We start from the raw sequence: 64292 nt of genomic DNA on the forward strand, positions 1-64292 counted from the left end.
TATTGTTGTTTTTTTAAGAATAAAAAATTAGTTTCTAAGCGTTCAAACCGATTCATAATGTTTTAAAAAAAATTATTATTTTTCTAAATTTATTTCATAAATAATTATGAAAATAGACGTGACTTCTAATATTATTTTATATAAATTGATAGAACAATCAAAAACTTGGTTTATGCTTTTATTTTTTAATTAAAGTAGTTAATGGAGAAAATAGATAAGCATAAATAAAAAATAATTAGAACTTAATTATAATACTTTAATATAAGTAGAATCATCTTTAAATGCTCTTATCATTTAATAATTTTTTTAAAAAAATTAAAAAATTTTATTAACATTAAAATTTTTTTGAATTCTTATTTTTGATTAATGTGTAAAATAAAAAATTTAAATGCAAAAAAAATTGGAGGAACATTTTGAAAATCTCATAATAATGTGTAAAATTTAAGTTTGCTTGGTATTTTGATATAAACAAATAATCAGGGGTTAAGTAAAATTGTGCTCAAACTTTGGGTTTGGATGCATATTACCCACGAAGGGCGATACAGTAATTTCGTCTCCGGCGAAAACCCTACTTCCTTCGCGGCTGCTGCTCCTCGCGGGTCTCCCATTTCCTCTCGCTCTCTCGGTCTCTTCTATTGCAGCCGCTGCTCCTTTCACTCCGTCGCCGGCGTCAAAAGGGACGACCTGTCTCGTCGCCTTAGCGATATCGATGGGGACACTAGGTAGGGCGATCTACACCGTCGGATTCTGGATCCGGGAGACCGGCCAGGCCATTGATCGTCTCGGCTCTCGACTCCAGGGAAATTATCTCTTCCAAGAGCAGAGTAAGTGAACTTCTTTCTTAGCGTCCTTATTTGATCCGGTGATCTTGCTGCATGCAGTTATCTGGGTTGTTGTTCTTGCGCTCTCTCTTTTGCTTAAGTTTCTCACTTTTTTGTTTGCTTGTATCATGGCTTTACTGACATGAGTTAGGTTTGAATCGACATGGTCGTTAGATTATATTAACTTCAGGTAATTTGTGTTTGGCTTCGCCCTCCTCGTGTAAAATGTTACCTTTGTGCCCTAGATTCAAAATTTGTTTTCAATGTTCTAGGTAAAAAAAAAAAATCAGCTGCTCAAACGTTCTCCATATCTACGACGTTTTCCTAAAAAACTAAATGACAAGTTAGGAACTTCAGATGTAGTAATTATCATCAAAAGGTACTCCTTAAGATCAAAACAATTTGCGATTTAATATTTATATTCACACTGAAATATAAATGTGGTGTTCGTTGCAATTTATGAATTTTCTTGCCTTATGTCCACAAGAGTTCTATATGCCCAAATGTCTTAAACAAGAAACTTGATTTTAGCTTCTTCACACACACACACACAGAGTTAGTTAGTTAGTTAGTTATTTGTCCTCTCGAGTTGGTGCAGTTGGTATTTGTATGGGTGTTTGCTCTAAAGGCCTTAGGGTCAACTCCCAGCAGGTGCAAAATGTTTTGTTGGGTTCTTGACCTTCCCTATGCAAAGGGCCACTCTGCTAGGGCAAAATACTCCCCCCGATGATTTACTTGCTTGTATCTTGCCATGGGACCTGCGATACTAGGCCGTTTGGGGTGAGCGATTTCACCTTTTTCTCCAATGTATATAGTTAGTTAGTTTGTGTGTGTGCACGTGCTCATGTGCATTAGAATGCATGGTAAGAGATTTTGAGGTACTTTATAGTCTAATGTTATCAAGCACTAATGTTTTATGGATTCTGTGAAATGTCTTGCTGGCTAGAACAATCTGCAGTTTTCATTCTATGATATAGTTTGTCCTTTGGCTCTGATCCTTGCTACAGTTAATCTAAGTAATTGTGAGAACAACAATCTTTTTAAGTTTTTGGTATCCTTACTTGCTATAATTGCTCTCTTATTGCCATTTTTATTTTTCAGTATCAAGGCATCGCACACTTATGAACATATTTGACAAAGTGCCTAATGTTCACAAAGATGCTTTTGTTGCTCCTAGTGCATCTGTTATTGGTGATGTCCAAGTGGGCCATGGATCATCAATCTGGTATGGATGTGTTTTGCGAGGTATGTTATGGATTCAGTTAAATTTCCATAGTATGCATATAACTAGAATATAATGATGCTTTTGTGTGTTTCTTATTTCTTTAGAAAATTCATTTTATCAACATGTCACCATAAATTGAGAAAGCTATATGCAAACATAACAATAATAAATGGCATTTGTGAATAAATAGACTATCACAATCTACAAGTATGAGAGCATTGCCCCATTAATTTGTGAAAGGAAAGAAAAGCAATAAGATTAGGCTTGTCTTGTTTATGTGGAAGGATGGAAGTGGTTTGTCATTATATTATTGTTTAATCTGAAGGAAAGTGGTTAATATGAGCTGACTAATTTCTTTTTTCTTAAACTAGGGCATTCACTTTGTTTCTTAAACTAATCTTTCATTTTGGTTGCAGTATATTCCTTACGATATATGTTTGATTGAATCTAGTTAATTGGTATGGCATGGGGGGTTAATTGAGGATTTAAATTATGTGATATCACATATGCACTATTTAGTCTAAATAGGATGACATATGTTCTTTGCACAGTGTGAAGTGTGCATGAGTATGGTCACATACACCCAATATGCTAAACGATTGCATAAGATATAACATGTGCAATATTTGCTATATTGAATACAACAATATAAGCTTCATCTTAATGCTTGCTCACTCAAAGACATGTTGAAAATGTCAAAGCTTATGAGGTGAGGGTAGTCTCTCTACTGAAAGAAAAAAAATATTGAGTTTTAATAATTCCAAAAACAAGGTACTTTTTGGCTGATTCATTTGCAGCAATCAACATATTAATGAACATGTAAATGGAAGGATTTCTCTATTGGGGCCATTTGTTTAAAGATTTTCTTTGGCCGGTGAAGCTTAAGATTTATTGGCGTTTCTATTTTTCTTATCCAGAGAACTATTGTTCTATACAATAATTCTAAGAATTAATCTTTTCTACAATTTTACCCCTGGACATTTCTCAGGTAATTTGTTTATTTCCAATTAAGATAGTTGGTAGGGGGCAAAATATTTTTCCCCCATGTTCTTGAACTGGAAAGACTATTTTTATAGGAGGAAGTGAGTGAAGATGAGTAAAATTCTACTTCATCTAATGTTAAGTCCAACTTCAATTCCTCTAGAATTCCTGGCTATACACTTACATTGCGGCTTTGACTCATCATACTAGTGAAATTCTGTGCTAATGTGCTCCAAAAACTGGCAGATATCAGAAATAATGCTATGTTTAAAGTTTAATTTCAGATTTCAACCTAGAGGAGGTTGCAACTGAAATTGACTCCAATCCTCCTAGTTTATGTCATCCTACTTGTTGACTCTTTTAAGTTTATCTTTTGTTTGGTTTCCCTCTGAATTATACTGACCTAAATGTGTATTTGATATTAACAAAAATTGTAATAGCCCACCTATTTAGAATCAGGTAGATGAATCTTCTCCGCCTTGGGCTTGTGCAAGACATTATGAAATGAGTTTTTATTGTTTTCCATAAGGTTCTTTTTTTTAAAAAAAAAGAAACTGTTCTATACCATTAAGTAACTCCTTGTAATTGAAGCACTAGTTTCATTATCCATGAATGGTAGCATTACTTATTCTTATAATAACCAATGATGATGCAGAAAAGTAATATATTTATTTTTATTTCTTTGTTTTTTTTCTGGCTAAGGTAAATGAGTTAATTTGTTCGAGGATTGTATTAAGCATGGATTGATCATTATAAAATTTCAAAAATTTGTTGGGGATCTACTACATGTGAATAGTTGCTGAGTAAGAAGACACTATCATCTTTCCTCTAGACATTTCTTACTGTTAATCCTCAGCTTTTGATTCCTTTCCTCTGATCCTTTGCAGGCGATGTGAACAGCATCTATGTGGGATCTGGCACCAATATACAAGATAATTCTCTCGTTCACGTGGCAAAATCTAATCTTAGTGGGAAGGTCCTGCCAACTATAATTGGAGATAATGTGACAGTAGGCAAGTGATCTTAGTCATCCTTTGCTAGTATTTATTAATTGCTCTGCATGTCTTGCACAATATATTCTATCATAAGCCATTGTTCTATTGTCAAGATATTCCTTTATTTAGCATGAATCAGTTTCTAATCCAGAAGTTGGCCATAAAGATTTAGTTTGAAACCTTGTGTGCTTTGAATTCTTTTTAAGCCAATTCACGATGCTAAGATTCGAGCTCCAGGATGAATTACTTCAAGTAGTGCTCATCATTGAAGTAACTTTTTTTAAACTTCATAGGTCATAGTGCCGTTTTGCACGGATGCACCGTTGAGAATGAATCCTTTGTTGGAATGGGAGCAGTCCTGCTCGATGGAGTAGTTGTGGAAGAGCATGGGATGGTTGCTGCTGGATCCCTTGTAAGGCAGAATACAAAGATCCCTTCTGGAGAGGTATCAACTATTTATGCTTTATCTCAAGTTTTTTTTAAATTTTCAGTTAGTCCAACAAAAACATATTTATCATGAATATTGATTTTGTTACCTACTCTCTCACACATTTCAAACCTCTTGGTTGCACTGAGATTGTGTTTTTATCAATCATGATTTCTAGTTGATGTAATTGGAAATGCATTTAGAGGATATTGATGATACCAGAGACACTTTTTCACCGAGTTCAACGTAGGAATGAAAGCCATGTAGGCCCATTTTCAAATAGTCGAGATTAATAGGAGTCGAATGACTCGAATCTGGTATTTGTTATTGATAGATTACACTCATTTGTAAACAATTGTTACATGTCAGGTATGGGGAGGCAATCCTGCAAAGTTCTTGAGAAAGCTCACCGACGAAGAGAGAGCTTTCATAGCGCAGTCTGCAACGAGCTACACTAATTTAGCCCAAGTGCATGCGGCTGAGAATTCAAAGTCGTTTGACGAGATTGAGTTCGAGAAGCTTCTGCGCAAGAGGTTCGCCCGCCGGGACGAGGAGTATGACTCCATGCTCGGAATAGTTCGCGAAACCCCCGCAGAGCTCATTCTTCCGGACAATATCCTGCCCGACAAGGCCCGCGCCACCACCCCTTCTTCTCAATAACAGTCATCTGAGAGCTTCCTTTACGAGGATGTTAAATTGCTTTCAGCTGCTCGCTCATGAAATGCATGAGCTTGAGAAAACCCTCGGCATGGATGTACCTCTGAGGTTAATAATTCGAAACTCTTCATCCATCATTTCTTCCAAGAGCCATGCAAAATGGCAGACGGATAGACTCCAATTATTTTGATTTATATTTTTATTTAAATTTAGTTTAGTTTAATGATCACGGCAGTGGTGATAATACTTGTGCAATTATTTTGTAGAGATAAACATTATTATGTGTCACTTATCAGGCATGGGCGTTGGTCTTCTTCGAGATGCTAATGGAAAGGGAAGGCAAGTGTCCTTTTGCGAGGGCTGACAGTTCAGCTCAGAGGTCAGCGTGGCCGTCACGTGACATGAAGACCAGAGCCTTGAGAAAAGAGACAAGGTGATATTACACGAACATCCTTGGTTTTTTTTAAAAAAAAAAATCATGGCAATTTTAGGATATGATTATAAAAAGAAGCGGAATTTAAGATTAGATATGGGCAAAATTTAAATTAAGTTTTTTTAAAAAAAAAATTAATAGCATTAATGTATTCTATGTATAAAAAAAAATATATCAAAAAGTATCTCACCTTATTTTTCTATTCATTGTTTTACCTAAAATATTGAATTGACAAGGTTAAGGTAAAAACAATAACTAAAAAAGAATGAAGTTCCCTTCATATGTATTTAATATATAAAATTCCTGAAAAAATATTTTTTATATTTAGATGTATATATTTCTCTTGAAGCCATTTGATTGAGGAATATGAACAAACCCACGTTGTCAGTCAACCGAGGCCTCACACACCCATATGAACAAACATGCTATCGATAGTACCTCCAGTGTCATACTACAGAAGTAAAATATTTAAAGGAGCAAAATAGGACGAATACTAATTTAAATAAACTGCACAACTGCATTCCTTCAAGTTCTAAATTCCAATACCCCAAAATCACTGTCCACACCCATTATCAACTTTTTATCTGTTCTTCAAATAAGATGGCCCTGCAATTACGCTCCGTAACTTTTGACTTGAACAAACCCTAAAGCGAGGAACGCTCCTCTGATTCGCAAAGGCATTCAATTAAGCTCCGCATTGCATGGCTCTTCCTTCGATGCCATTCCACAACTGACACACTGCCCTCATTTCTTTTTTTCTTTTCCCTGTCTAATGCCAAGAAACAAGACTTCACAGCGCCTACTCCCTTCCCTCCACAGCTACGAGCCACATGGCAGTAGGCATTAGCACGAGATTAGGTTCTGTTAAACAGGGAAATCTCTGAGATGCTCGAGGATTTTCGTTTCCTTTTTAAGAAAAGAAATGGCGTCGGGCAGGAGGTTTTTGCTCTTAAATATGTAAGGAAAAGAGAAAAAGGAAAAGGAAGGGGGGGGGGGGGGCTGTCAGAAGGCTAATGTGGACACGCCAGAGCAAGAGAATTAAGGGCATGTTCCTTCATGTGATCCCTCGGAACACCGCCAAGTAGCAGAACGTGATTCCGCTGCCACCAATAATGGCGCCGGAAGAGAGAGCGAGCAGAGCAGTTGCCCTTTGCTTTTTGCCTTTTATAAATACCGCAACCTCCCTCGCCCCTTCAGTCACCACCAGCAGCGCCTGCTTCGGAATGGCGCGCTCCTCTTCCTCGCTGCTTCTGGTCTTCTTTGTTCTTTGCTGCTGCTCCTGCGTCCGTGGGTTTCGCTCCCGCCATGCGCCGGCGAGGCACGACTACCGCGACGCGCTCTCCAAGTCCATCTTGTTCTTCGAGGGGCAGCGGTCGGGGAGGCTGCCGGCGGGCCAGAGGATGAGCTGGCGGCGCAACTCCGGCCTCTCCGATGGCTCCGCCATGCATGTAAGTGCTCCGGGGGACGATTATATGTCTCTGCGGGTTTTCTGACTCTGTTCTTGCCGATGCAGGTCGACTTGGTCGGAGGGTACTACGACGCCGGCGACAACGTTAAGTTTGGCTTCCCCATGGCGTTCACCGCCACCATGCTCGCGTGGAGCGTGATCGAGTTCGGCGGCGTGATGAAGGGGGAGGTAGCCAACGCCCGAGCCGCCGTTCGCTGGGCCACTGACTACCTCCTCAAAGCCACCGCCGTTCCCAACACCGTTTTTGTTCAGGTTCGCTTCCGTTCTTCCTTCATTTCCCGGTTCCTTCCCCTGCTTTTAAAGCCTATTTATTTACAGGTTGGAGATGCGAGCTCGGACCACGCTTGCTGGGAGCGGCCGGAGGACATGGACACGCCGAGGACGGTGTACAAGGTGGACGCGAGCAACCCGGGGTCGGACATCGCCGCTGAGACGGCGGCCGCGCTCGCAGCCGCCTCGCTGGTCTTCCGCAAATCCGACCCCGCTTACTCCAAACTCCTCCGAAACAGAGCCATTAACGTATTCCATCCATCACTCTTCTTCTTCTTCCTCTTCTTCTTCTTCTTCTTCTTCTTCTTCGCTTTAAACGGTGGCCGGTTTTGTGCTCTGTTTCAGGTGTTCGAGTTCGCCGACAAGCACAGAGGCGCCTACAGCGACAGGTTGAACCACGTCGTCTGCCCTTTCTACTGCTCTTACTCCGGCTACCAGGTTCGAAACCTTCTCCATTCTTCATCTTCTTTCCCGCCATTACCGGTCTGTTGCTCGCATTGAACGACTGGACTCTTTTCCGCCATGGATGAGCAGGACGAGCTTTTATGGGGAGCGGCATGGCTTCACAAAGCCACGCGGAATCCATCGTACCTGAACTACATCCAAGTCAACGGTCAAACCCTCGGAGCTGATGAATCCGACAACACTTTTGGGTGGGACAACAAGCACGTTGGCGCCAGAATCCTCCTCTCCAAGGTCTCTTCCCGCCATTTTCCCGCCTCGATCACTGACTGTTCTTCTGTTCTTGAATCAAAATCTCTCCCTTTTCGCAGGCGTTTCTGATTCAGAACTTGAAGTCTCTGCATGATTACAAAGGTCACGCCGATAACTTCATCTGCTCGCTCGTGCCTGGAACGCCCACCTCGCAAGCTCAATACACTCCTGGTTTGCTCCTCCCCAAATCCGCTCGATTCATCTGATGAAGTAAACAAGATTGGATTTTGAGCTTGAATTCAAACTAAAAATCGAATCTTGATGCGTGAATCGAAACAGGGGGGTTGCTGTTCAAGATGGGCGACAGTAACTTGCAGTACGTGACGTCGACTTCTTTCCTCCTGCTCGCCTACGCCAAGTACCTCACCTACTCCTCCAAGGTGGTGCTCTGCGGCGGCGCCACCGTCACCCCCAAGAAGCTCCGGTCGATAGCCAAGCGGCAGGTCGACTACATACTCGGCGACAACCCGGCGCGGTTGTCCTACATGGTGGGCTACGGCGCGAGGTACCCGAAGAAGGTGCATCACCGAGGGTCGTCTTTGCCGTCGGTGGTCAGCCACCCGGCGAAGATCTCCTGCTCCGCCGGCTTCACGGGCTTGTACTCCCCTGCTGCGAACCCGAACACGCTCACCGGAGCGGTCGTGGGCGGGCCAGACTCGTCGGACCGGTTTCCTGACGACCGGAACGACTACGAGCAGTCGGAGCCCGCGACTTACATCAACGCTCCGCTCGTCGGAGCGCTCGCGTACCTCGCCCACTCCGCCGGCCAACTCTAGCAGCAGTAAAATCTGAGGGCGAGACATGAAGGACCCCGGTGCAGCAAAGGAGGTCATCGGAGGGTTTGCTGTCTCTCGTCATCTTTGTTTTATCCGTAGCTGTGATCTTTGCTTTTGCCTGTGTTCTTGTTGCTTGCAATGGTGATCTGGAAGATGATGAACCTGCTCTGCTTTGTTAATGGTATCAAAGCTTGGTGGAGTTTGTCTTGTTCTTCTAATTGATGGCTGTGCTTGTTGTATTTTGTTGGGGAAGTTAAGGAATCATAGCAAGGACAAGAATCTAGTTAAAATCTCGTCGACAATAGGAAGATTGCGGTCGGTTGCTTTTGCCTGTGTTCTCAGAATCTCAATGCCAAGGTTGGAACGGGGACTCGAGCTTGAGTTAAGGCTGCTGCGAGTTCCGGCTCTTGAAGCTCTCACAGTTGGGTTGGGTTGGGTTCGAGGCAACGGTCAATTCATTCTCTCAAATAAAAATAAATAAAAGGGGGGAAAATGGATCTTGATTTAAGTATTCAGTGAATAGAAATAGAATGTGAGGGCGAAGTAGGCATGTGAAGTTGTCCACCAAAACATTCCATCTGAAAACTGCATTAATTAATGGGGGAAGGAAGAAGGGTGGTTGTTGAAAGCATTGAGGAGGGAAACATGTGGCTGGTTTTCTTGTGCCAACTTCACTAGCTGGTCTTGGAAAAAAGTTAGTTATTTTTCATTTATTCTATGTTAGGCAGCCTAACACATGATGCTAGTACTCTTGCTGGCTGGGTTGAACCTCATTACCTCGGTGGCTCGAACATTTCTATCCGACATTCCTAGTGTCCGATAGTCCGAGCATCGATAGTCCATGTCCGAACATCGAGTTGCCGAAATTTCTACCACGTCACAAGCCAAGACTGACTTAAGTATCAGAGGAGTCTACACGTAGGATCCAACGATCAATTTCTACCCCGTAACAAAGCAAACTAGCATCATAAATAACTAGGCAATTAATATTTTAAGGAGTTGTAGTTGTAAATGTATGAAAATTCCTGTGATCAAATTTTACGCATGATTTCCTTGCCGAAATTCGATCAGATGCCTCAAGGCACCTGTTTAAGGCAAGAGGTATCGCCGGCGGAGTTTGTTCTGTTGTGATCTATCACGTCACCCCGCGAAATTACGATAGTGTCGCGATCTACTGCAGTAGCCAGGCGCCAAACACAACAGCCACTCCCACGGAGATTTCCTCCAATTCTGGCCAGCAGGCGAAAAGAGGCTTGTAGGGGGTGATAGCGACGCGGGTGCTGGCCGAGAAGATGAAGCATTTTTTTTTATTAATGCACGTTGATTTTTTTTTTATGTTTCACTACTTCAATTAATTGGGCTTGGGCATAGGTCCAATTGGGCTGAAAAGAATTAGGTTTGGGCAAAGGTCCAATTGCGCTGCAAAGAGTAGGTTTGGGCAAATGCCCAATTAGATTAGTTTTTAAAGATGAAGACATTGGACCAAGCTAGTTTCCAAGCTAGTTTTTAAAGATGAAGACATGTGAGTGCGTAAAGGCCATTGGTCTATTCATATTAAGGCCGTGTTTTGTTAAATACTAAAAATGACTATGAGTATGAGTTTGATAGTAAGATGTAATAACAATGAGAATGGAAATAAAGCACACCTAATTATATGAGTTTGATTGATTCCCATAAATCTAGAAATCATTCCCAAATTATCATTCCTAAATTCACAATCCAAACATCATCTTTTACTATCATTCCATTCCCTCATTTTTAAATCCATCAACCAAATACCCCCTAAGTCTTCTGATTATTCAGTATTTTTAGATTTTTTTAAAATATTAATTTTCTTTGTGAAAATTAAAATTTTAAAGGGAAAATTATTATTGAAGCTTGATTTTTTTTTTTTATATATACCTATTATTTGCTTGTGTGTTCTTTAGTGTGTTGATTATATACATGTCTTGAATTGAATTAAATAGATTTGGTTACTGGTTTAATAGTTTTATATTGACTTTGTTTATTATGATTCTGGATAGCATGAATTATACATACTATGACTTGACGTGATGTGTTATAAAGTCAGCTGAGGGAGGCTATCCAGGAGATAGTTATTATCATGCTGATGGAGTAAAAAGACATATTAGAAGATCAGATAGGTTAGTTTGGAGGCTCAAGCAATAAGATTTTTTCATCTTAGACAATTATCAGATCTGGATTTTAATGTGATTATTGCTGATATACCTCAATAAAGTAGCACACTATATATGGGATGTTATGAAAGTCACATCACATATGTGGAGTTAACAAAAGAGCTACTTCATCATGTAGATCATGTATATGGAATATGGTAATGGACTCTCTCCCCGAGTGGATCTCTATACGATTGAGGAGGATCTAATTGGGGATTCTATAAAGAGTCATGATGTCAGTTTGTCTCAAATCACTGGAGCCCCAGTTGAGAATAGAAAGATATAATTTGTGTTGATTACTACTGCGCAGTGTCTGTCCTAATGAAAATAGTAATGACATATCTAGTTTCTTAGAGTTGTTTCTAGTCTTATGTTATGTGTTAATAGATTTTAAAAATATATTGTGCTAACAGCATGTTTATTAAAAATGATCTGTTCATTTGTTATAAATTTGATCAGTTGTATGTAATATGATTAATTAATGTCAGTTAAATTGGATCATACAAATGATGAGTGGAAATATAGTTATCATTTGATTTTGTAAACTAAATTAGATTAACATTGAATTAATTATGGATTGCATACATATGAATTATACTAAATTACTAAATGATGTATTTATTGTTGTTACATTATGACTACTAAGAATAGCTGAACTCAATAAAAGAAAAAGATTAAATGAGATTAACTATAAAATATGACACCTCAAGATACAATATGTTTTTAAGGAACAAGAAGTTCTAGAATTTGTCGATTAGATAATGGATGAACCTATTGATGGTATAACAACGCAGACGTGATCTTGATGCCTATAAGGAATGGAAGAACAAAAACTCTACTACTAAGGGTATATTGATTGGTTCTATAATTGATGACATGGTATATGAGTATAAGCAGTTTCCATCAGCTCAAGATGTCTAGGTTGCCTTAAAGAGAAATATGGTGGAGTGAGTATAAGCAAGCTTAGACAGTTGACTATTAAGTTTGATAGTTGTAAGAAGCGTCCGAATGTTACTATGACCCAACATATGAGGGAAATGATAAATATGAAAACTATTGGTCATGAGTTGATTGATGAACAACAAGTTTAAGTAGTAATTTGCTCCCTTCCTGGTTCTTGGGAGATGATGAAACATAATTTAACTCATAGTGAAAGTATCAAGACTTTCGTTGATGTCTCACACCATATTGAACTGGAGGCGAAGATAATTGAATCCGTATAAATTTATGGACAAACTTTTGTAGCTGAAGGTTCTATGGGCCTAAGAATAAGAAAAAATAGTTCAAGAAAGGAAAGGGAAAGGAAGCTGTATTACTATTGCTGCTGGGCTAAACCCAAACAAGAAGAAATTCCAAGGGAAGAAGTATGAGCTGAAACTTAAAACCAAACTAACTTGCTATAACTGTGGCAAGAAGGGCCACTTTGCTCGGGAATATATCGAACTAAAAAAAATATAATTCCATGTTTATCTTCTATTCATGAGTATTATGTTGCTAGTATGATATTGTTATCTGATTCTTATTCTTTGTGGATTATAGATTTAGCAACAATAAACCATGTAGCTCGTGAACGAATAACATTTGTGCAGTATCGTATGATATTAACTAGCAACAAATGGATATATGTAAAAAATAATACAAGGATTGAACTCGAAAGAGTTGACACATGCAAACTCAACCTACATGACGGACATATCTTATTTTTACATGATATCTTTTATACTGCTAAAATTCAACATAATTCGATTTCTATATCTTGTCTTCTTGAATTGGGGTACTGTTTGAGATTTTACAATAGGTGTGTAGAACTTCTTATTAATTCTGTGTTAATGGGATATAATTTTTTAACGAATGATTTCATGGTTCTTGATATAAAACTTGACATCAATTTTGGTATTGATGGTTGTTTTTCAAATATTCCTCTTACTAGTGTTGTTGATAGTAATGTTCAAGTTTGGCTTACTATATTAGGACATATCAGATAAGAACAAATGAATATATTAGCTAAAAAGAACCTAATAGATACTCATGTTAAGATTAACTTAGTTGTATGTGAGTATTGTCTTACTAGAAAAGCAATTAAAAAATTATTTAGTAAGACTATTAGAGCTGAATCTCCATTACAAATAATTCATTCAGATTTTTGTGGTCCGATGAATGTGAAGGCTTGACATGAAGGTTCCTATTTTATTAAATTTATTGATGACTTCATATATTTTCATCATATGTATTTGATTTCTTATAAATATGAAGTATTGATTGCTTCAAAGTTATTTGAATAAAGTTGAGAATCAATTAGACCATAAGGTAAAAATTTTATGCACTAACCATGAGGGTGAATATTTGTTTGATCAGTTCAAGATAATATATAATGATAGAGGGATTATTAGATAACTAACAATCCTAGGAACTCCATAACAGTATGGGGTTGCTGAAAGAAGAAATCAACTCTTTCAAATATAATTAAGTAGGGGTGTAATCGAGCCGAGCCGAGCCGAGCCGAGCCGAACTCTTGGATGTTTGAATTTGGCTCGTTTATAATCGAATCGAGCTCGAGCTTTATTTAACGAATATATTCATGGTTCACGAGCTTATTCGAGCTTTTATCGAGCCTAAACGAGCTTAATAAATATAAATTATAAATTTAAATATTCATTAAAAACTAAATTATATGTTTTTAAAAATTTATAATATTCTTGTTAAAATTTATAATTTTATTCTAATAAATAAATTAAATATATTTGTCTATGTTTTTCATAAGTAAAGTATAAAATCTATAAATTCAATATCAAAACTATTATTTTTTATTTAAAAGTTGATTTATGAGCTTAACGAACATGTTCACGAGCTAACGAGCCGAATATTGTGAAGCTTGAGCTTGGTTTGTTTATTTTAACGAGCCTCATTAAATGAGCTCAAACGAGCTTTTATCGAATCGAGCTTCGAATAGCTCACGAGAGGCTTGACTCATTTACACCCTTATAATTATGTCTATGATGACTTAAAAATAATTTGTCAATTTACTATTGTAGAGATGGATTATTAGCAACAACCTATATACTTAACTGAGTGCTTTTTAAATTTGTTCTATCTACTCTATATGAACATTGGACAGACATAAAATCATATTTGAATAATTTGAGACCTTGGGTATCAGTTGCCTATGTTCATAATAATACTTATAAATATAAAAAATTAGAACCTAAAGGTAAAAAAAGTGTATCTTTGTAAGATATTTTTGTTAGGATGTATACTAAAAGTCTAGCTTTTGGTATAAACATTTATCTAGAAATAAGAATCACATTGGTCAAATGTCTACATTTATGATAAATGTAGTTGTTCAATTAATTTATATTGTAGATAACATGGTGTGTGGTGTCACACACAGAGGATCATGTTATCAGTACCTTATAAATTATAAACAGTAGCTCACGACCATGATGGAAAGGAACAAACCATTGGAAGATCGTAGTGTAATTAGGTATTAGTTTATCTTAACTATATAATTACACTAGTACACTTAAAGTGTATTGAGTAGGATCATTAGAGGTCGTTTCTTTTATACTGACTTTATAAAGGAACAAAGACCTCAGTTATTATGGAAGTGTGTCCTCTTAATCCTAATATAATAACAAGCACATATATTTGATATTTATTTCTTTAATTTATCAATGGGTGAGATTTAGTTCGATAAATCAATAAGCCCGATAAGTTGAGAAATGATATCACTTATAGTATGTATTGTTGATTATAGAAGGAAACTGTGTCCTAATGATCTAGGTTGAGAATGTCCCCAAGAGGAGCTCATAAGGATTGTCATGTTAAACCCTGCAGGTGGACTTAGTCTGACATGACGATGAAGTTGAGTGGTACTACTTTTGGACTAAGATATTAATTAAATGAGTTGTCAGTAACTCACTTAATTAGTGGACATTCGACATCTTAAACACAGGGAGACTAACACACTCATAATAAGAAGGAGCCCAAAATGTAATTTGGGATTGGTGCGGTAGTTCAATAATAGTTCTCTAGTGGAATGAATTATTATTGATAAAATTAAGTTGTGTGTTCGGGGCGAACATGGGATGCTTAATTTTATCGGGAGACCAAAACCAATTCCTCCTCTCAGGTCCCTATCATAGCCTCTTAATTATAGAGTACTATACCCACCTTCTTACCCATCCCATAGGGGCCGGCCAAGCTAGCTTGGAGACCAAGCTAGGGCCGGCCAAAGTTTGGTTCATGGGTGCTTCAAGGTGGCCGGCCCTAGCTTGGGTTCAAGCTTGGTGTGGGCGGCCCAAATTAAAATAAAAGGATTTTTATTTTTAAAATTTTTCTTATGTGGATAACATGATTTAAAAGAGAATTTAAAATTTTAAACCTTTCCTTTTATAAGATTCTATGAAAGATTAAGAGAAGAGTTAAAATCTCTTTCATTATTTGTAGATTAAAAGGTTGATTTTAATTTTGGTAAAAACTTTCCTTTTAAATATGTTCATGATTTAAAAGAAAGTTTAAAAATTAAAAATTCTCTTTTATTAGTTTCTACAAAAGATTAAGAAAAGATTTAATATCTTTTTTATTTGTAGATTGAAAGAATATTTTAATTTTTAGAGGTAACTTTCCTTTTTGGAAATTATCCACATGTTTAAAAGAAAGATTTTAATTTATAAAATTTCTTTTTATTAACCAATCATGAAGGGATTAAAATTATTGGAGAAATTTTTATAAATTTCTAGAAACAAATTAGGAAGTTTTAATTTTTTTTTTAATTAAAACTCTCCTTGTTTTGGGGAAAGAGGTGGCCAGCCAAATAAATTGGAGAAGAGAAAATTATTTTTAATTAAATAAATTTTCCTTTTCATGGCAAAAGAATTAAGGAAGTTTTTATTTAAATTTCCTTATTTGCCAAGACCAAGAATTATAAAAGAGGAGGTAGAGGAGGCTTCATGGTGAATAACTCTATTCTTTTTCTTCCTCTCTTTTCTTCCTTGGTGTGGCCGGCCCCTAGAGGTTCCCCTTCTCCTTCTCTCTTCTCCTTCTTATGGCCGAGACTTCATCATCTCTTGGAGGCATAGAAGTGGCCGGATCTAGCTTGAAGAAAAGGAGAGAAAGGAGTCTTGTTTCTTGCATCCCTTGGAGCTTGGTTGGTGGAAAAAGATCTTCATCTTTTGGAAGCTTTGTGCTTGGCCGAAACTTGAAGAAAGGAGAAGAAGGTGCTTTGGTGGTTTCTCATCTCGGAAGATTGTTGCCCACACAACGTCCGAGGTTAGAAGAGGAATACGGTAGAAGATCAAGAAGTTTTTCTAAAAGGTATAACTAGTATTTTTCCTTTCCACATCATACTAGTTATTTTTGGAAATAATATCAAATACAAGAGGCATACGATTCTAGTATTTCGAATTTGTTTTCGATGTTGTGTTCTTTTGTTTTTTCTTTTCCTTGTGATTTGATTGTTCTTTTCGGTTGACCTAAAGTTATTTAAGGAAATTAAATATTAACTTTCCTTAAAAGGCTTTGAATAGTCGGTGGTGGTTGTTCTCATATCTAAGAAGGTCATGTGCCTCGCCACGTCAGTACTGGGAGCCAATTTTGGAAACTAATATTTAATGAAATTAATAACCTAGGTGATTTGGATCGAACGTGTTAAGTTCCGCAGGAGATCCGAGTCTAAACCTAAAAGAACAAATAGATTAAATTTTGGATCAAATGTGTTAAGTTCCGCAGGCGATCCAAGTTTAATTTAAAAGAACACATGGTAGCTAGGAAAATATTCAGACCTTTGTACAAAATTTTTGTACAGTGGAACCATTAGGTTTTCCGAGTAGCAACCAACAATTTTGATACCTCCAATGGTTATATTCATTAGTAAGCAACAAGATGGATCCATTTCCAAAATAGAGTCGAGAGATGTAACTTTTTTCGAAACTGAGTTTCCAACAAAATGTGACATTGATAGGGAGACCTTTGAGATTATAAGATAATCTTAATTTTACCTTGAGTGACTATTTAGTTGTTTACTTGAAGTTTTAATCAAAGTCTACTAATTTAGGATGAATCCTGTTGACTATAGACAATTTGGTCTATGGAATATGATTAAAAAACGACTAATTAAAATGAATGCATATAGCTAAAAAGGAATATTAAAATAGATTTATATTTTTAACATTTATTTACTAATCAACAAATTATATTTTTTTATTAAATACATAAAATGTAATTATAAACCATTATATTGATTTGAAATATTGAACATGGTCTCGGTATAATAGTCATTATGAGGAATTATAAATGTTCGTATTGATATATATAATTTAATCTCAGATAAATGAAAGATATGATTGTCTCCGATTTATCTTGAAGAGCGGCTATGTAAGGTGTAACAATTTTCTTAAGATTAATCGCTCAATATGCTTGTTGTCACATGTACTAACCATTTTTCATAAGTATGAATTGAATGTTCTTATATGATCGTTGTGACTTAATTTTTATTTAATTTTTGTAACTTGACTTGGACGAGTGAGAGATATTGATAATAGGAGTAGTGGTCATGCAGTTACCACACAATTCCACAATGTGCTCGTTTACCTTATTAATAACGTCTCAAGTATAGAGATAAGAGGGTTGATAAATTTATGAAATAGGAATATTCAATTGCCGAGGGATATGGTTCGTAAATATTGTGAAAGGTTGTTCTCTGTAATCACTCTTTCGATGACAAACACGGAGAACAAGATCGATAAGGAATCACTATAAATATTTATAGTTTTTTGTTATTCACGCATTTGAATCAACAACATTAAATTCGTATTCATTGCTTAGTGGCCACCAATCAAACTATATGTAGGAAGTCAACCTTCTTATTTTGGACTAACTTTGTCACAATCTTCATAAATACTAAAGGGTAAGGTAATAATAGTTCATCCATTTAAGTTTGTCAAATAGGTCAGACTTTAATATTTGATACGGTAAAAATCTACTATCTTGCTGATTAATGACGAAGCTTCCTTTCATGATGTATCGAACATGGATGGATCAACACATGTCAGAGGATGTCAAGAGTAATCCTAATAAGACTCTTCCAAAAGGGGAGATCCATCAGAATTGCCAGCACACATTCAGTTGGCTTCTTGGTGCTTGTAGATTGTAGAGGTTGTCTGGATTTGCTCCAAAATCTATCTTGGCACAGCTTTTGGATCTGGAAATCTACTTTGCAAAATCAGTCTCTCTAAAATGCACAGCTTTTTTGGATCTGGAATCTACTTTGCAAGGACTCAAGGACAAGGCAATCTCCTCAGCAATGCTACCCAACATATGCCTTTCCATAAACTAAACCAAATCACAACAGAAAGCAGTCAGAAATCAGGAATAGTCAATTGTTCATCACATGACTGCTCTGAGGACAAGAACACTAGATCAATCATAGATATAGGTTGATCATGTGGAGCATATGAGAGAAGGTTAAAGTAGTATATATTGGACTACTCTTTTGACCACACCATTCCAATCTTTGCATCCAACTGCCATGAAGAGCAGAAGCTCCAGAGCTGTGGGAGGTGTCGTCCTCTCTCTTCTCTTTCTCTTCCACTTTCTCGCATCCACTGCCTTCTGCCTGCCTATTGACGAGAAGTTGGGGAGGCTACTGCATTCATTGGCAGCCAATTCTGGTGACTTAAGTAGGGTGCATGTTGTGTCAAGGCAGCCTGAGAAGGCATTCAGTGCAAGTGACAGGAAGCTGCCGCCGAGCCGGTCTAATCCGACGCAGAACTAGCAGATGGTGCAAGGTGGAAAGAGAGGAAAGAGTGATCTCTTTGCATAGTTTTGTAGTGAGTTGGTCCAGTTTTATATTCTTCCTTGTGTTTTTCTAGTCAAGTTGTATGCTAGTTTCTAGCCAATGGGTGATGAAGAATCATTCTGTACAGTTTAATCCTGGGAATAAATTACTGTTCTTGGAGCAGGATGATGATTTTCTGTAATTGCATTGAACATTCAACTTTACAGGATGTTTTGCTTTCAAATGCTAATGCATGAGAAATTATAGACTATGGAGATTTTCAAAATACATAAACCGAATGTCAAAATTTATAGTCTTTCAATGGTGCAACTACATCTCTTCAAAGTATCTTATCCACTTGAACCACTGATCAAATCGGGTCTATATCGACTTGTTTATCCCATTCCCAAAACAACAAGCAATGGGATGCCCCTACACTCCCTGCTGAACGACAGGTAATGGGATGTAATTTTTTTTGAAGTGGAGTTTCATCCCCTGTAATTGGTGGGAATCAAATTTCCATCAATTTTAAGCTTCTTGACATGTGCTATTTTGCTCCAGTCTTCTCGGTCTCTGTTCCGACATCGTGCAGCCAGTGGAGCACAACCAGTAATGGTAAGTTCTTCGAGCAAGGCAGGTACACCATCATTTGGCAGACCAGTGAGAGCGGAGCAGCTAGTGATATCTAGAGAAGACAGAGCTGGGAAGTGCTTCAGGTTGCTGGGTAAATGTTGGAGATTTCTACAATGACCTATTTCGAGACTCTGTAAATAGAGAAGCCGTGGCAATGCTCCTTCCACATTCTGAAAGTTTGTTAACTGTTGCGAGAAGATAGGGCAATACCTCTCAACCTTTAAAACATGGAAGAAGAGGAAGAGAGAAAAGAGATCGCATGGAGCAACAAGACGAAGGGGCACAAAAGGAGGGCAAACACGAAGGAGAAAAAAAAGAGAAAGAATAAGAGTTACCGTAGTTCGGCGACGTGCCTATTCCACAAAAATAACCGAAACTTTATTAGAATTCTCTCTATACAAGAGAATCACATCTAATGATTCTTGTGTTTGTTGTTATATAATAGGCTTACAATAATCCCTATAAATAATGTTAAACCCCAGATCCGGTAAAATCGTAACAGAATTTTGTTATGAAAAATCACAACAAAATTCTGTTATATAAAATCTTAACAGAATTTTATTACGAAAAAACTTAACAGGTTTTTCTTCTATAACATCTCTCATATTAACCTTATCCAAATATGAGTCACCCATCAACAATCTCCACCTTGGCGAATATTCGCCCCTTCGAAAAACATGAGTATCTGAATAAAGCTTCATCTGGATTTCTGGGTATGGACTTCGTTCTTTTAGCATTTATAGATATGAATTAAGTTCAAGCAATGTTTGAACTTCTCTGTAGTCACTGGCTTTGTCAGCATGTCTGTAGCATTGTCTGCAGTGTGAACCTTCTCAAGTTGAATTTTTCCGGAAGCAATCAACTCTCTGATCTTGTGAAATCTCACATCAATATGCTTGGTTCTCGCATGATACACTTAATTCTTTGTCGGGTTTCCTGGAAACCCTGCAAAGAATTATAGACATAATCAGTGGCTCCCGTATCTACACACCAGGTGCTGGTAGATAACACCGCTAAACATGTTTCAACTACTAGAGCATGAGATATACCTTTATTGTTCTGATTCCTACGAGGACAGTCTGCCTTCCAATGCCCTGTCTGCTTGCAGCTGAAGCACTTGCCCTTTGGCTTCTTCATTCCAGCTTTTTGTCCCTGAGGTTTATTCACTCTCTTTACTGAAAAGACATATTTCTTCTTCTTCTTGCCTTTCGGTTTAGAAGTAGAACCATTTTCAGTTAGTGAATCTGAGAACTTTGACGAAATATTCCTTCTGCTGTCTGTAGTTCTGTCAGAAGTTCCGCCAACGTATACTCTCTTTTGTTCATGTTATAGTTCAGGCGGAACTACTCAAAACTTCTGGGTAGCGTTTGGAGAATTATATCAACCTGGGTTTCCCCATCGATTTCTCCTCCAAGGACTTGTATTTCATTCAAATAAGCTATCATTTTGAGGATATGATCCCTTATGGGTGTTCCTTCAAACATGGTGGCTGTCATTAATTTTCTCATTGCCTCTTGCCTAGCAGTCCGACTCTGGTGCCCAAAGAGTTCTTTGAGATTGTTCATTATATCATAAGCTGTTGATAAATCTTGATGTTGATGTTGCAATACATTTGACATTGATGCCAAAATGTAACACCGCGCCATCTCATCAGTTTTTACCCATTTCTTATGATACTCAATCTCCTCTGAGGTAGAGTCACCGTCAGGTGTATCAGGGCAAGCCTCAGTCAGTACAAACTTATAGCTTTCAGCAGTAAGGACAATGTCCAAGTTCCTTTTCCAATCTATGTAGTTTGGTCCAGTAAGTTTGTTCTCTTTCAATATAATGGCCAGTGGGTTGAAAGTCATCCTAAGAATCACAAAAATAACTTTGGTCAGGACTCTAAATTTAGAATAATATTGATTCCTCAAACAATACTATTTTAAATTAACCAACACCTCAAAACACCGTGAATTTTGTATGTCACGATAGTGTGGACGTATACAAATTCAACATTTGTAAAAGGAGGGTGTAATCCATTAATTTTATTATCTTGTCAACCTAACTTTTTGACAAATAAAATTAATAGTTGGTTTCCTTCGGTCACACAAATAATAGCAGTGACTCCGATGGGGAGGATACTATTAGACGTGCCTAAGTGTATACCATTACTTGACACTAAGTCCATTAATAAGATTGTGCTCCTTCCGATGGGGAAGATCACACGCTCTTAATTAATTTCCTATAGTCATCCAAAATGGAAGTTTGATCTAGTGATCCGCAAACAAACTCATCCGATATGGAGGAATGCACTCAGAGCCAACGCGCAAGTTTGTTTGCATCACTTACAAACCAGTAACGGAGACCGTGGAATTTATTAAAATAAATCCCTCTCCCGCTTAATTATTTAAAGTGAGGAATTTTAAACTATCCTAGCATACATCACATGCATGCACACACATCACAGTAAATAAAAGCAATAAATATGAAAATTATTTTCCAACTATTATGGCCTTTTTCTGTTACTGTCCTCCATGTGCACCAACCCTAGCTGCTGCCATCTTTAGCCACCGTCATCGGGTCGAGTCGTCGCATCCATCTTGCTTTTTATTCTGCTGTGCCTCTAGTGCTCCAAAAGTACCATGCCTCGCAAGAATCCGATCCGCGACAAAAATAGAATTTTACATATATCGATCTTATATTCCACGAGGGAATGTACATGTATTCTAGATCGAAAAAAAAATAAAATTCTAAAAATAATACAGCTCCTGCTGTATTTGTTACATACAATTATGCACACAAATAATGCCCTTGACATGTCCAAGGGTCCAATCACACACAACATCAATAAACCATAATAGTTGGAGTCTGCAACCAAAGAATTAGCACATTCTACTATTATCCTACCTAAATTATGTATGACATGTGCATAACCTATTTGAATTCTAAACACACAGAAGCAAACCCTAGCTTTGATACCAATTGTTGGTTAATCCTAGGAAAATGTATCGGTTCCACTGTACAAAATTTTTTTGTACAAGTGTCGAACCTTTCCTTAAATAACCTATTGTGTTCTTTAGAAGTTAAATTAGGAATCGCAAACGAAACTTAACATCATTGATTCCAAATTTAACTTATCTATTCTTAATGGTTTAGATTTGAATCGCAAACGGAACTTAACACTATTGATTCAAATCCACCTATGTTATTAATTCCATTAAATATTAATTTCCAAAATTGGCTTCCAGGACTGCATGGTGAGGCACATGACCTTCTTGGATATGGGAGCAACCACCACCGCCTAGTCAAAGCTTTTTAAGGAAAGCTAATATTTAATTTCCTTAAATAACTCTAGGTTAACCAAAAAGAACAATCGAATCACAAATTCAAAAAACAAGAAACACAAACTCGAAAAACTTATTCGAAAAACTAGATCTAATTGCCTCTTGTATTTAGAATTCTTACAAAGAAAATAACTAGTATGATGCGGAAGAAAATTACTAGTTATACCTTCTCTTTTTAAGCTAATGACCTCGAGATCTTCTACCGTATTCCTCGCCTCACGTTGGACGTCGTGTGGGCGACGATCCTCCAAGATGAACACCACCCAAAAGCTTCCTTCCTCTTCCTCTAAAATCCGGCCACCACCACCACCAAGGAGAAGAGAGCAAAGGGAAAGGGAGAAGAGAGAGGGTCAGCCACCAAGAGATCCTCCAAGCAAAAGAATAAGAGTTGTGTCTCATGAAACCCCCTCACCCCTTCTTTTATATTAATTTCCCAAGGCAAATAAGGAAAAACTTTTTACAAAAAATAAAATCATCCAAGAGTTTTTCCTTTTCCCTTTTTATTTTTCCTTTTTCCTTTTTATTTTTCCTTTTCTTTCCTCTTGATTGAATCAATCACCAATTTTTATTTTGTGATGATTTTATTATTTTTAATATGGCCGGCCACTTGCTTGGGCACCAAGCAAGGTGGTCGACCACCTCATCAAGGGGAAAAAGGAAATATATTTTTTATAAAATTTTACAAGAAAAATTCTTATAAAATTTTACAAACTCTCTTTCCTAAAGTAGAGTTAAAAAAGGAAAGTTCTAAAAATTAAAATCATGTTTTAAAATTTAAAACTTCTCTTACAAAATTTCTTTTTTTAACATGATGATAGAAAATTTTAATTTTAAAACTTATCTCCCTTTTTTTCTTAAACCATGAGGATGGTTAAAAAAGGAAAGTTTTAAAACTTTTAAAACTCTCTATTAAAATATGTGGTCAAATTCAAATAAGGAAAGTTTTAAAAATTAAAAACTCTCTTTTAAAACTTATAGTTTTCTACAAAGAGAAGATTTTAAAAATTCAAAACACCCCTCTTATTTGAATTAATCTTGGTCGGCCCCTACATGCTTGGTCACCAAGCAATAGGGTCGGCCCCTATAAAGAGGATGTGGTCGGCCCTTGCTTGGTCACCAAGCATTGGACCGGCCCACTTCTTGGACACCAAGAAGAGTCTTACATTTGGATGAACTTGAGGCGATAATGAGGCTACGACAGGGACCTAGAGGAGAAATTGGTTTTGGCCTTCCGATAAGCTTGAGTATCCCGTGTTCGCCCCGAACACATAACTCAAATTCATCGATAATAACTCATTCCACTAGAGAGTTATTATCGCACTACCACACCAATCCCAAATTACATTATGAGCTCCTTCTTATCATGAGTGTGTTAGTCTCCCTGTGTTTAAGATTACGAATGTCCACTAATTAAGTAAGTTACTGACAACTCACTTAATTAATATCTAGCTCCAAGAGTAGTACACTCAACTTCATTGTCATGTCGGACTAAGTCCACCTGCAAGGTTTAACATGACAATCCTTATGAGCTCCTCTTGGGGGCATTCTCAACCTAGATAACCAGGACACATATTCCTTCTATAATCAATAACACACACTATAAGTAATATCATTTCCCAACTTATCGGGCATATTGATTTATCGAGCTAAACCTTACCCTTTGATAAATCAAAGAAATAAATATTAAATATATGTACTTGTTATTATATTAGGATTAAGAGTCCACACTTCCATAATAACTAAGGTCTAGTTCTTTTACTAGGTCAGTACAAAAAGAACTTACCTAAATGGTCCTACTCAATACACTTAAAGTGTATCAGTGTAATTTATTAGTCAAGATAAACTAATACTTAATTACACTACGACTATTCTGATGGTTTGTTCCTTTTCATCTTAGTCGTGAGCAACTGTTTATAATTTATAGAGAACCGACAACATGATCTCCTGAGTGTGACACCATACTCCATGTTATCTACTTTATAAATTAATTGAACAATTACATTTAACAAATAAATACAGATATTGACCAATGTGATTCTTTTTTTTCAAAAATAAATATTTACAAAAGCTAGGCTTTTAGTATACACTCCAACAAAATACTCTTGGATGAGCATTGTGGAGTCAAGTAGAGCTCAAGGGGGAGCTTTGGATACAATGAAGGGTATGCGATCTTCATTGTGAGGTTAACTTTTATGGGGAAGAGTTGTTTTCTATTTTTGATGTGTGACAAAGGGGGAGAATTGAATGTTAAGTTAGGCCTTCATTCATACTTTGTCATGGAAAGGTTAAGGCTATGGGATTTAGCATTGTGATAAAGAAGAAGTTAAGGCTATGGGATTTAGCCTAACTTAGAGGTATTAACTAAGAAGGATTGTCAAACATCAAAAAGGGGGAGATTGTTGGGGCAATTTTCCTACGTCAAGTTTGACCAGTTTGAATAAGCTTGAGTTGAGTGAAGCTTGAGTCGAGATTTGAGTTTTGATGTTTCACAATATATGGAGATTGCTAGGGCAATCATCCGGTTGTGGAGATGGTCAAAGAGTTGACCAGGTTGAGAAAAAGACAAGTCAAGTAGGTCAGGGATGACAAGAGACTTGACTAGGTAAGTCCTAACTGGAGGTTAGGTGTCTGGAAGTCCTAACTGGAGGTTAAGCAGTGGTGAAGTCCTAACTGGAGGTTAAGCAGTGGTGAAGTCCTAACTGGAGTTTAGGCAATGGGAAAGTCCTAACTAGAGTTTAGGCATTTGGGAAAGTCCTAACTGGAGGTTAGGCAAGAGAGAAGTCAAGTAGGTCAAGGTTGACAGGAGACTTGATTGGGAAAGTCCTAATTAGAGATTAGGCAAAGGTAAGTCCAACAGGAAGATTGGAAAGAGTAAAAATTCAAGTAGGTTAGTGTTGACTAGACTTGGTGGTGAAAGTCCTGATAAGTGAGATCAGGCAATTGAAAAGTCCAAGTGTGATCTTGGCAAAGGGAGAAAGTCCTGGTGAGAAGTCAGGCAATTGGGAAAGTCCAAGTATGATCTTGGCAAAGGTTGAAAGTCCAAGCATATGGTCTTGGAAAGGTAAGTCCTAGTGTGACTTGGCAAGGAGAACTCGATAACTAGGATGAGGCCGAAGGAAGCTCCTGAAGGCAAGGCGTGAAGGATGGGAGATATCCGAGGGACGCAAGACTGATGGAGGAGGCTAGAAGGCTAGTTCGAGATTGATCGAGTGTGTTGTATAATTCGACAACTAGGATGAGGCCGAAGGAAGCTCCTGAAGGTAAGGTGTGAAAGATGGGAGATATCCGAGAGACGTAAGGCTGATGGAGGAGGCTAGAAGGCTAGTTTGAGGTCGATCGGGTGTTGACCAAATGCTAGACATGGATACCCAACAGGTCATCGTTGACCGGGAGTTGGGTTTGGGGCCTTAAACTTGAGTTTGAGGCAAGTTCAGGGTGTTCAATTGATCGGTCGATCAATTGAACCAGTGTCCAATTGATCTGTCAATCAATTGAACCAGTGTCCAATGGATCGGTCGATCAATTGAACCAGTGTCCAATCGATCGGTCGATCGAGTGAACCAGTGTCCAATCGATCGGTCGATCGATTGGAGTGTGCTGCGAGTGTGGGATGACTCCAATCGATCAGTCGATCGATTGGGAGAATTATTCGCAAGCACAGAAGCTTTCCCAATCGATCGGGTGATCGATTGGGATCTACCAATCAATCGGTCGATCGATTGGGGAGGAGAAGCTCTCGCGCAGACGCGAGAGCACAGAATGGGTTTGAATCGATCGGCCGATCGATTTAGATGGTCCCAATCGATCGACCGATCGATTGGGAAGTGACCATTGAGCAGGAAACGAGCAATGGACGGTTGTAATTGTGCAGATGTGACATAGCAATCGATTGGGACTAATTTGGATCGATTGGGAGCACTGTATAAAGCTTCGGCGAAGTGTTTTCTTCGCTAGAACTTTGCGTTCTTCTTCCTGCCAGAACTTTGCGTTCTTTCCTACGACTCTTCTGCAACATTCACAACGATCTTCTCCAAGCTTGCAATGCCAGTTCTTGAAGGCTCTTGGAGGCACGTCCAAGTCAAGAGGCGAGTTACAACAACAAGAAGAAGCTAGGGTTAGGGTTTGGTGCACAAATCTTGTAAAATTTTCCTTGTATCTGCTTCTCTTTGTATTTGTGTTGTATTATGAGCTTGTAAGGCTTCTCCACCTTCGGTAGTTACCGTAAAGAAGTGATTTCATAGTGGAGGGTGCGTGAGTGTGTGGATCCTTAGACTAGTCACCTCTTTTTGAGGTGGATACCAAGTAAATCCCTAGAGTTAGCGGTGTTTGTGTTTGTATTGTATTTTCCGCTGCATATCAAGACGAAGCAAGCACAAGCGTACGACGAGATGCTATTCACCCCCTCCTCTAGCGGGCATATCGATCCCAACACTTACAGCGGGTTTCGGCCCTTCAGAAATGGATACGGATCGATGGCTTCGTTCGAATTCAGCTTTCGATTCGCTCTCGGTCTCCGTTTCATCGAATTGTTCCCGGGCTGTCAGTGCAAGAAAGCTCGTCTGTTCGAGCTCTTCATCGGAATCTTCTGATGAGGACTCATCCCATGTGGCTTGTAGTACTTTCTTATTCCTCTGCTTCTTTGCTTCTTTTAGGTTTGGACAATTAGCCTTGACGTGTCTCTTTTGATTGCACTCGTAGCAGGTTAGTTCAAACTTTACCTTTGGACTTGTTTGTACCTTTTTGGACTCAACCACCTTCTTGATATCCTTCTTTATGAATCCCTTCTTCTTTATGTAGAGCTTGCGTACTAGGTTGACGAGTTCGGCTTCTATCTCATCGTTGTCATTATCTGAGTCTGGTTCTTCTTCGGACTCGGGTTTGATTTGATGCTTCTTTCTTGCCTCCTTTGTCTTGCTTGTACCTGTAAACAATGCAACACCTTTCTCGACCGGACGTGCATTAGTTTGTTCATGCAATTCAAATTTAGAAAAAAGTTCGTCTAACTTAATTTGAGAGAGATCCTTGAACACTTTGTAAGCATCAACCATGGATGCCCATAAGGTGTTCCTTGGAAAGGCATTAAGTGCATACCTTATGACGTCACGGTTCTCCACTTTCTGTCTAATCGTGTGGAGTCCATTCGGTAGGTCTTGAATTCGCGCGTGAAGCTGGGTTGCTGTCTCTCCTTCTTGCATTTTGATATTATATAATTTATTAAAGAGTAGATCGTGCTTACTTATCTTTGTGTCAGACGTGCCCTCGTGCAGCTCGATCAGTTTTTCCCATAGCTCTTTCGCGCTTGAGAATGGACGGACTCGGTTCAGCTCCTCCTTTGTTAGTCCACATTGGAGGGTGCAGGTTGCTTAGCGTTGGCCTCAACCTTATTGATTATGCTTGCGTCCCAGTTCTCGCATGTTACCGATTTTCCCGAGCCGTCGAGTGGAAGTGTGATCCCAGTCTTGATGATCATCCACATCTCGAACTGAGTTTAGAGGTATGACTCCATTCGGCCCTTCCAGTAGCCAAATTCCTCACAAGTGTGTTGGTTGCTATGCGAAATATCATACCGGTTCCCCTGTATAAAAATTTTGTACAAATCCTGAATCTTTACTAACAACCTATTGTGTTCTTTAGAAATTAAATTAGGAATCGCAAACGGTACTTAATATTATTGATTCCAAATTTAACTTATCTGTTCTTAATGGTTTAGACTTGGATCGCAAACGATGCTTAACATTATTTATCCAAATCCACCCATGTTACAAATTCAATTAAATATTAATTTCTAAAATTGGCTTCCAGGACAGCATGGCGAGGCACTAGGCCTTCTTGGGTATGGGATCATCCACTACCGCCTAGACAAAACCTTTTAAAGAAATTTAATATTTAATTTCCTTATATAATCCTAGGTTTAACCAAAAGGAACAATCGAATCACAAATTCAAAAAACAAAAAAAAACACAAACTTGAATCACAAATTCGAAACCTAGAATCATATGCCTCTTGTGTTTGGTATTTCAAAAATCATACAAAGAAAACTAGTATGATACGGAAACCAATTACTAGCTATACCTTTCTTTGTACGCAACAACCTCTTGATCTTCTATCGTATTCCTCTTCTTATCTCGGACGTTGTGTGGGCAACGATCTATCGAGATGAGAACCACCAAGCTTCCTTCTTCTTCTTGTGAGTTTCAGCCACCATAAGAATTCCAAGAATAGATGAGGTTCGGCCACACCACCAAGCTCCAAGGGATGCTAGAAACAAAACCTCCTTTCTCTCCTTCTCCAAGCAAAATCCGACCACCAACAAGCTCCTTGAGAGTTGATGCAGCCGACCACCAATGAAGAAGAAAAGGAGGAGAGGAAGAAGCTGAGAAGGGTTGGCCACCAACCAAAGAAATAGAAGAGAGAAAAACTAGAACATAAGTTATGAGGTGAGGCACCTCTACCATCTCTTTTATATTCCTTGGTCTTGGCAAATAAGGAAAGTTTTATAAAAAAAACTTCCTTATTCTCTTAGTCAATGAAAGGAAAGTTTAATAAAAAAAATCTCTTTCAAACTCAATGTGGCCGGCCACCTCTCTATCATCTAAGCAAGAAAAGTTTTAAACACAAAATTAAAACTTCCTAATTTGTTTCCGAAAATTTTTAAAATAAAAGTTTCTCTATTAATTTTCCCTTCATGGTTGGTTATAAAAGAAAATTTTATAAATTAAAATCTCTCTATTAAAACATGTGGATGATTTCTAAAAAGGAAAGTTATCTTTAAAATTAAAATCTTCCTCTCAATCTATAAATAAGGAAAGATATCAAATCTTTTCTTAATATTTTGTAGAAACTATAAAAGGAAAGATTTAATTTTAAAACTCTCTTTTAAATCATGAGGATGGTTACAAAAAGGAAAGTTTTATCAAAAATTAAAATCCTCCTTTTAACTACAAATAAGGAAAGATATCAAACCTTTCACTTAATCTTTTGTAGAAAGCTATAAAAGGAAAGATTTAAATTTTAAACTATCTTTTAAAACCATGATATCCACATAAGAAAAAATTTAAAAAATAAAATCTCTTTTATTTTATATGTGGTCGGGGCACCTAAACTTGGACTCAAGCTAGGGCCGGCCACACCTCAATGGCTCAACCCTTTGGCTTGGCCGACCCAAGCTTGCTTGGCCGACCACCTAAGGGTGGGTAAGAAGTGGGTATTTGGTGGATATAATTATCTATATATAAGAGGCTACGATAGGGGCCGAGAGGAGGAATTGGTTTTGGTCTCCTGATGAAATTAAGTTTCTCGTGTTCGCCCTGAACACTCAACTTAATTTCATCAATAATAATTCATACACTAAAGAATTATTATTGAACTACCGCACCAATCTCAAATTACATTTTGGGCTCCTTCTTTATTATAAGTGTATTAGTCTCCCTGTATTTAAGATATAGAATGCCCACTAATTAAATAAGTTACTGACAACTCACTTAATTAATATCCAACTCCAAAAGTAGTACCACTCAACCTTATCGTCATGTCGGACTAAGTCCACCTGCAGGGTTTACATGACAATACTTATGAGCTCCTCTTGGGGACATCATCAACCTAGATTACTAGGATATAGTTTCCTTCTATAATCAACAACACACACTATAAATAATATCATTTCCCAACTTATCGGACCTATTGATTTATTGAACTAAATCGCACCCTTTGATAAGTCAAAGAAATAAATACTAGATATATGTGATTGTTATTATATCAGGATTAAGAGCACACACTTCCATAATAACAAAGGTCTTGTTCTTTTATGTAGTCAGGACAAAAAGAACTTACTTAAATGGTCATGCTCAATACACTCAGAGTGTACTAGTATAATTTTATAGTTAAGATAAATTAATATCAAACTACACTACGACTATTCCAATGGTTTGTTTCTTTCCATTTTAGTCGTGAGCTACTGTTTATAATTTATAAGGAATTGAAAACATGATCTTCTGTGTGTGACACCACACACCATGTTATCTACAATATAAATTAATTGAACAACTACACTTAGCTTATAAATATAGACATTTGACCAATGTGATTCTTATTTCTAAATAAATATTTATACAAAAGTTAGGCTTTTAGTATACACTCTAACAAGGTGAAGAGCGGAGGGCGGACTGTGTTGTAGCCTTCCTGATGGGCCATTATAGCAAAGGAAATCTCGCACACACACAAAAAAAACAAAAAGCTTGTTCCAAGACTTAGTCTTGGATTAGTAGTGCGAGATTAAGAAATTAAAACACGAAATCGAGTGGTGTTGCACCAGCTTCAAGCAAAAATTTTGATTGCGAAAAAAATGGATCAGAAGGCAGCAATTATATCGATTCCGATCGACTCTAAAAAATCATAAAATTACCACGAAAGAAAGAAAAAGATTGCTTGAATGGTGGTTTTACCAATTCGAAGCGACCCCGCTCTGATACGAATTGTTAGATCGAAAGCGCTAGAGGGGGATAAATAGCACTCGTGGCTTTCACTTTCATTTCGGAAAACTTTTGAGTAAACGCAGTGGAAAAGTAAACAATGCAAATACAAGCACTAAGGATTTTTTACTTGGTTCGGAGCCTGGGGTGACTCCTACTCCAAGGCCCACGCTCGTTGAACTTTTACTTTGGGCAATCACTATAAGCATGAAAAATTGTTTACAATTTAAGTACAATAGCAAAGCAGTAGTAAAATCTTATACCGACAACAAAAGACAATAAGTTTGAAGCTCTTGGTCGTCGGGGTCTTGCTATAGCTTTTCTGGATCGTCTTTTGAGCAGCACGGAGAAGATGGATTGCAATTTCGTTGTTGTACTAAGCTGCTGCTCGAGACCTGCTTATAAATCTCGTGGAGGGTGCCCTCAACAACATGGAGGGTGTCCTCATCCACGCCGAATCTGCAATGTGGATGAGCTCCGACCCGGTCATAGCCTATCCGCCTGAGGGTGCCCTCAACCTCCATGAGGGCACCCTCGCACCAGGTCCAGGGCACCCTCAAGCTCCATGAGTGTGCCCTCACGCCAGTGTCCAGGGTGCTCTCAAGGTCCATAAGGGCGCCCTCGCGCCTTGCTATGAGATTGCTTCTCCAGGTTACCCGAGGTAAACACGTCCAATTCACTTCCTACAAAATATGTTAGTCCAATATACCCTGCAAAACAAAATTAGGATAATGTAGACATAAAAGATAAAGAATTTGACAGTCATCGGACTGTCCAGTTCTAACTTCGGATTCCCAACCGAAAACCCTAGGTCGAACCGACGCCTACTGTTCCCTCACTAGGGAACGCATCCTCACCTACTCCACTCAGGAGAGTTTACCTATTGCCAGTTAATCCTCCAGACCAATTGGACTTTTACTCAACGCCCGAGGCTCTAGGACTTTCCGCTGGACGCCCACTCCACGACCCGCCCAGTCTTTCACCTGGTTCTCGACACTAGGACTTTCCACCTAGAGTCCTCGACTCTAAGACTTTTGCTCGAAGCCCTCGACCCGCCAAGACTTCCCGCCTAGGATTACCACCCCCTACGACCTAGGGTTATCTCCCCTTAGGGTTTTCCACCTGTCTAATTGCAGCTAGGACTTTTTCCTAAGTACACTTAGGACTTTCTTGTAAGCTCATTCAAAGGCATTAGATAACAAATAACTTTGAACCATTTTCCATTATCAAAACTTAGGTTCAATCGTCGGATGCTTCCTGCACCAATAGGAGGTACAACTTGTGCTCAACTACCTCGGGCTTGCATCCCGGTAGCTCCTTGGGGGACCAAGCGAAGAAGCCCCTATTGTGCGTCAAACATTCGACCAAATCCGTCTTAATTTTGATCGGCATGTCGCTTGATATGCAGGTGATGCCCTCCAGACGCTCAAGATAAAGCTAGACCTTCTCCAAAGGGATGAGTTCTTTGGCTATAGGAAGAGGCTCCTCTTGGATGACATGGATTCCTCCGTCCTGGGTTCTTTGAGCCTTGTGAGCCTCAACCTTCACCACGTCGATATAACACCCGCGAGAGACCAGTTGCTCGCCTTTGACTTCTCCAACCTGATCTCCCACAGGGAATTTAATCTTCTAATGGAAGGTGGAGACTATCGCTTGGAACTCATGTAGTGCGGGTCTTCCCAGGATGATGTTGCAAGAGGATGGAGAATCCACTACGATGAAAGTGCACCTCCGCGTCCTCACCAATGGTTCGCTATCCAAAGATATGGCTCGCTTAATTTGACCCATTGGTCTTACCTTATTGCCAGTGAACTTGTACAAGGAAGTGGCTATGGGTTGGAGCTCACTAGTGTCGATCTGCATACCCTCGAATACATTCTTGAACAGCATGTTGACAGAGCTTCCAATATCAACGAAAACCCTAGCCATGCGACTATTGACGATAACGACTTTGATTATGAGGGTATCATCATAAAGGAGCTCCACTCTCTCCAGATCTTATGGCCTAAAGCTGATTACGGGCTCTGTAGCTTGTTCCCGGCTGCATCCCATCGCATGTATCTCCAAGCGACTCTCATGGGACTTTCAAGCTCTAGTGGAGTCTCTATCAATGGGCCCCCCGTATATCATGCTAATTTCTCGGATGGCGATATTTCTCCTATTTTATTCTTCTAGGGATTCCACTGGTCGACCTGGCTGCTGGTTCCCTGACTTGCATTGTCGGGCAGGGATTTAACTGATTGCCCTATGGCAGCAGGCGAGTTGGCTAGCAACTTCTGAAGCTTGGGCATGATCTCAGGCGAAGGCAGGCCCAGTTCACCTGCACACCAGGAGTCACGGGCGAACTGGACGCAATCTCCCGTGGAATGAGTGTGGGGCCTATAGTAGGTGCAGTAGCGGGGCCCCCACTGACCAGGTCTGAGGGCTTGGATAGCTTCGACTCATTGTGCCGCCCTGGATTCCTGACCAGGTGGAAATCCTAGTCGGGCATCCTTGGAGCGGGGAAAGGGTCAAGCTGGAAGTTTAGGCAGCCTTCTCTCCAACTTGTTGGCAAGAGTGTTGGCAGAAACAGGCATCTTGTCTGCTTTCCTCCGGGCAGCCTGACTTCTTCTATATTGATGTAGCTAGCTGACTTCTCCAACATCTCATCAAAATTCTTTACTGGCTCCCAAATGAGTGCCCGGAAAAACTCCCCCTCCACCAGACCGTGGGAGAAGACACTCATCAAGATCTCTGAGGTAGCGGACGAGACATCCTGGGCTACCTAGTTGAAGCATTTGATATAGCTTATCAAGGGTTCCACAGACCCTTGTTTGAGGGCGAAGAGACAGTGGTCTATCTTCTGATACTTTCTGCTATTGGCGAAATGATGCAGGAAAACGTTCATGAAGTCTTGAAAGTAGGTGATAGATCCATTCGGCAATCCATCAAACCACTTTTGTGCCAAGCCAGACAGAGTGTTTAAGAACACTCAACACTTGATAGCGTCGCTATATTGGTGCAGCAATGCAGCGTTCTAAAATTTTCGGAGATGGTCTTCTGGGTCCTTGATACCGTCGTATTCTCTGATAGTTGGCGGCTTGTACCCTTTCGGTAGTTTCTCCTCGAGTACCCTTATAGAGAAGGGCATTTGCTCCTTAGGCATCTCCCTTGGCTCCTCCCGGAGGACTATGAGTTTCCCCTTCTTCGAATCTCTAGACAGGAAACTCTCGGTCGTTCAGGCCTGAGTTTGCTCTTTCATATTATAATAGTCTGGGCCCTTGTTATAATAGTCTGGGCAAGGTTTGCGATAGAAGGCTTGAGGAAAATCCTTGGGCTATTTTTTCTTAACCCCCCTGTCAGAGACATGGGTCTGGTCCTTTGAAACTACAGGCATCTTGTGTGGATGTGAGGCAGTGGTGTGTTTTTGGAAGCCGCTCGTCTCTTGGTCTCCTTGGAAAGTTTGTACTCTCCTGCTATCATGGTGACGTTGATGTTTCCGGCATCCTCTATTGTTATACTCCAGAATACGTAAAGGAAGTTACCATAGACGACACTAAATTGATCCTGTCCGAAATCTGAATCAAACAAATGTCGGCTGAAAGGGCGTCAGTGTTGACGGAGAGGCGACTTAGACACACCTAGCATATATGCACCGGAAAGGGAGACCCCCACGTGGAGTTCAAGGGCAGTGGTGACGAGACCGGTGGTACTTAGACTCTGCGCACACTCAGACAAGCACACGAAACGTTAGAGACCAGAAACTAGAGAAAAAGTCCCCGGCGCAAACCCTCCGATGCTCAAGTCAAGTACCTTTTTCCCAGAAGAATAGTGTACGAAGGAAAAAAAAACTGTAGAAGACGAGTACGAATGTGTGCGTACCTACCCAAGGGAGAGAACCTCCCCTTTAATATGGCAATGCATACCTCTGGAACCTGATCGATGTTAGAGAATGTCAGGTGTCAGAGTTTGCCGAGTGATGGAGGATACGTGGTGCCCTCTCATTGGTTGAAAGAAGGTTCTATTCTCAGAGAATGACCGACCAATAGAATATTCCTTGGCTGGTGATAGTTATTCTTTGACAGACGGTTACGATTCTCTGACACTATTGTCATCTAGCGTTGTCTGTACCTACTCAGGTTCAGTTACAGACCGCTCGGGAGACTACTGAGCTACTGGGCTTGGGCATTTAATGAGGAAGATGAGCTGAACCATGTAAAACCCGAGTTGGTAAGAACTGATTGATCGGAGACAGGCCCAGAACTACTTGGTCTTATGTCTCAGATCTGAATGCCTGACCTGCCAGTGACCGATCAGGAGTTATGTAGTAGGTGAGGCAGGGCAGTCTAACCACCCACCCTCTTTCCTTGACTTTTGACAGTCACGTCCTCTTGACTATTGACTGTCACATCCTCTTGATTTTTGACTATCAAATCCTCTTGACTATTGACTGTCACGCCCCCTTGACTTCTGACTGTCAAGTCCCCTTGACTTCTGACTGTCACGTCCCCTTGACTTTTAACTGTCACATCCCCTTAACTTCTGACTGTCACGTCCCCTTAACTTTTAATTATCATATCCCTTTAATTTCTAACTGTCATATTTCTTCGGGTTCCTTACTTATATGCCATATCAGTTTTCTTCGGGTTCCTTACTTATATGCCATATCAGTTTCAGTTGGAGTTGACAGTTGAAAGGCTTAAACTCCCGAAGACCTTTGGTGTCAACCACCTTTCTACTTGAAGAAAATTGAGGATTCATTAACATCGATATCAGGATTATATCGTTTTAACATTGTATCTTCACGCATATAGACTAAATAGTTGACTAGATAATGTGTGACTAATCAAGTTAGCTATTTGTCTAATGTTCGAATAAAAATATTTTATTCTTTAAAACCTTTATTTTAGTTTGAAATTGTTGTGTGAGTATTTTAAAATTAGAGGGCGTTTCTTGACATTTTTTCAAAGTTAGGGGCGGGTTCATCAAATTTACCAATTCCGAATTCCGATCCTGTTTGGTCCCCGTTTTTAACTCTGGTTGATGGTTCCAGTTTCAGTTTAAGCGAGAAGGAAGCGGGCGGGCGACAGAAGAGAGAGGAAACCGAGCAAGGGTGAGGAGAATCCGTCGCCCAAGATCTGAAATCCTATTTCTTCACATTTAGGTATTCTTCGATCGAACTCTGTTGTCGATTTCGATTCTGTTGCGATTTCTTTGGCGTTTTTTGTTTTCTTCTTCGAATCGGAAGGAAATAAACTTGTAAGTGCATCGGAAAATGCCACTTTGGTAGCACAGATCTGTTAGCCGATCCTAGAATCTTCTAGATCGATTGAGTTTCACTATTCTTCTATCAAAAACAAAATGTGTTTCGCCTTTTTGCCCCAAACGCCACCTTTTGCTCCTGGACTATTTTGTTTTGATTTGATGCAAAAAGTTTCTGTCTTTTGATCGATGGGTCGGATTTCGTCGGTGTAAGTTTGAGAAAATCTTTACGTCGGACGCAATTTCCATTTCTGCAGAGGAATTGTAAATCATGATGTCAGAAATGGGCGAGCACTTTGATCAGGTCAATGAGATGATCCATGAGTACAAGGGTTCATCATCATCTTCAGATTCGGACAACGACAAGCCTTCCTCTCATAGTTCAAAGAAGAAGCATTTATTTGGGAGGAAGGAACCAGTTCATGCCTTCCTTGGAGGAGGAAAGTGTATGATTCTATTGCCATTAGAACATTTATTTTGCATGAGTATCTGTTGTTGTCCCTTGAATTGAGTCTGCTTATTCATTCCTCTGTGCAATTGCCAGTGTAAAACTAACAATGTTATTATGGATTAATGGAGGACTAGAGATAAGATGATAATATATGCAAAGAAGATGAATTGAATGAGGGTTAATGTTAATTAAAAAGGGAGTTGTGAACGTATATATAGTTTGTGGAATGTGTGCAGATGATCACTGATTGAACATGGAGCTTCTTGTTCTTTTGTCATCTCAAGGTTGAGGTGTGACTTCCTAAGGTTTTCTTCAGAAAGAAGCATTTCAAAGATGAAATATTTTCAAGTTATTTACTTATTTAAACCAGGTGTGTTATAATAGGTGTCGCCTTGTCAGATGATGTTATGTTAACAATTTGTCTTGGCTGGGAATTTTGTTGAGCTAGTACTAATTTCTTACTCTCTTCTTTTGCTAGTAGGTTTCATATTTTGGTTAATGAAAATTTATCAAATCCATTGTGATCAACATAACTTGCTTTAGTTCAGTAATCATATCCTGATTGTGACTTTCTTCTTCTTTCAGCTGCCGATATATTTCTATGGAGAAACAAACAATTATCTGGAAGCATAATTGCAGGAATTACTGTCATATGGCTTCTTTTTGAATGGATTGGATATCATCTATTGACTTTTATCTGTCATTCTCTTATACTTACATTGGCTACTTGTTTCCTTTGGTCTAATTCTGCATCTTTTATCAATAGGTAGGATTCAGTCTTCCTTTCTGTAGTTGAATCAGGATTTTTCAATTAAACCAAAACATGTTTTCTTGGAACAGCAATCTGATTAGACTATGAATGAATAATAAGAGTTTGAATTGTCTCACAAAGTTTTCCTAACTCCTGGTGTTCAGATCTCCACCAAAATTTCCTGAAATTGCGATACCTGAGGACATATTCTTAAGGATAGTTTGTGCAGTAAGGCATGAAATAAATGAAGCATTTGCAACTTTTCGATATGTTGCCTCTGGGAAGGACTTAAAGAATTTTTTGAAGGTATGTGACTTTTTTCCTCTCTGTCTGGAGTTACTTGATTCTGTTGGCTTCAAAATTTTCACAATGTGTTTTGTAGGTGATTGGGGGTTTGTGGATCCTTTCGATAGTAGGCAACTGGTTCAGTTTCTTGACCCTTCTATACATCGGTCGGTTTCTTCTGTTCTATATCTCACAATTCTTTCATTCAAATACTAATTATGTTGGATCTCTAATGGTGCAGTCGTTATATTTGCGTATACCGCACCGGTCCTGTACGAGAAATATGAAGATCATGTCGACACAGCTGCAGAGAAGGCAATGGTTGAAATTAAGAAGCAATATGCCATCCTCGACACAAAGGTTCTTCAGAAAATTCCAGGGGCTCCCTTTTCCATCAAAAAGCAAGACTGAATCATTCTCTTCTACAATGTTTGAGCAACAATTAATCTCTGGAACAAATCTGTAGATCGCAATAATAGATTACTTTTTGGTCGGGCTATTTTTACATAGTTAGTGGATGCTTGACCTCAAGCCATCCATTCTTGCAATTTTCAAGTGTATTTTATGTTTCTTGGCAATTGAAGACACCAATCCAACATTAATTATATATTCTTTTCAATTCAGACACATCAAGTAGATTTTATTTTATTTTATTTTATTAAATATTTTTGTATAGAAATATCTTTAAATCCCCTATAGAACTTTAAAAAATAAACATAAATAAAATATAATAGTATTTTGTTTTCATACAAATCAACTTATTTAACATAGGAAGATAAACATTAAACAACGTAGGTTGAAGAAATTAATTGAACATGGAAGTTTAACGTTAAATAACGACTATTTTTGTAATCGTTGTTCAACATGTATTTTTTTTAATTAAAAAAATCTATAAATAAATGACAAACTCTCATTTATTTTTTTTTATTCATCTCTTCTTTTGTTGTTTCGTTCATCATTTCATTCTCTATTTGTAATAGAAATAGACGAAAATGTTAATGCTTCTTTTACAAATCTTTTGAATTCTTTAAATACGGAAAAAAATACATCTTCTCAAAATATCCGTATTCCTTCAAACTATGATGCACAATATCCTCAATTTTTATCTCACAAGCAGTACCATCTAAATTTTTAAAATATTTCATATGTTACACGTGGTCTTCCAAATTTTTTAAATTTCCGAAGTTCTCAAAATTTTTCACTCCACCTTCAAAGTAATGTCGCCCCAGCTCCAGTTGGTATGTATTCACACCCAGAATTGGTCAGCCATGAGCAACCAATTTGGGATGCCTACTATACCTTTCGTATTTTCACCTTCTCAACCACCAGTCATGTCTTCGAATGAAGCAAGAAGGACTACTATCGACCCATCTATCAGCGACAAAGAACTTCTAACGCCATCATCTGTTCCAACATCTCAGTGGCCACCACACTCATCACAAGAAGAGTGTGAAGTTGAACCAGAGAAAGATGATTCAAAATGAAGATTTTGATCTTTTGATGAAAACATGGTCCTTATAAAGTCATGGGCAACTATCAGCACCGACGCAGTCATTGGTAATGACCAGAAGATCAAGCTTTTTGGAAACGTATAACTGATTATTACAACAAGTATCGACTCATTGGAACTCTAAAAAGAAGCTATCAGGTGCTAAAATCACATTACTATAAATTTGCGCCGATAGTAAATGAATTTTCTGCTACCTATAATAATTTGTATACTCATCGTCGAAGCAGAAGTGACGAGAATGTGTTGGAGAACGCATTAAATATATGGAAAGCCAACAATAAAAATAATGATTTCAAGTATATACATGTGTGGAGGGTTCTCAAAGAGTATGAGAAATATGCTCCACAATCAGTTGTTCATTCCTCTAACAAAAGGCAAGGACATCCGAATTAGGGGGGAATATTTCAGCATTAAATCCAAATCTAGATACAAGTGTTGATATGGATGACTATGAAGATTGCATTCGTTTGATAGGGCAAAAGGCAACGAAGAGGAAGGGCAAATATAAAGTCAGAGAGTGCGACGCAGTAGAACAAATCCTCAACAAAGAATGGCAAGATATTAACGAATATCAAATGGAAAAATGACTTTGCGAAAAGTTGAGATATTTCATAAGGATTATGAAATTCTTATGAAGGATACTAGTGAGATGACATCAGGACAACTTCGGATATATGAGAAAATTATTGAAAAAATTAAACAAAGACATGGCCTGGAGTAGATGTGTTTAAGTTTATTTTTTATATATTATTATAATTTATGTCTTTTTATTTGATGTATGAATATTTATGCATTTGTTTAATTATTAATGTTATTCCTCGGGTTAGCCATTTATGGATTTAAATTTTATAAAAAATTAATTATATATAAGGTAAAATATAAAGGAGAGATAAAAGAATATATATATGAAAAATGTGGGACCTATGAAGTTGTTTAGAGGATTTTTTTAGTAATGGAGAGATATATAGGGGTTTCTACTTTTTACGTGACGTGGCATTGAGAGAGCTCTTTAAGGGTGCCCACCACTATGGATGCTCTAAGATCTATAAAGTTTGAGCATCCATGGAGCTCTCACTGTGACGTGGCTTCGCCCGAAGGAACTCTCTCCCATAGGGGAGGGAGCTCCTTCAAAGCGGCTGCTTCTTCATTATTTTTTTTCTAAATTTGTTATTAAATATTTTTATTTCTAATTTAAAAATAGTATATTAAAATATAAAAAATTGTGATTAATAATATGTGAATTTAAATTTTATTTCTGATTAATAATTTATAAATTTAAATTTTATTAAAATTTAATTATATATAATATAGAATAGAAATGTGAGAGAAATATATATAATGAAAAATGTGGGGCTTATGAAGGAATTTTTGAGAGGTTTTTTTTTATAGTGGAAAGATGCATGAGGTTTTTTTATTTTTGACGTGACACAAATGTGACAACAAAAAAACTCATGGAAAGAGGAAGGGATCCTCTGATCCGCAAATGTTGGATCATCCCCTGGTCAAACATTTGTATTGGTGGGAGACAACGACCCCCACCTGTTTAATATGTGAGGATCATTGCCTCCACCAATCTACCTTTTCTGGTCCAGGAGCGGACTAGGAAAGATGGTCCAGAGGATTTCATTACCATGGAGAGATTCTATGATTGTGGATCCTAAGCATTTTTGACTAATTATGATTTTAATTGGTTAGATAAATTCTAGTTAAAATATTTCTATATGACTCAAAAAAAAAATAAGAAAAAAAATATGAACATATTTCAATTTGAAAAATATAAGTATTTTTTAATAAATTTTGAAGTGCCACGTGCCCTTTGGATATTTAAGATTTTTAATAAATTAAGTGTAATCTTTTTGTTAAATCATCAAATATAATAAAAATAATAATATAATATTAGATAATTAGCATAACTCTATTTTCATAAGAATATATCAACTACTTACTCTCGAAAATCATATCTATAAAGATACTCACACAAGTAATCTAAAAGAAACTCTTGAAAGTATTAACAAAGACCTTAGTAAATTGTCTTTAGGAAAAATAGTTACCCGACAACAACCTACTACTTATAAATTTCTTACTTATAAGACTCAAGATATCATTTCAAATGGATCTACGAACAAAGAAACAAACTGAAAGTTTTTCTGGATTACCACAAACTTTAAGACAACCAAATAAAAACTTATCCATAATACCCAGGAGGTCCTCAACAAATATTGCTACTTATCAATTAGAAAAACTTATAGACATAGAACATAATTTAGACACTTTTTCTAACGAACAATTAAATACCTTAAACCCAAAAAGAATATATAATCAAGGACTATTATCCTTCTCTACATCACTTTATAGACATCACAGAACACAACTACTTCATCTACCAGATAGAGGTGAAGAAAGATTTACACTCATGACAGAAGAATCGACAAGAACACTTTTACAAAGAAAACATCACTACATACATCTAGGACTAATAGTGTTTGGACTAAGAGGACTTACTATAAAAAGTATAGGAGCTAAAGTATTTTTTGTCCTTTATGACTCAAGATTTTCTGACAATGATAAGGCAATTATTGGACTCATTGAAGTAGATATGAATAGCAATTTAGGAATTACCTATTTCTGTCCAAACTTCAATATGACAATCCCGGACTTTATAGAACATATTAAAATTTCAGTATAAGCCAAAAGGTATGGAGACTTTCAAAGACATAATATTCAAATAGACATAATCTTTCTAGGAAAAACCATGACAAATATTAACAATAGTTTTAAAGTTCAAATTACTAATGTTATTGAAACCCTTACGACAAAAGACATTTATTTCCTCAAACCTAAGGACTTCTCATCAACATTACATGTAGGATTGGATTGGACTCTTAATTTAGAATTAAACAATAAACCACAAACCTACAACCAACAGAATCCATTATTTATAAAGATGGACATGGAAGCTCTATAGTAAGATTTCATAATTATAAACCTTCAACATCACAAGAAGAAGATAATGAAGAAACTCAAACTAATATGAATTTAATGAACATTGAATATAGCATACTGGACACTCCTATAAGCAATAATGCGGAAAGTAATTATTTATTTTATGACGATCTAAATGAATATGTTTACATTCCATTTGAAATAGCCATCTATTTCACTAAAGAAGATTTAAAAGAATTAGAAACTTTTGACCTTTTACACGATAAATTAGAGCCTAACTGGATGTTATATTTCGACGAAGAGCATAACATAATTGTTAAAAAACAAGATTACTTCTCAACAGTAAATCTAATGAATCCAGCCGAATCTAGTAGCACTAGTAACTTCATACCACAACCGTTACAAGTAAGATACCCTGAAAGCTCTATGAGAACTATGGATTATGGGGAAGGACATCCCCCAAGAACAAAGATTACCCCATATACTAATAATAATCCTTTATTAAGAACAATAGGAAAAAAGAAGACCACCTGAAATTACTTACTTTGGCAAGAATTCGGTCTTGTTAAATATTGGAGAATGCGATGATCCTCAACTTTATGATACCTATCTAGAACAATGGATAGTCTCTGTTAAAAGAGATTATCAAGATAGACATGAACTAGACATAGAAACAGGAGAAGCCATGATAAGAGTAGGAGAAAATTACCTAGGTGATGTTGCCAGAGCAGCACGGGAAGCCTATAAAACTACATATCCTGAGGAAGTAGCCAGGATGGCATCACAAGGAAATAACATACTCAATTTTTGCTATACAATTCATAGGTTGTTTACTGCCAGAGATGCTAATACTGGATTAGATATAAGACAAAGAGAAGCTATGAGAGACTTAGAACAATTACAACTCTTTAGTTGGAATTGGATTAAACCTTTTTGTAATGACTTTCTAGCATTAATAGCAGTCTCGGGAAACTATTGTAACCCGGAACTAGGGGAAAGACTTTTTAGCAAACTTCCAAGAGACTTAGGAAAGGAAATACATAAAGCCTGGACAAACATGAATGTAGCACCACAATACGATAACATTGGAGTAAGAATTCAACACATTATTTCCATACTTAAAGAAAAATGTACCTATATCCATATACAAAAGTAATTAAAAAATCAACAATATGGATTTTGTAGCCAGATATATACCCCTCAACAATATGGCCTCACCCAACCTAGACCAAGACTAAATCATTCATCAAGAACACCCAGAAAATTGGTAACAAGGCCAAAGGCAATAAAACCTAAAAAGACTTATTATCTTAGAAAAAGTAGAGAAAAGAAACCTTACTTAAATAAAGAAAAACATGTACGGAAGTTTAAACCAAAGAAGACATATGCCAATACTATCACATGTTTTGCCTGTAATGAACCAGGTCATTTATCCTCTGCCTGCCTAAATAAAAAGAATTTATATACCTGAGAAGCAAAACTAGTTACCTGTACAAATCTAGATTTAATAGAAGTACAATCAGACGTTTATGATATATCCTCCATCTACTCTATTGTTTCTGTAGATGACATAGAAGAAGTTGTTCCTTCTTCTGATTACAGTCTTGTAAACTCTTTCTTGCAACCCTCACATCAGCAGTATAGCCTATATCCTGAAAATTACATACCCTATGATACATTAGACAATCTAGATGAATTATGGGAAGACTCTCCATTTCCAGATACAAATCTAATGTTTAAACAACTTAACAATAAGACTACAGAAGAACTTAACTGCCTACATGAGTGGATACTCAAAACAAGAACTGATAACATTCCTTATTTCTTTTGTAGTTATTATCCATCTTTAGATAAAAGAGGAACCTGCAAAATATGTAAAAAACAAGCCTGTAATCTTTGTCTTCAACAACTGTTCTCTATTACGATACCCATAAGCCAGCTCTCTAAAGGAGGCACTAGAAATTTTTTATTAGAAACAAGAGTTTTTGTATTAGAAACACGTATTAATAAATTAGAAACAGAAATTGAGATCCTAGATAAACAAATAAAAGAAAACCTTCCTACACATTCTTCTTCTCAGGCTACCCTTGATAAAGGTAAAGGTTTACAACTTACACCAGCAGATGTAATAGATCAAGATCTAGTCTTTATAAAAGCCTCTAGTATATGTAATACAGGAAAAACTCTAGACATTAGAGTCAAATGTCTGGTAAATATCCATGACCATGAATTCACGCTACATGCCTTTTTAGATAGTGGAGCTACCAACTCCACCATAGATGAAAATACACTTCTTTCTGTCTTACCAAAAACTTTTATAAAAACAGCATCACAACCATTACTAAGTACACAATTTGATGGCCAACGGTTAGCTTGCACGCAATTTGTTACTAACACTCATCTAAGGTTTTATGACAACTGTGGTAAATACGGCACACCACTCTCACTTCCTAAGCTATGGATTAAACCACTATTACATCCTAATATTCATTTAATCCTAGGTTTAAATTTTCTGGTAGCATCAGATAGAGCTTGTCTTCTAACTAAGGATTATGCTCTTTTCTTTTCCGCACCCATAATATCCCCAATAGTATCAGACTATCCGTCTATTGTCCATCCCTTAACTACAAAATCTCACATAGAACTCCTACCTTCGGACAACACATCTTGTCAATGTTCTCCTAAAAATGCCTGTAAACAACCCAGTAAGAAGACACAACCGGATAACCAGACCTGTGCCCTAGCTTTTTCTGACTACCAAGACTCGGAAAACTAGCCTCACTTGGCTGGTCAAGCCCTATAACTGATGACACTTGGATCCCACATGATCTTATACTCCCACAACAGTTACTTCAATTAATAAACACACATAAACCTGATTTAGACTCTCTCATTTCTAGATTAGAAAAATTAGAAATAATTGGAGAAAATCCTACTAAATATTGGGATAAAGATGAAGTATACTGCAAACTATCAATCATTAATCCAGACCTTACAATTAAGGCCCAAGACTTAAAATATATAAATTGGGAAATTGAAGAATGCAAAATGCATATTAACCAACTCTTAACTTTAGGAGTCATTCAAAGGTCTACATCTAGGCACCGAAGTCCAGCTTTTATAGTTAATAAAGGATCAGAACAAAAACGTGGCCAATCTAGAATGATATTTAATTACAAGAGACTAAATGATAATTGTTAAGAAGACGATTATAAAATCCCCGACAAAGACCAACTCTTAAATAAAATCCAAAACTCAAAATGGTACTCAAAATTTGACATGAAATCAGGATTTTGGCAAGTTAAAATGCATCCTGAGTCCATTGAATGGATAGCATTTTCCTATCCCGAAGGACATTTTGAGTGGCTTGTTATGCCTTTTGGCCTCAAGGTCGCTCCTCAAATATTCCAAAGGAAAATGGATGACATTTTTCGAGATTTTTCTCTCTTCACTTGTGTGTATATAGATGATATTTTAATTTTCTCTAAGACTAAACAAGAACATTATGCTCATCTTCATATTATATTTAACTTATTTGAGAAACATGGTCTGATTATTTCTCGAAATAAAATGACAATAGCTACTACTCATATTGATTTCTTAGGAGCAGAGATAGGACAGGGACAAATAGTCCTTCAACCTCATATCTCTGCTAAAATCCTTGCTTTTCCAGATAAGATGGAAGACACTAAAACTCTAAGAGCCTTTTTAGGACTCCTAAATTATGCTAGACCTTATTTAAAAAATATAGGAAAAATCAGCAGCCCCTTATACAACAAAACCTCCTTAATAGGACAAAAACACTTTAATCAACAAGATATAGCACTTGTAAAACAGATTAAAGAATTAGTAAAAACAATTCCCATGTTAACACTCCCACTTGATGCTGACTACTTAGTCATCGAAACAGATGGATGTGAAACAGGATGGGGAGGAATTTTATTTAGAAAAACATCCAAGTATGACCCTAAAACTACAGAAACCTTATGCAGATATGCCTCTGGAAAATTTCAAGAAAAAGGACATCTTACCTCGTTAGATTTTGAAATATTAGCAGTTATTTATTGTCTAGAAGTCTTCCGATTATTCATTTGTAATAAGCAAGAAATCACCATTCGAACTGACTGCGAAGCTATAGTCAAGTATAGTCAACAAACTAAAGGATTAAGTACTAAGAGATGGCTAAAATTCACAGATACTATTATTAATAAAGGTTTACGTATTCACTGGGAACATATAAAAGGAATTAACAATTCTTTAACTGATACTTTATCTCGTTTACTCCACTAACAATTTTTGTTTAGGTTATGGATCGACCAAGGAAAGTACGCACCTCGTTTGCTACTAAAACATTAAGATTTAGAACACAAGAACTACAACAGTTTACACAGCAAGAAGATCAGTTTCGCTCTTTATTCAGAGACAAACTAGATCACATTCAACATTGTTTGATAGATAACATTTAGCGCATTCCTACCATCCCTGGTAGCTCAGGACACAAGATAGCAGTCATAAATGCTTTAACAAACTACTTTCTAACAACCATACAAAAGCCAGCAGGCAAGAAATTCTCTTGTTATGTAGTCTTTTCTGGGCCACAAGCTGGGGTATATGCTACTTGGGAGGAAACAAATATGGCCATATAAGGCTTAGAACATCCTTTCTTCAAAGGGTATTATTCACTTGAAGAAGCTTTTAATGCTGCTAGAACTCAACTTGGTGCTAATTTCTTTATTAGCACTTTATTAAAAACAACAACTATGGTGCCAACTAGCTCACAATCAGAAGAGCCTCCTACATATGCACAAATTACTGAAGGAACTCATGGGTCTCCTTCCTCTTCCACAACATTAGAAGAAAAGAAACCACAACGGGCCAACTATCTAACACTGGTCCAGTTAAAAGAATAAGCTGCTACAACTTTTGCTCAAAGAACATCTGCAGCCCATATATTGGGCCTGCCCAACACCATACCCGAGGATATCAACTCCTACGTTCGGAACCTAGCAGAACAATCTACACTACAGACATTTTTTGAATTATGTGAAGCACTAAAGGCCTTCCACAAAAATGTTGATACAGTCTGACCTGGCTGTTGTTTTGATGTTGACACTGATTTAAGTTTGTATCAGATGTTAATTGAACTCGGATTGATTACTGATCAATGTTGATCATGTGGAAGGGAAAAGTCCAAGTTGGAAACTTGGCACGCGAAGTCGGAGAGGGCTCGGTAGCTCGTTCTCCGGACTAGGTCGGAGAGGGCTCGGTAGCTCGTTCTCCTGACTAGGTCAGAGAGGGCTCGGTAGCTCATTCTCTGGACCTAACGAAGTCAAAAAGGGCTCGGTAGCTCATTCTCCGGACTAGGTCGGAGAGGGCTCGGTAGCTCATTCTCTGGACCGGACGAAGTCGGAGAGGGCTCGGTAGCTCGTTCTCCGGACTAGGTCAGAGAGGACTCGGTAGCTCGTTCTCTGGACCTGACGAAGTCGGAGAGGGCTCGGTAGCTCGTTCTCCGGACTAGGTCAGAGAGGGCTCGGTAGCTCGTTCTCTGGACCGGACGAAGTCGGAGAGGGCTCGGTAGTTTGTTCTCCGGATTAGGTCAGAGAGGGACCTAAGTGGACATTCCATGGTACATTGGATCGGTCGGCAGACCGATCCAGTGATACATAAGACAGTGGATCGGTCGGCAGACCGATCCAGTGAAACTAAGTTTCCATGGATCACTCAGTAGCACACTGAGTGTAATCTGATCGGTCTGTAGACCGATCAGGAAACACTCAGTAGCACACTGAGTGCAATCTGATCGGTCTTGGAGACCGATCAGGAGATGGTATTGCGAAGAGAAGAAGGCAGGGGATCGGTCATGGAGACCGATCCACCTGCAGTCTGATCGATCTCCACGACCGATCAGACAAGCTGCGGACCGATCAGGATATGTCCTGATCGGTCCATGGATCGGTCTGGTGACCGATCCACACACAATCAGATTTGTTCGCTGTTTCTGTGATTCCTCCACTGCATTTGATCTGCCTGATTCATGTGATATAACCCTCTGTGCTGTTAGCTTTTGAGTTTGCAGGATCACAGGTATCATTCCAAGCCTAATTTCAAATTAAGTCTATAAGAGGAATACGACAAATGGCCTTTCTGCTGTGATTCGCGGCGCATGGTGCATTTGAAGCATCAACGGCTACTGGTGTGATCTGGCTGCGATCCGCTTGACTCCTGGTGATTGGTTTGAGCTCAGAAGACACCAGTGAAGACTGTGATTTCATTGGTGTGAGTTCAGAGAACCAGGTAAGGAGGAAGAGGGATTGGCTGCAGCGATGATTCTGAGAGAACAGGGGCTTAAGAAGCAGTAAAAAGCGAGAGGAAAGAACAACAAGAAAGCAAGAAAGTGAAATAAAAAAAGAAAACAAAACGTTCTGTTGATCGTTGAGGTGTGCTAAGTTCTTGAGCTCTCGAGTGAGAAACTGCTATCTGTGAGTTCTCTGTTTCCACTGATCCTTGCGTGGTTGTAAGCGTTAGTTCATTCTTCTTTACCACCGAGCTCTGTAAGTCTTGTGCTTTAACATATATATTTCTTGAGACTTTGTGGAGAGGTTACTCCACCGAGAAGGAGGATCTTTAGCCGGAATTTATTCGGGGTGCGATCTACAGAAGATCAAGGGGTCGTCCACCTTACGGACACGCCGAGGAGTAGGGGCAAGTTATCCCCGAACCTCGTAAATCCGTGTGTTAGTGTGCTTGTTTCCTCTTTGTTTTAGTTTCCTAATTCCGCTGTGCTAACAAGTTTCTTTGTAGAAATTTGTGTTTAAGTTTTTAAGAGGCTATTCACCCCCCCTCTAGCCATCTAAGATCCCAACAAGTGGTATCAGAGCAAGGCGCTCTTTCATTCGGATTAACACCCTAAAGAGCAAAAGAAGATGGCTATGAAGGAAGGATTTAGCACCAATCCCTTCTTCGATGGAACAGATTTTCAGTATTGGAAGAGCCGCATGGAGTATTACCTCAAGACTGATATCTCCATGTGGTTCTCGGTCAAGGAAGGATTCACACCACCGAAGGACGAAGAAGGTAAGGAACTCGATTCATCAAGGTGGTCTACCGAACAAACTCGTAAAGGGCAAGCCGATGCCAAGGCGGTAGTCACCTTACAATGTGGGATTGCCAAGGACCAACTCGTCAAGGTAGGTCCATTCTCGAGTGCAAAAGATTTATGGAATAAGCTTATCGAGCTCCAAGAAGGAACTCGAGATTCTCGGATAACCAAGAGGGACCTATTCTTGAATCAACTACAAAATCTCACCATGAAGGAAAACGAAACGGTAAGTGAACTACATGGGAGGTTCAAGGAAATCATCAATGGTCTACATTCCGTAGATGAACGCGTGGAGAATCGCGATCTAGTAAGGTACGCTCTTAAAGCCTTTCCAAGGAATGCCTTGTGGTCATCTATGGTAGATGCCTACAAGGTTTCCAAGGATCTTTCCATTGTTAAATTAGACGAATTCTTTTGTGAAATGGAACTTCAGGAACTTGCTAACAAAGGTCAAAGAGAGAAAGGTATTGCCTTAGTTGCAGGACCAAGAACAAGGATGGAAGAAGAAAGAGGGAAAAAAAGAAGGAGAAAGAGATTTCTTCATCTACATCCTCCTCCGAGTTCGATGATGAAGGTGGATCATCATCAAGCGAGATGGCAAATTTTGTGAGGAGGATCATGAGAAGAAGCAGGAGATACAAAGGTAAGACTGTAGATCAAAATATTGATAAGTCTAACGTTACTTGCTATGAGTGTAGCAAGAAAGGCCACTACCGGAGTGAGTGTCCAAAACTCAAGAAGGAGGAACGGGCCAAAAAGAAGGAGGAAAGAGCCAAGAAGAAGAAAGCTCTCAAGGCCACTTGGGATGAATCTTCCTCAAGCTCATCGGAGGAGGAAGAGAAGAAGGAGAAGAGTACTCGGCAATTGGCACTCATGGCAAGGGAGGAGTCCGAGTCCGAGAGTGATGACTCAAGCACTTCAGCCGCGGCTTCATCATCTTCGGATGATGAAGAGGTAACCTCTTCTCACTTAGAAAAATGCTATAAGACTATTACACATTTGTCTACCTTGCTTAAAAAATCAAAAACAGAAAATAAATCATTAAAAGAAGAAGTAGAAAACTTGAGGGCTCTTAGGGAAGATGAGGTTGATGACCTACATCTAGAGCTCCTTGAAGATGAAAACAAAGCCTTGAAGAGTGAAGTTGAGAAACTCAAGAAAATGCTTGAGAAATTCTCAACTAGCTCCAAGACATTAGACATGATTCTAAATGCCCAAAGGGCGGTCTACAATGAGGCTGGGTTAGGGTATCAACCCGAGGAGTCAAGTTTTATTTCTCTAGTGTCTAGAACCCATTTTCATAGATCGCATGTTTCTAGGGTTCATGAGACTAGGAAGAAGGTAACAAAGGCATGGGTGCCTAAGTCTTTCATTGTAGATGCATTAGGTCCCAAGATTTGGGTACCTAAATCATCTATCTTTCGTGTCTTGTAGGCATTGGTAAAGGGGGAGCGTCTATCAACTTGGTTTGTTGATAGTGGATGCTCCAAGCACATGACCGGGGACAAGTCACTATTTTCTACCATTCAAAACAAAAATAGAGGTAATATGTCCTTTGGTAATAATGGTAGCCTTAAGGTTATAGGGGTTGGAGACATTCATATATCCGAATATCTCCAAATCAAGAATGTCCTTCTAGTCAAGGGGATGACTTTTAATCTCCTAAGTGTCAGTCAATTGTGTGATACGGGTTACACAATTGAGTTTCATTCGAGTCAATGTCTAGTCAAAAACATTGACACACTTGACACGGTACTAGTAGGCACAAGGGTAGATAACATTTATCAAGTTTCTTTTAAAAGTGCTACTAATGCTCTTGCTAAGTGTTTCATGTCAAAAGAAGAAGAATCGTGGCTTTGGCATAGGAGGTTGGCTCATGTGAACATGAAGAATATCCGGAAGCTGGTCAATAAAGGGTTAGTGCGAGGCTTACCAAGCATCAAGTACCAAAAGACCAAATTGTGTGATTCATGTCAGAAGGGTAAGCAAACTAAAGCGCCTCATAAAGGTAAAAGCGCTGTAAGTACATCTACTGCCTTAGACTTATTACATATGGATTTGTTTGATTGCAGTAGTGTTATTTCATTAAATGGAAGTAGATACTGTTTAGTGATTATTGATGACTTTACTAGGTATACATGGACCTTCTTTTTGAAAACTAAGGATCAAACCATAGATATTTTTATTTCCTTTTGTAGAAGAACTGAAAATGAAAAATCAACAACAATTAAAACCATTAGAAGTGATCATGGTGGGGAATTTCAAAATCATAGGTTTTTAGAGTTCTGTCAAGAAAAGGGATATAGGCATGAGTTCTCTACTCCAAGGACCCCACAGCAAAATGGGGCTGTGGAGAGAAAGAACCGAGTCTTACAAGAGGCTGCACGGAGTATGCTCAATGAGTACTCACTACCGAGTTACTTATGGGCTGAAGTTGTAAATACAGCTTGCTATGTGCAAAACCGAATCCTGAAAGACTCCCCATGAACTTTGGTTTGGAAAACCCCCTACAATTAAACATCTTAGGGTGTTTGGTTGTAAGGTGTTTATTTTGAACACCAAGGACCATCTTGGAAAATTTTCGGCCAAGGCTGATGAAGGGATACTGGTCGGGTACTCGCTCACCAGCAAAGCCTATCGAGTCTACAACAATAGGACTAAATTGATTGAAGAGTCCTCTGATGTAGCTTTTGAAGAAATCCCTAACTTAAATGATCAATCAAGGGATGTAGGAGAAATTCAATTTGAACTTAGAAGGCTAAGTTTGAATGATCGAAACATAGAAAGAGTCGAAGTTGACTCTGATGATGATGAGCAAAGGCAACAAAGAACTCAATCTGATCCTTTGCCTGATATTGAGTCCTTGCCTGTGCCTAGTGAGACCATTCATGAGGCACCACCAACACCAAGACAATCTAGGATAGCCACTAGTCATCCCCAAGACCAAATTGTGGGAGACATCCAACAAGGGGTTAGGGCTAGGTCATTCTTTAGAAATGAGTCTAATGAAGTCGCATTGATTTCAGAGATTGAACCAAAATTAGTTGATGAGGCATTGCGCGATCCTGATTGGATCATAGCTATGCAAGATGAGTTAGGTCAATTTGAAAGGAGCCAAGTGTGAGACTTAGTTCCTAGACCTAAGAAGACCACCATTATTGGAACTAAATGAGTCTTCAAAAATAAGTTAAATCAAAAGGGAGAAGTTGTAAGAAACAAGGCAAGACTTGTAGCCAAGGGCTATAGTCAAGTCGAAGGTCTCGATTATGATGCGACTTATGCTCCCGTGGCCCGATTAGAGTCCATTCGTTTGATGCTAGCTTTTGCTGCACATAGAGGTTTCAAGCTCTATCAAATGGATGTTAAATCTGCCTTCTTAAATGGCTTTATTAAAGAAGAAGTCTATGTTGAACAACCACCGGGGTTTGTGAATACCGAAGCTCCAAACCACGTGTACAAGCTCAAGAAAGCACTTTATGGGCTTAAACAAGCACCACAAGCTTGGTACGAAAGGTTGTCAACATATTTACTAGAAAAGGGTTTTGTAAGAGGCCAAATAGACCCAACACTATTTCTGCGTAGAGATGGTGAAAATATTTTTGTAGCCCAAGTGTATGTCGATGATATAATTTGTGGCTCAAATAACAAGGGCTATTTGAATGAATTTATTTCTCACATGGAAAGTGAGTTTGAGATGAGTCTAGTAGGAGAATTGACATTCTTCCTTGGACTTGAAATCAAACAAACTCGAGATGGAATTTATGTCCATCAGACGAAATACACTCAAGAGATGCTCAAAAAATTCAAAATGAGTGACTCTAAGGAAGTATCCACTCCAATGGCGACAAACACTCGTCTTGACAATGATGAGAGTGGGAAACCAGTTGATCTAACGCAATATAGAAGCATGATCGGTAGTCTTCTATATCTCACAGCTAGTCGACCGGACATACTTTTTGCTGTGGGCATGTGCGCTAGATATCAAGTTTGTGCCAAGGAATCTCATTTAACTGCAGTTAAGAGAATTCTAAGATATCTCAAGGGCACAATTAGAGTAGGACTGTGGTACCCTCGTACGGAGTCTTTTGATTTGATAGGCTATACCGATTCCGATTATGCTGGATGCAAATTGGATCGGAAAAGCACTAGTGGGGGTTGCCAATTTTTAGGTTCATCGTTGATTAGTTGGTCAAGTCGGAAGCAACATTGTGTTGCTCTCTCCACGACCGAGGCTGAATACATTGCCATGGGAGAGAGTGTATCACAATTGTTGTGGATGATTCACACTCTAGAAGATTATGAACTTTCATATAAAGTAGTGCAAGTGTTGTGTGACAACATTAGCACAATAAACCTAACGAAAAATCCAGTCCATCATTCAAGGACCAAACGCATTGAAGTGCGTCATCACTTCATTAGAGATCACGTAGCTAGGGGAGACATTGCACTCACATATGTTGAGTCAAAGTCAAACTTAGCCGACATTTTCACCAAATCCCTTCCGGAAAATGAATTTAGTCATTTAAGGAGAGAATTGGGGATGTGTTTGGCTCAATAGGCCATTAGGATTTCATCATGATCAATAAGGACAACTAAAACTACAAGAGAAATTGAGAATTTAATTTGGGCAACTTGGGGACATCTCACACAAACTATAAGGTTTAACAAATTGTTTTTGTTTGCTAAATATGGGGTGAGATGCTAGGATCAACCAAATTATTCAAAATGTATCATGCATCCCTTGAATAATTAGGTTGAAGAGACATAAATTGAGTATGGGGAAGGTCATTACATAATTCATGTGTATTTGGCTCCTAGATCTTACTCATATATTCCAACCAAGGAATCTTGGTTGGACCTGTGTCTAGAAATCATCTAACCTTGTTGATGTGTTGATTGATACACTTGATTGATACCTTCCTGATTTTGATTGAAAATAGGACAAGTTGGTATTTTGAACCGATAGCCTGAGTCAGATTTATTACCTTGGTTCACTATAGATCATAGTTTCAGCAAACAAACAAAACAAACTTCTCTGGTTTTGAAACTTTGAGATTCAACACATTTGTTATGAAGTGTCTGAAACTTTCGAGCCCTAAATAATTCCAAATCATTAGAGCTCATCATTAGGAAATATTCATTGGTATCACTGAATATAATCTGTGGGCTCTTCAGATCCTAGGTTCTGAACTTGGAAGTTGTTGAACCAAGTTTCAGAGCCTTCGATACGAATTTCAGAGACTGAAATCACTGATTATTAGACACTGATCGGTCCAGGGACCGATCAGGATGATATCTGATCGGTCTCTACGACCGATCAGGAGAGTTCCACCTCTGATCGGGGTTCTGGCACGTATCACTAATTACTGATCGACCTCTGATCGGTCCGGGGACCGATCAGGAGGTTCCCTGATCGGTCTCCACGACCGATCAAGACACTCCCTGACCGATCAGGACGTTCCCTGATCGGTCAGGATTTCTCCTGTTCGGACAGCCGTCCGATCTTATGATCTGATCACCCTCTTTAACTTCCCCCAATCCTTCGTCCTCTCATTTCACGTCGAAAACCCTAGCCGAACCACTCCTCAGTCCCGACTCTTCTCTCCATCTTCTCCGAAAGCCTCAAATGGCGCCCAGGTAACTTCCTTTCTCCCCGAAATCTGTTCATTTTTGGCATTTTAGTTTCTTTTCACAGTGTATCTCTGTGTGTTGTCTCGGTTCTTGACTCTGTGGCTCCCGTGGACTCCCTTTTGCCCGGACCATGTCCCATTTTTGACCTATTTAGGAAGAAATCAACCGGTGAGGGTATGTCTAAGTCATCTGCTGAGAAATCCAAGTCCCAGGCACCCTCCCGACCTCAACCTTCCTCTTTTTCGAGATTCCCGAACCGACAGTTTGAACAAGTGTTTCAACAGAGGACATTCAAGTTACTCCCATGTCGATCTGTGGATCGAAAGTACATGGATGAGTTTTGTCCCTCTGTATCCGAAACCCCGGCTTATTATAAACTTGACTCGTTAGTCTACTTAGAAAGGGACATCAACTATGACCTAGTATCTGAATTCTACAACAATCTTCATCAGGCCAGTGATGGTGCTTATAGATCCAGAGTCGCTAAGAGAACTATCGATTTCTCCGTCGTAGAATTCTTTGGGTATCTAGGTTGCCGAATGTATTCAGGAGATCCTTTTCCCATTTATCCTGATTTACCAGACCCATTACCTCCTCCACTTGATGTATCACCTGACACTATCTATGAGTATTTCTTTGGACACCCTAGACCGGATGGACTGGATGAGTTGGATGTCGAGTTTCCTACTTTTGCGGCTCTGAGACTATATTCTTTTTAAGATAGTCACAAACTGTCTTCTTCCAATCACATCCAAACCTCTAGCAGAGATCCGACCATACCACTGCCTGATGCTTTATGGTTTGCGTCGGCGTCTCGATTTTGATATCATGTCGAGCATCTATTCTTCGATCATCTCATATACTCAGCCTAGCAGCTCCACTATTTATATGCCTTATGGGCATATAATTACAGATTGGCTCGAGACCCTTCTGATAGATGTGTCTAAGGGTAGGATAGTGAAGATGGTCAGACAGGATTGCAGACTTGGGAAACGACCATTTTCCAAGTCCGGTATCTTGGGACAGAATGGGACTATTCGATGGAAGGATGGGAGAGGTCTGGGAGAGTTACCACGGACACTTCCTCGACAGGTTGCTGCTCCTCCTCCTGTTGCTGATGAGGCCGACCCTGACCTGCGATGGTAGATTGCGGAGCTGGAGAGCCGCTTCGATCGACACGATGAGCTACTGGCTGCTGAGCTCCATGGACTGCGCGTTCAGATCGACCAGCGCTATGATGATCTACGCAGTCAGCAGTTAGTGACGCAGCAGCTGCTTCTAGGCTGGATGGCCAACTACCCACCTCCGTAGCATTTCTCGGGCCATCCACCTTCGAGCTCCAGCATGCCGCCTCAGGGTTACGTGCCTCCCGCAGATGATGATGATCCTCGTGTTGAGGACATTGATTGATACATTCTGTTTGTCACTTTGACTGTCTGTGTTTTGGATGCTATTTTGTTGGATATTTTTGTATGACCTGGATATTTGCTTATTTCATCTATTTATGCTGCTCATTTTCCTGTTTTTCTTTATGTGTCATTTCCTATTGGCTATTGATATGCTGTTCATATGCTTTGTCTTGACTGCCTCTTATTTCTTTATTACTGTTTCATAATACACTTAGAGGGAATTCTAGGTGCATTAAGAAAAAGACAGTATGGGTTAAGGGGGAGTCTTTTGAGTCTTATCACCCCATTCGCACATTTTCGGTGTTTGACAAAGGGGGAGAGAATATCTAAGTTTAGAGATGTATGAAGGTTTGATTTTAGGGGAGAAGATAACGGGGAGAATCTTGATTCCCGTTATTGACTTCCTTACATCGTGGTGTATTCATCTTAGGGGGAGGATCTTGATTCCCCTAAAATTATGAAAATAAGAACATTTCTGATCTAAACTTAAATCGTGTTGTCAAACAACAAAAAGGGGGAGATTGTTGATACAGTTTGACCTGGCTGTTGTTTTGATGTTGACACTGATTTAAGTTTGTATCAGATGTTAATTGAACTCGGATTGATTACTGATCAAGGTTGATCATGTGGAAGGGAAAAGTCTAAGTTGGAAACTTGGCACGCGAAGTCGGAGAGGGCTCGGTAGCTCGTTCTCCGGACTAGGTCGGAGAGGGCTCGGTAGCTCGTTCTCCGGACTAGGTCAGAGAGGGCTCGGTAGCTCGTTCTCTGGACCTGACGAAGTCGGAAAGGGCTCGGTAGCTCGTTCTCCGGACTAGGTCAGAGAGGGCTCGGTAGCTCGTTCTCTGGACCGGACGAAGTCGGAGAGGGCTCGGTAGCTCGTTCTCCGGACTAGGTCAGAGAGGGCTCGGTAGCTCGTTCTCTGGACCTGACGAAGTCGGAGAGGGCTCGGTAGCTCGTTCTCCGGACTAGGTCAGAGAGGGCTCGGTAGCTCGTTCTCTGGACCGGACGAAGTCGGAGAGGGCTCGGTAGTTTGTTCTCCGGATTAGGTCAGAGAGGGACCTAAGTGGACATTCCATGGTACATTGGATCGGTCGGCAGACCGATCCAGTGATACATAAGACAGTGGATCGGTCGGCAGACCGATCCAGTGAAACTAAGTTTCCATGGATCGGTCTGGTGACCGATCAGGAAACACTCAGTAGCACACTGAGTGTAATCTGATCGGTCTGTAGACCGATCAGGAAACACTCAGTAGCACACTGAGTGCAATCTGATCGGTCTTGGAGACCGATCAGGAGATGGTATTGCGAAGAGAAGAAGGCATGGATCGGTCGTGGAGACCGATCCACCTGCAGTCTGATCGGTCTCCACGACCGATCAGACAAGCTGCGGACCGATCAGGATATGTCCTGATCGGTCCATGGATCGGTCTGGTGACCGATCCACACACAATCAGATTTGTTCGCTGTTTCTGCGATTCCTCCACTGCATTTGATCTGCCGGATTCATGTGATATAACCCTCTATGCTGTTAGCTTTTGAATTTGCAGGATCACAGGTATCATTCCAAGCCTAATTTCAAATTAAGTCCATAAGAGGAATACGACAAATGACCTTTCTGCTGTGATTCGCGGCGCATGGTGCATTTGAAGCATCAACGACTACTGGTGTGATTTGGTTGCGATCCGCTTGACTCCTGGTGATTGGTTCGAGCTCAGAAGACACCAGTGAAGACTGTGATTTCATTGGTGTGAGTTCAGAGAACCAGGTAAGGAGGAAGAGGGATTCTGTGCAGTTTGACCACGATCCGTGACAGCAGAGAACAGGGGCTTAAGAAGCAGTAAAAAGCGAGAGGAAAGAACAACAAGAAAGCAAGAAAGTGAAAAAAAAAAAAAACAAAACGTTCTGTTGATCGTTGAGGTGTGCTAAGTTCTTGAGCTCTCGGGTGAGAAACTGCTATCTGTGAGTTCTCTGTTTCCACTGATCCTCGCGTGGTTGTAAGCGTTAGTTCATTCTTCTTTGCCACCGAGCTCTGTAAGTCTTGTACTTTAACATATATATTTCTTGAGACTTTGTGGAGAGGTTACTCCACCGAGAAGGAGGATCTTTAGCCGGAATTTATTCGGGGTGCGATCTACCGAAGATCAAGGGGTCGTCCACCTTACGGACACGCCGAGGAGTAGGGGCAAGTTATCCCCGAACCTCGTAAATCCGTGTGTTAGTGTGCTTGTTTCCTCTTTGTTTTAGTTTCCTAATTCCGCTGTGCTAACAAGTTTCTTTGTAGAAATTTGTGTTTAAGTTTTTAAGAGGCTATTCACCCCCCCTCTAGCCATCTAAGATCCCAACAAAAAATCCCCCTCCTAGGATAACTATTACCTATGAAGCAGAATTTGGGCCAAAACTTAAATGTCAGAAAATTGGGCCAACCTGTGAAAACTCTGCTAAATACGGATGTCCATGCTGTTGGTCCCTTTGGAGGCCGACAAGAGGGGAGGGGTGAATTGCCCTACAAAATAACACTCGAACCTTTCTCGGATTTCAACTATATAATGAACACTTGTAATAAATAAATAAGAGAGACTAAGTAAAGAAAAACAGACACCAGAGTTTTACTTGGTTTGCAATCAGGGGATTGCTAATCCAGGGAAAGTAAGCGCACTATCTGATTCTCCTCTGGGCGGAGTAGCCTCTTTACAACGTTGACAGCACAAATAAAAAGAACAGAAAGAATTGATTACAAGTGAGTTGTTTAAGCTGTGCAGACCAGTGCTATATTTATAGCACTGGTCGGGGTGCCCCGAAGAGGTTCCGAGCGCCCTGGGGGGATAAATTTTATCCCCCAACGGTCGGATCGAGTCAAATCTCGATCCTGGTCAAAAAGTCATCTCCGGGCGTCCCAGGCTGCTCAGGGCGCCCTGAGCCCTGAAGTCAACACAGTTGACTTTTTCGCTCTGGCTCAGCTCGTCTCGGTCCGGGTCTTGTTCTCTCCGGCTCCGCTAGCTTGGGTGATCTCGACCATCTGGAATAGGGCTCACCCGAACCCAAATTCCGGCCTTCTCCTCGAGCAGCCTTCCTTCCCGGTTTCTCGTCCCTCGAACGCCGCGCACGTTCTTCTCGTCCACCGGTGTACTCTTCCGCGGTCACCTCGTCCCTCGGACGCACCGAGCCCGTCAGCTCTCTCCCCGTGCCGTCCTTCTCGCTAGCCGCGTCTTCCGCTCGACTTCCTGTGTTCCTAAGCTCCTGCACACTTAGACACAAGGGTTAAACAAACGCAGGACCTAACTTAGCTTGTTTGATCACATCAAAACACCTTGGGGTTCCAACAATCTCCCCCTTTTTGATGTGAGCAACCCAAGTTAAGTTAGGGTAAACATATGCAGTAAAAACAATTTATATCCAAATAAGTCCAAATATTTTCCAAATGAAAAATTATATTACCTCCCCCTAGACTTAACATACTTCTTCCCCTTTGATCACATAAAAATTGGGGTTATAAACAAGTCTAAGGTCAATTCAAACAAGAACTTTTAAGTGTAAAATATTTAATAATGTCTAAGTAAAGACACACTTCAGAATTTTTCGTTCGAAAAAGAATATTTTTCAGATAAGAACAATCATAAGTGTTAAAAAAAAAATTAAGTTTTAAAACTTATCTCAGCATTCCCAAAAAAAATTTTCTAATTAAAAAAAATTCTAAGTCAATTTTTTTTAAAAAAAATGATAAGGCAATATTATAAAAAAAAACTCTAAGTTAACTTTTATAAAAAAATCTAAGTCAATTTTCAAAAAATTTCTAAAATAATAAAAAATTTCTAAGTTAAGTTAAAATTTTTTTTAAATATTTTCTAACACAAATTGAATAACTCTTTTAAAGCATTAAGTAATTTAAATTAATGCTTTTTCAGTTAGTCAATTAAACTTTTCATTTCGATACTTGGCTTCCAGGTCGTGGCGAGGCACTAGGCCTTCTTGGTTATTGGAGCAACAACCACTTCCTTAGACAAAGCCTCATAAAGAAATTAGTTGTTTAATTTCCTTGCTGAAAATGCTAAGTCTAATTTTAATTTTAAATTAAATAAATTTTTGGAACCCAATAGAGGTTCCTACCTACAGGATTAACCAAGTATTTCCTAGGTATATAGATTTTTGATATATTTCTAATTTGATTTTGATGAAATCTATAATACCAATTTAAACATTTATAATTTCTAAAAGTAGAAATATTTGAACCATTAGATTTTTTCAATCTTTCTATTTCTTCTTTTAGTTTTTCATTTTCAAATTTCAATTTTTCAAAATCCTCTATAAGACATGATTTTGCCAAAATTCTCTTTGTTTCTAAAATTTCATTTTCTAATTTGGCATTTTTATTTTCTGATTTATACATGGATTTAGTCATAGCTTTGATACCAAAGTAAAGTTCATCAGAGGGTAAGAGGCATACCTCACTTACCATATCAGACTTGAAGCCTGAATCTCCCCCTGCTTCGCTACTTCTATCTGAGGTCGCTCCCCCTTCATCGATGCTGGGTTCTGATGTATTTTGTCCTTCGTGGCTTGCCATCAGTGCAATCCCCGCATATTCTTGAGCTTCTGATTCAGATGAAGAAGTGTCATCCCAAGTTGCTTTTAGGTTGTGTTTCTTGGGTGTCTTCATTTTGACCTTCTTGAGTTCTGGGCAGTCTTTCCTTAGGTGTCCCTCCTTCTGACACTGGTAGCACTGTACCTTTCTTCTACCTTTTTGATTCTTTTTATTCTGCATTTTAAATTTATTATATCTAAAAAACTTTTTAAAGTTTCTTACCATATACGCTTCTTGATCATCTTCGGAGTTTGACTCGGGTTCATCCTTGTTGATTGCGTTCAGCGCCATAGTCTGGGTTGTGTCCTTTGATATCTCTGCATATCTAGTTTCGTGTAATTCAAGGGTAGAAAACAACTCTTCTAAAGTACTTACCTCCAGGTCTTTTGAGATGAAGTAAGCATCGACGATTGATGTCCACTCCGGAGTTCTTGGAAACGCGTTGAGCGCGTAGCGTATAGTGTCCCGGTTTGTTACCGTTTCACCAAGGTTTTCGAGACCAGTAACTAGTTCTTTTACCTTTGCATGTAGACCGGCTACTTTCTCACCTTTCTCCAGACGGATATTCATCAGTTTGTTGCGGAGGATGTCCCTTCTAGCGAGCTTTGCTTCGGACGTGCCTTCGTGGAGTTCCAAGAACTTCTCCCAAAGTTCTTTAGCAGATAAATAGTTTCCGATGCGGTTGACCTCTTGAGGCGGTAACACGCTCACGCACGGCTGTTTGCTACCGACTCATTCTGCTCCTTCTTTGTCCAATCGCTCTCTTCTTTTTCTTTTCCATCTTTATCTATTGGAGCTACAAAACCACATTTCATAATAAACCGAATTTCAAAATCTGTTTTTAGGAATACCTCCATACGACGCTTCCAGTCTGCGAAGTTCCCCTCGAATTTTGGTGGGACGATACTTGGTCCGGCCATCTTGTTGCTTCGATCGGCGGTTAGTCCTCCTGAAGCGCCTTGCTCTGATACCACTTGTTGGTCCCTTTGGAGGCCGGCAAGAGGGGAGGGGTGAATTGCCCTACAAAATAAAACTCGAACCTTTCTCAGATTTCAACTATATAATGAACACTTGTAATAAATAAATAAGAGAGACTAAGTAAAGAAAAACAGACACCAGAGTTTTACTTGGTTTGCAATCAGGGGATTGCTAATCCAAGGAAAGTAAGCGCACTATCTGATTCTCCTCTGGGCGGAGTAGCCTCTTTACAACATTGACAGCACAAATAAAAAGAACAGAATTGAAAGCACAGAAAGAATTGATTACAAGTGAGTTGTTTAAGCTGTGCAGCCCAGTGCTATATTTATAGCACTGGTCGGGGTGCTCCGAAGGGGTTCCGGGCGCCCTGGGGGGATAAATTTTATCCCCCAATGGCCGGATCGAGTTAAATCTCGATCCTGGTCAAAAAGTCATCTCCGGGCGCCCGGAAGGGTTCCGGGCGCCCCGGGCTGCTCAGGGCGCCCTAGACTGCTCAGGGCGCCCTGAGCCCTGAAGTCAACACAGTTGACTTTTTCGCTCTGGCTCAGCTCGTCTCGGTCCGGGTCTTGTTCGCTCCGGCTCCGCTAGCTTGGGTGATCTCGGCCATCCGGAATAGGGCTCACCCGAACCCAAATTCCGGCCTTCTCCTCGAGCAGCCTTCCTTCCCGGTTTCTCGTCCCTCGAACGCCGCGCACGTTCTTCTCGTCCACCGGTGTACTCTTCCGCGGTCACCTCGTCCCTCGGACGCACCGAGCCCGTCGGCTCTCTCCCCGTGCCATCCTTCTCGCTAGCCGCGTCTTCCGCTTGACTTCCTGTGTTCCTAAGCTCCTGCACACTTAGATACAAGGGTTAAACAAACGCAGGACATAACTTAGCTTGCTTGATCACATCAAAACACCTTGGGGTTCCAACACATGTCAGTTGCTATATTCCTTCCGAAAAGCCAACTTAGACTATGAAAGGTATAAAGCAATTTCATACAAAGGAAGGCTTATCACTTCTTTTCTTCTGATGGACTATGGACTACTATACAAAGTTTGGGTACATGATCCAGATTCTATTAAAGATTTTCCTAAAAAGCTTGGTAATATTATTTCTCTGGCCCTCGAAGAAGAGGAAACGTTTGTTGTATGTACTTTTGACAGCTCTCCACCGAAATGGCTTAACCTTAATATTGAACCAGCCAAACATCTGGTTAAGCTGGATATCAATGAAGTCGGGGGTATCTAAACAGAACTTGAAGATTACCCATCTGCCCCCGATCTCCATTGGAAAGCTCTCCCTACTATTGAAGATCAATTAAAGCATTGGAGAGCATCAGTACAAGGAACTAATTGGGCTTGGGATCGCTTGACAGATCCAGACAATTACTTCCTAGTAGGAGAAACTTACACTGAGAAGATCTATTGGCCAAAAGATATGGGAACTAGATTCCTCTCTTTCTCCTTCAAAACACAGCATACGACATTGCTTCAACATTATAAAAGAAAAACTGAAAGATACTGTCAGAAGAGACTAGCCAGCTCTGTCCTCTCTGCTAGAGCATATAAAGCAGCACTCCATAGAAGTATGCAGCCAGACTTAGCCGGAAGTTCACAAACTCCCTCTCTGGATCTTACCAGTGACAATAACCTCGACAACTTAATGGAGACTTAATAACGTCATCCATGACGTCCTCTCCCATAAACACAACACTACAGTAACATCTATCAAAAACGTCATTCATGACGCTTTTCTGCCACCTAGCCACTATGTCCACCCACCTAAAACGAAGTCATCTGTCCCCCCAACTAAACCCTTCTTTTGCCAGGCCCCCTTTCCATTTCTTAGAGCTTTCCACTTGTCCTTCACCAACCCTTCTCTTTCCAGGCCCCTCTCTTTCTCTGCTTTCCTTCTCCTCCAAGAAAAGCTCTCTCCTCCTCCTATAAAAGGACCCCAAAACTCTCTTACTGAAGCATCCACTTCCCCCACTGCACTCACTACTGTCCATACTCTTCCGCTGTTCTTCAAGTGTGCTCAAGTGTGTTTGTAAGTTTTCTCTGTCAAGTTATGTAAAAATTTAGTACCTTTATGTAATATATGTTGTTTTCTATGTAAGTTATCTTTATGTAAAAATTTTATGTAACTCTCTATAAAAATTCTCTACTAAATAAGATCTATGCTTGTTGCTTGTTTTATAATGACAATCTAAGTTTAGACTCAAAAACATTCTGTCTCTCTCGTCTTGGTTCTTTTCCTCAGTCCTTGTCTTAGTAACCGACAGGTGAA

At 39.1% G+C, this 64292-nt stretch overlaps 3 protein-coding genes across 4 annotated transcripts; all 3 read left to right on the forward strand.

The window, feature by feature from the left end:
* Positions 1 to 574: 574 nt before the first annotated feature.
* Positions 575 to 6483, forward strand: LOC122008750 (gamma carbonic anhydrase 1, mitochondrial-like). Of its 2 annotated transcripts, XR_006119361.1 has the most exons (6): positions 575 to 824; positions 1923 to 2066; positions 3915 to 4040; positions 4316 to 4467; positions 4819 to 5214; positions 5403 to 6483. XR_006119361.1 is itself a non-coding variant. In XM_042564590.1 (5 exons), exons 1-5 carry the CDS (start codon positions 710 to 712, stop codon positions 5107 to 5109), a joined length of 828 nt encoding a protein of 275 aa, XP_042420524.1. In that variant the 5' UTR covers positions 575 to 709; the 3' UTR covers positions 5110 to 5335. The 2 variants fall into 2 exon arrangements, 1 of the variants encoding a protein (XP_042420524.1); XM_042564590.1 differs by lacking the exon at positions 5403 to 6483 and having other exon boundaries at positions 4819 to 5335.
* An 82-nt stretch (positions 6484 to 6565) lies between these two features.
* Positions 6566 to 9060, forward strand: LOC122008749 (endoglucanase 3-like). Its single transcript, XM_042564589.1, has 7 exons — positions 6566 to 6987; positions 7053 to 7259; positions 7326 to 7526; positions 7623 to 7715; positions 7812 to 7973; positions 8051 to 8162; positions 8271 to 9060. Exons 1-7 carry the CDS (start codon positions 6652 to 6654, stop codon positions 8765 to 8767), a joined length of 1608 nt encoding a protein of 535 aa, XP_042420523.1. The 5' UTR covers positions 6566 to 6651; the 3' UTR covers positions 8768 to 9060.
* A 27098-nt stretch (positions 9061 to 36158) lies between these two features.
* Positions 36159 to 38444, forward strand: LOC122011627 (reticulon-like protein B1). Its single transcript, XM_042568006.1, has 6 exons — positions 36159 to 36288; positions 36644 to 36832; positions 37423 to 37603; positions 37753 to 37894; positions 37971 to 38040; positions 38115 to 38444. Exons 2-6 carry the CDS (start codon positions 36658 to 36660, stop codon positions 38282 to 38284), a joined length of 738 nt encoding a protein of 245 aa, XP_042423940.1. The 5' UTR covers positions 36159 to 36288; positions 36644 to 36657; the 3' UTR covers positions 38285 to 38444.
* The last annotated feature ends 25848 nt before the right edge of the window (positions 38445 to 64292 follow it).

The sequence above is a fragment of the Zingiber officinale genome, chromosome 8A (assembly GCF_018446385.1).
Source record: "Zingiber officinale cultivar Zhangliang chromosome 8A, Zo_v1.1, whole genome shotgun sequence".
NCBI lineage: Eukaryota > Viridiplantae > Streptophyta > Magnoliopsida > Zingiberales > Zingiberaceae > Zingiber > Zingiber officinale.

Bases quoted from the DNA above. Each gene is read 5' to 3' on its own strand.
- LOC122008749 (XM_042564589.1), top strand. From the start codon at position 6,652: ATGGCGCCGGAAGAGAGAGCGAGCAGAGCAGTTGCCCTTTGCTTTTTG. The intron at 6,988-7,052 runs GTAAGTGCTCCG...TTGCCGATGCAG, and splicing joins CCGATGGCTCCGCCATGCAT to GTCGACTTGGTCGGAGGGTA. The intron at 7,260-7,325 runs GTTCGCTTCCGT...ATTTATTTACAG, and splicing joins CCAACACCGTTTTTGTTCAG to GTTGGAGATGCGAGCTCGGA.
- LOC122008750 (XM_042564590.1), top strand. From the start codon at position 710: ATGGGGACACTAGGTAGGGCGATCTACACCGTCGGATTCTGGATCCGG. The intron at 825-1,922 runs GTAAGTGAACTT...TTTATTTTTCAG, and splicing joins TTATCTCTTCCAAGAGCAGA to TATCAAGGCATCGCACACTT. The intron at 2,067-3,914 runs GTATGTTATGGA...GATCCTTTGCAG, and splicing joins GTATGGATGTGTTTTGCGAG to GCGATGTGAACAGCATCTAT.
- LOC122011627 (XM_042568006.1), top strand. From the start codon at position 36,658: ATGATGTCAGAAATGGGCGAGCACTTTGATCAGGTCAATGAGATGATC. The intron at 37,604-37,752 runs GTAGGATTCAGT...CCTGGTGTTCAG, and splicing joins TCTGCATCTTTTATCAATAG to ATCTCCACCAAAATTTCCTG. The intron at 38,041-38,114 runs GTCGGTTTCTTC...CTAATGGTGCAG, and splicing joins CTTGACCCTTCTATACATCG to TCGTTATATTTGCGTATACC.